We start from the raw sequence: 71875 nt of genomic DNA on the forward strand, positions 1-71875 counted from the left end.
CCGCACACACTTACACTTATTTATATATATATACACAACCTTGAGATTAGTTGTCTCATCTTGGATGCCGCACATACTTACACTTATATATATATATATATATATATATATATATATATATATATATATATATATATTTATATAACCCTGAGATGCTTTTGACATGTTGTACGTACATATATATATATATATATATATATATGTTGAGTGTCCTGTCGCTTTGCATATATATATATAAGTTGGCTGGCGGTTGTCCCATCCTTCTGCATGCATACATATATATGGAAGTTGGTTGTGATTGATACCGTGCACACATGTACATGTATGTGGAAATTGATTTGTCCCTTCACCAAACCGTGCACTTGTTTCATCATCATGCATAATATAATGTTTTTTTTTTTTTTTATATGCACGATGTGTGTGCTCCCACTGATGGATTTGTTTGCTATGATGCCAGGAATCTTTGATCTTGAGAAGGCAGAGCTTGACGCCAGGATCTTCACGAAGCTTTTAGAGCCGGGGTAACAGGTCGTGGGTGTGCCAGATACTGCAACGAGGTTTCGCTGTGTAGTGCCTTTTGATCACAGTTTTCCCTCGGTGGTGTGCTGCCGTGTGGAGCTGTGCAAGAGACTGCAGCAGGGCTCCGCTGCGGGTTTACGTAGCATTTTGGTTTCCTCTGCCACTGTAACGTGCTTTGAAGGACCGTCTTATAGCTGCCCTCTTTGCCGCTGTTGCTTGGAGCCTGCTCCAGTGCGTCACCTTTAACTTGTGGGGTTGTGCAAAAGACTACAGCGAGTTTATGCTGTGTAGTGCCTTTTAGTCACAACTTTCCTTGGTGGGGACGTTGCCGTGCACATTAACCTTGCTGCTTGCCATGGGCTCTTTGCCGCTGCTGCTCGGAGCTTGTTCCAGTGCGTCACCTTTACCTTGTGGGATTGTGCAAAAGACTGCAGCGAGTTTATGCTGTGTGGTGCCTTTTGGTCACAATTTTCCTCGGTGGTGACGTTGGCGTAATGCTCACCTTTGTAATACGGCTTTGTAACCAAATCATTCCTTTAAAGAAATAAAGTATTCATATTTTGAATTTGCTTTTTATTCTTTAAAGTGTTTGTGTTTTTTTTTTGGTGATGATATGACTGTACTTGAAGTTTTGAAGTTTCAAGTTGCCTACGTACTCTCCCAAAGAAGAGATCAAGTCATAACGTAGTTCAAATGAGCGATAAATTTTTTTTTTTTTTTTTATTTATTATTTTTTTTTATGGTGATTTTGATGATGATTTTGCCGTACACAGTTTATGCTCTTGCGGGCCAGGAGCCCTGTACCGTGTGCAGTTTAGGCTCATGCAGGCTAGGAGTCTGGTCGTCGCCTTTTAGGGGTAGTAACGCTTCAAGAATCTGCCATTGATGGGACCGATCTTCAAGCCGTCTTCTGCCATGATTAAGTAGGCGCCGCTTGTGTAGACCTCTCGTATTACGTACGGTCCATCCCACTTTGATGTGAACTTGCTTTTTGTCTTGTGAGTTGTGATGATAGGCCTTCGTAATGCAAGGACGAGATCTCCAGTTTGGAAAGACCTTGGGCGGACCTTCTTGTTGAATGCCTTGGATAGCCGTGCTTGGTAGCATTCCAGGTGTTGTTGAGCTTCGAGCCTTCTTTCGTCAAGTGATTCCAACTCTTGAAGGCGCAACTTTGCATTCTCTTCATCAGTCAAGCCTTCTTGTATAGCCATCCTAAGTGAGGGGATTTGACTTTCTAGCGGTAAAACAGCTTCCACGCCATATACGAGAGAATAAGGGGTAGCTTGGGTAGGAGTCCTATGCGTCGTCCTATATGCCCAAAGTGCTTCGCTTATTCTTTCATGCCAGTCCCTCTTTGTTCGGCCGATCACCTTCTTTAAGAGGTTGCACAATGTTTTGTTGAATGCTTCCGCGAGACCGTTGGCCGGAGCATGATACATGGAAGACTTGTGCTGCTTGAACTTGTATTTCTCACAGAGCTCGTCTACAAGTTGGTTGGAGAACTGTTTTCCATTGTCCGTGATAATGTAGCGAGGCACACCATATCTGTGGATGATATGTTCTTTGATGAAACGGACAATAGTTTCCTTTTTTACTTCCCTTAGGGGTATGGCTTCAGCCCACTTGGAAAAGTAATCTGTTGCAGCTAGGATGTAGGCTTCTCCTGCAGATGACTTTGGAGTAATTGGTCCCACGACGTCCAGTCCCCATGCATCGAATGGCCATGAAGCAGTTGTAGGGTGTAATGGTTCAGGTGGTTGATGAATGAAGTTGGCGTGGAATTGGCAGGCTTGGCACCTTTTGGCATGTTCCAGGCAATCCTTCACCATGCTTGGCCAGTAGTAACCCATTCTTTTGAGCTGGAAATGTAGCTTTGGTCCAGATTGATGCGCCCCGCACACGCCTGAGTGCGCTTCTTCCATGGCTTGATTGGCTTCTTCCTCACCTAGGCATCTCAGAAGTACTCCTTCGAAAGAGCGCCGGTAGAGTGTTTCTTTGTAGTAGAGGAAGCGAGGTGCTCGTCGACGTATTTCAGAGCGGTGTCTCGGATCATTTGGAAGTTTTCCATACTCTAAGTAGTCAATCAATGGTTGTCTCCATTCTTCAACATCGACTGGAAGTACCGAGATGACATTTGTATCATCTAGTAGCATTTCGGTGGCGAGGGGGATGACCCATCTTTGGCAAACTGGCACGTCTGCCGCTTCGTCTTCTCCTAGTGTCATACTCGAGGCTAGGTTAGCGAGAGCATCTGCCATTTGATTTTCTTTCCTCGGCACATGTTCTAGTGTTACGGCCTCGAACTTTTGTAGCAGCTGAGTTGCCAGTCGGAAGTACGGGACGAGATCGTCTTTCCTCACCTCATATTCAGTCAAGAGTTGACTAATTATGAGCTTGGAGTCGCCATATACCTCAAGGGTTGTGATTTCCATGTTGATCGCCATTTGGAGCCCGATGATTAGTGCTTGGTACTCAGCGACGTTGTTGGAGCATAATTCGCTTAGTTGGAATGAATAAGGTAGTATTTACCTTTGTGGCGACATGAATACTACTCCTGCCCCCGCTCCGTCTGTTCGTGCGGATCCGTCGAAGAACATCGTCCATCTCGGGAATATGTCAATGTAGAATACCTCCTCGTCAGGCAAGTCGTCTGAGATTTTCCAATCGGCTGGGATTGGATGATCGGCAAGGAAGTCCGCTAATGCTTGTCCCTTGACGGCTTTAGCTGGGACGTAAATGATCTCGTATTGATTGAGAATCAACGCCCATTTAGCTAGTCGCCCTGTCAAAACTGGCTTGGACATGACGTATTTAACCGGGTCAGCTTTAGCAACCAAGTGGATGGTGTAAGCATGCATGTAATGTCTGAGCTTCTGGATGGCAAACACCAAGGCAAGGCACATTTTTTCTATTGGGGAGTAGTTCAACTCAGCGCCGGTGAGTGTTCGACTCAGGTAGTAAAGCGCTCCTTCTTTCTGGAATTCGTTTTCCTGTGCCAAGAGTGCTCCCACTGAACTTTCCTGAGCGGCGATGTACAATATGAGTGGTTTCCCGGGCACAGGCGCCCCCAGGACAGGTGGACTTGATAAATATTTTTTTATGCTTTCAAAAGCATTATGGCACGCTTCGTCCCATATGAACGGGACATCCTTTTTCATGAGTCGACTAAACGGTTGACAACGCCCTGCAAGGTTGGAGATGAAGCGTCTGATGAAGGCTAGTCGTCCTTGTAGACTTTTTAGCTCGTGCAGGTTTCTTGGCTCGGGCATGTTTTGAATGGCCTTGATCTTTGATTGGTCCACTTCAATGCCACGGTGCTTGACAACGAAGCCGAGAAACTTTCCAGAGGTGACGCCAAATGCACACTTTAACGGGTTCATCTTGAGGTTGTATTTTCGCAGCCTTTCGAACACTACTCGCAAATCCTTCAAGTGATCTGATCTTTTCTTTGTTTTGACCACCACGTCGTCTACATAACATTCTATGTTTTTGTGTAGCATGTCATTGAAGATTTTCTGCATTGCTCGCTGATATGTGGCTCCAGCGTTCTTTAGACCAAAGGGCATCACCTTGTAGCAGTAGATACCTTTTGGAGTGCGGAATGCTGTTAGTTCCTCATCTTCGAGAGCCATACGAATTTGATTGTATCCAGAAGAGCCGTCCATAAATGACAGTGCCTCATGGCCAGTGGTTGCGTCCACCATGATTTCGATGATCGGCAAGGGAAAGTCATCTTTCGGGCAAGCGTCATTGAGGTCCCGAAAGTCTACACAAACACGTATTTGTCCAGATTTCTTAAGGACGATGACGATGTTGGAGATCCACTTGGGGTATTGCACCTCTCGAATGAAGCCTGCTTCGATTAGCTTGTCAATCTCTACCTCGATTTGTGGAATGAGCTCGGATCGATAGCGCCTTTGAGTTTGCTTTATCGGTCTCATTCCAGGCTTAACTGCAAGATGATGTACAGCGATGACAGGGTCAAGGCCGGGCATTTCCTTGTAAGTCCAAGCAAAGACGTCTTTGTACTCTGATAACTGATAACAGTTGGTAATACTCGTCTACCTCGTCCGCACTTAACAGCGCACTCACGAAGATAGGTCTCTGCTCCTCTTTTGTGCCTAAGTTGAGCTCCTTGAGATCATCGACCGTGGATTGCCCCCCATCCTCAAGTTGCGGTGGCGCAGCAGTGACATCTTCTTATGGGATCTCATCTTCTTTGCTTTCTTGGATCGTGATGTGGAAGACATCTTGGAATTCCTCTTCGGTGTCATCCTCTTGGGCTGGTTGGCATGAAGATTGTCCAGTGTGGATGATGGTGCGCCTTCTTACTTTTAGTGGTCCATTTGTGTCCACCTCCAAGATTGCTTGGCGCTTCATCCTTGAAGGAATCGAGCTTCGAATATCACATTTTTTTGCTATCATGTCGAGCTTTTCTTCCTTTGACGTTGTCTTCCTATTTCTAGAAAACTTCTTGTTGTCTTCAAGTCTTTCCAAAGCTGACTGACGAGGAAGAGAGCTAGTCGTGTTGCTTTGCTTCTTAGGTTTTGACAACCTTTCAAAAACAGAGCTTTGGGATGCTGGCATGTTAAGTCTCTTGAAGACGGAGGTTCGGTTTTGACCACCAATGCGGTTAAGTGCTAACATTCTGGGTCTTGAACGATTCATCCTATCGAAGACTGACGTCCAAGGGGTGGATTTAGGCTCATCATGATCTTGTTCAATACTCACGCTGATGTGTTGAGTGCTAGCATTTTTCGCTTTGCTTGAAATCTTCACGGGTGCATTTGATGTGAAGCCTAGTCCAGCTTTGTTGTTATCAACTCCGTAACCATGCTTCTTCAACTTCTTTTGAGTCTCGGTGAGGTCACGTTCTTTATTGTTAACGGTGTTTGAAACCTTCTTTCCATGATTCGAAGAAGAAGCGAAGTCGTAGCCAGCTTTCGACATGAGTTTATAGGCGTTTGGATCAAAACCTTCTTCGGTCCTCTGGGTTGGGAGAAAGCTTGGTTCCACCCCCTTTGGTAAAGCTTTTATGAAGCCTTGTGGTAGTCTTGCGACCTTAGTGCCGCCTAGCTGTGTCAGAGGTAAAACTGCATTCGTCTTGAGCAACTTTACATTATCCATATGCCCCTGTGCATCGGCTTTGTTTGCTCCAGTTTCGAACGGAGATTGACCATTCTTTCTTCTCAACATCGGGATGTATCGGAAGACGGGTGTGTTTGGTCCATTTGAGGGCGTCCTACTCCCCTTTGTTGTTGCACGTTTAGCCAGCTCATTATCGTTCTTGCTTGAAGACGGCGTAACTTCTTCTTCTTGCTTCTTGGGCATGGCTTGTCGCTCCTGCTTTTTAGGTGTTGCTTTGCCCGTGGATTTGATCTCTTTTGGAAGAGCTTCGGGCACCATGTCTTCATCCATGTAGAACTTGGCGTCTGCGAAATGTGATTCGGCTTCAGTGAATGGTTTGGTGTCTCCATAGATCACCTTCACTCCTTCTAGGTAGAATTTTAAGCATTGGTGAAGGGTGGACGGTACTACTCCATTCGCGTGGATCCAAGGCCTTCCTAAGAGTAAGCCGTAGGAAGTTCTTGCATCAATCACGTGGAATATCGTGCTCGACTTGAGTTCACCAATAGTCATCTCCACTCGGATCATGCCCATCGCTCTTTGTCCTCCTTGATTAAAACCTTGGATTAGTAGACGACTTAGGGACAGTTCATCCGCCTTGATGCCGATTGTAGTCATTGTCGACTTTGGCATGATGTTTATGGCTGATCCACCATCCACAAGCATGCGGTTGATTTTGTGCCCCTTTACATACCCAGAGACGAAGAGATGACGGTTGTGAGGCTTGGATCCTAGCAGCAAGTCTTCATCGGTGAAATGGATTGCGTCCTCGATGGCACAACATGTGGCACATTCATGTGGCCGAGGCTTCAAGCCTTCGTTCTTGCTTTCTTGCCCTTCGTGTTCATTGGGACTTTCCAAGACAGCTGCTAATGCTATTCGCATCTTCTTTGGTAATCGTAACGCTTCCTCAATGCTAAAGTGTGTTGGCAGACCTTCTTCGAGCGTGAAAGTTTTTTCTCCCTCAGTGGTTATATCTTTGCCTTTTGAAGGTTCTTCCATTTCTACTTCGACCATATGGCATGCAGCGATAGTGCACTATTGGAAGAAGTCATTCGGGAAGTACTCGTACAAGGAGACAGGAATGCGTGGTTCCTGCTCCATAGGTTCCCCAGCATACGTTGGCTTATTGACTTTTACGTTTCTTTTAGGCTTCCTACTGTTGCGGCGACGGTATTTTCTCACTTGTTCCACCTTTGGTCTTGTGGCTTGTGGTTTTGGTTTCCTTGTTTTTTTGTAGGTCACCAATGTCCATCCTTCATCATCATCGGTATACGCATCTTGTTCGTTTGCCCCCGGCGATGGTTGTGTAGAAGGCGCCGGGTAGCTTGCACATTGATGGGAATGGTCGGGTGTCGTTTGGAGAGGCACGGGATCGAAGGATCCGAACGCCACCGTAGTAGTATGTGTTGCGGCTGTGTCCTCAAGGTCTAGCTCGATTCTCCCTTGTTGCGCTAGCTTCATAATGAGTTCTTTGAGGACGAAGCACTTGCCCACGTGATGGCTTACGATACGATGGTACTTGCAGTACCTAGGATCGTTCGTTCGATTCATTTCTTCAGGGCGCTTGCACTCTGGTAACTCAATTACCTTCTTTTCCAGCAAGTCATCTAACATCGCATCCACGTCTGAGTCAGGAAAAGGGTACGTCTTTTGCTCCAACTCTCTCAAGGTGTTTTTATACTTGTCTTGGGTGCGAGGAGGCTCACTTCTCTTTGTCTCCTTGGTCTTGGAGGAAATCTTAATAGGCGCAGAGGTGGTCTTGATAGGCGCGGATGGGGTTTTGATGGGGGTAGTGTTGACAGTAAAAGTTTCCTTGGCAGGCTTTTTTCCAGTCTTGTCCACACTCGGGGCGAACACCTTATCCTTCTTGAAGTGGGTGATCGGCTCATTCTTTCCGTGATTGGCGATACTCAGCTCCATGTCATGGGAACGCGTTGCCAGCTCCTCAAACGTTCTTGGTTTTATGCCTTGGAGAATGTAATGTAACCCCCAGTGCATGACTTGAACACACATCTCAATGGCAGAGGTTTCAGAAAGCCGATCTTTGCAATCCAGACTTAATGAACGCCATCTATTGATGTAGTCGACGACGGGTTCCTCCTTCCACTGTTTCGTACTGGTCAACTCCAGCATGCTTACGGTGCGGCCCGTGCTGTAGAAGCGGTTGAGGAATTCCTTTTCTAGCTGATCCCAACTGTTGATAGACTCGGGCTCGAGGTCGGTGTACCAGTCAAAGGCGTTACTTTTCAGCGAGCGCACGAACTGCTTGACGAGGTAGTCTCCTTCTGTTCCAGCATTGTTACAGGTTTCAATGAAGTGGGCGACATGTTGCTTCGGGTTCCCCTTTCCATCGAACTGCATAAACTTTGGTGGTTGATAACCCCTCGGCATCTTCAAAGCGTCAATCTTCTTGGAGTAGGGCTTTGAGTATAGTACGGAATCATGTGAGCTTCCTTCATACTGCGCCTTGATGGTGTTGGCGATCATCTCCTGCAGCTGCTGGATAGAGAGAGACCCCATGAGTGTCGCCGCTTGGTCTGGCTTCAGCGTCTCTTCGACGTTCTCCAATGGAGGTTCCTCATCCTCGTCGTTTTCCTTCTTTACTGGATTATCCCCTTGCCTGACTTTCTCATCGGGCTTTGCATCTAGTTGGTTAACGAGTGCTGCGATTTGCAGGTCTTTTTCCTCCACAGTCCTTGTGAGCTTTGCGATTGCTTCATTCATCTGAGCCAGCTGCTCCTCAATTGAAGTTGTTCCAGTAACCATGACTTGCATAGCTATGCCGCTGCTTGAGTCGGTATCGGAAAGTAAGGATTCAGAGTACTTCCTCTGGCTTTCCTCTCTTGGCGCCCTGAGCGAGGCCAGGGTGATCACCGGTTCGAACCTCGGGTGCTCTTGTGCCTTTGGCGGAGTTGATGAAGGGGCGAAAGAGGCGGCGGAAAGAGCTTTTGCCTTGCTTCGAGTTATGATGCCTGAAGTGATGCCCCCTGCCGTGATGACGCTTTTGTTTCTTGGATCGGCAGCGGGAACAACTCGGGCCTTCTTTGACGCCATTTGTGCTTGTTGCGGATTCACAGATAGAGATGAGAGGTAGAGACTGTCCCACTGGGCGTGCCAAATTTGTAAACACGGAAAATTCCTGAAACGAAAGAGACAAGAACACGTGTACAAAATAATATTTGTATTAATGATTTAGGGGTTACAATCTCTTCTACAAATTTATCCTCTGATTCTATCTTTGAAACGTGTAGATGTAGTGTTGTTGATCCAGGGGCCGTCGAGGCTTGATCTTGGACGAACAGTTGATGAATGATGAACACCTTCTTCAAGGGCCGTCGGGGCTTGATCTTGAATTGGTGGAAGTTCTTCAAGGGGCGTTGGGGCTTGATCTTGAAGGAGGATTTCACGAAGAACAAAGAGGGCTTTCTTGATCCTTCGGGATTTGCTTGAGAGCTTCAAAGTTTCGAGGCTTCAAGGCTTTGGTGTGGTGCGACTTCTCTTCCAATTTGGGAGTAGAGAAAGTGTATGTAAAAATCCTCCCTTGATTCTTTGATGGAGGAGCCTATTTATAGGCTTTGGGAATGAACCACCACCATCCATTTGTTTTGGTGGATGTTGTAGGTGAATTGGTGGATTGTTGTAGGTGAATTTGGGTGGAGGTTGTAGGTGAATTTAGGTAGAGGTTGTAGGTGAATTTGGGTGAAGGTTGTAGTTTTAATGCAATGGTCAACATTTATTTCACTAAAATTTCAATGTTTACAAATGTAATTTTAATGTGATGGCTAACATTTATTTCAACGAAATTTCAATGTCTACACTCTATTTATAGAAGAGAGTTTCTAGTTTCATTTTGACATTGACACGTGTCATGTTGTGATTGGCTTTTGATGTTGACACGTGTTGCTCTATGATTGGCTTCTGATGTCGATACGTGTCGCGCTGTGATTGGCCTCCTGGTTGGAGGAAAACTCTTATGGGTCCTTGACGGTATAACTTTGACCGGTGCTCAGTAGTTTCGGGATTGGTCAAGTATGGTACAAACAAAATGTTTTGAGATAACATGCTTACTGAAGCTATTTTGAATTATTATTATTTTTCCTATAACCCGTGTTCTTATAGAATATCTGATGGATGACGATATGATATTTAGAATATGTTTCGAACACCGCTTTATAGTATAGATGATGGATGATTTTATACTATAAAGTTGTTTTTCAATATATATATGTTCAATGGTTTTGTACTTACCTGGTGGTCATTTCCACTACGGGACGTAGGGATAGATTCTGGTCGTCCCAGGCGACGGTTTGGTGTTAGCATAGGGCTTGGAGTGTGTTTCCTTTTGCTATTTAGCACAGGGACGGGGAGCCGGCATGGGGCCTGAAGTGTATTTTCCTCTGACTGTCTGCTCAGAGATGGGGAGCCGGCGTGGGGCCTGGGGGTTATCAGACATTCACTAGTGATTATTATATATACAAGTTATGATTTGAGACATTGCACAACATGCTAGGTTTCAGAAAACCTATGTTTATCATGATATATGTGTTTTCATAAAACCCGGGAGTTAGTATGTTGATAACTGTTTTACTATATATATATCAACTTGGTCCACTCATGTTTGGTTTGCGCCCCATTCAGGACTTAGAATCGAGGCATACAATCCCAGCGTCAAGACATTTCCGCGTCGGTATCTTCGAGTTCTCTTGGTGTAGGACCCACTCATTTGTTAATTCAATTTTATATTAATTCTTTTAGTGTTATAGATTATATGTATGCTCTGAACACGTTCCTTAAATACATATTCTTTATTCTTTTATATTTATAAGTCTTATTTATTCCTTATTTTCAGCATTTGCACTCAATAAATGGCTTTCGTCACCCTCGGGTGTCGGCCAGCACATGTATATCCTGGTATTCGGGGAAATATCGAATTAGGGCGTGTCAAAGACCTTGTAATTTTACTGACCCCACTTGCTTATCTCTGATGAAATCTTGCTTCAAAATATCCCAAGGCGCTTTGGCTGATTCCTAATTAGAAATTCTAGGAAAAATTTAATCTGAGATAGCATTTTGTATGATGCCACTTGCATCTTTCACAGCATTCTCACTTCTAAGTTTCTTTTCATCAGTTGTAAGTTCTTCTTCCTTCTTTGCTAAGGTTTCAACCCCATTTTCAACAAAATTCCATAGTTCATAAGAACGAAAGTTGGTTTTTATCTTAATCTGCCAGAAATCGAACTTCTGGCCATTGAAAACCAGTGATCTTAGGTTGTTCCCATTAAAGCCATCCATATTAGACTTGGATGTTTAAGAATCAAAGTTCGAACCAAGGAATAATCGCCTCGAAGCAACTCGCGATTCTTCACATAATCAAATGCTGAGATACTTAGATGGAAACCGGCTCTAAAGCCATGTTAGAATTTGTAGCTAATTTCACAGAGATGAGAGCAAAAATGAAATAACAAAAGAAAGCATAAAATTGGAAGAACAAAAACTAGAAAATACTTCACTCAGTAATGCTTCATTCATCATTCACATTGAGCGTGTGAGCTCGCAACAATACAAGCATATTATTGTTAGAGGAAAGAGAGAGCTATACATATCTATCAATTACTGCTCTCTATTTAATCTAGCCTATGAGCTAATTACATCTGTCATTCCTCTAGCTTATGAGCTACTTAACCAACACTATCCAATCATAATATTACACCTGAAAATTAACTATAAATCAATGAACACATTTATATTTCAACAGGTCTGCCATTTCTGTGATGAGAGCCACGACAATTTAAGGATTGATTTTGCTGCCAGGATCCACCGTGGGAAGATTGGTTGTGCTAAGGTGGAGGTGGCAACTGTTGAATGGTGATGAGGGTTGTTTGAGTGGTGTCTAAGGTGGAAGAAACTTGTGGGTTTTAGAGATCAAAAGGATTAATCTTGGACTCTCATCAGGAGATCATCATTATCAACGTAGTGTCCAATGTGAGCAAGTTTGTCAGCAAGTTGCTGAGAATTAAGCTTCTCACAGGCTTGAAATCAACCTGCAGATGACAATTCCTACAGATGAACTTGAAGAAATCGAAGAAGATGAAAGTTTCCTTTTTTAGTTGTAACCATTATGTTTAAAATGTCCAACGGCTACTTGAGTTTCTATTTTGGGAAAGTTGAACAGCTATGCTTGTTTTATTATCCCTTAAATGTACTAGGTTGCTGGATCTTGAGAAATAGGATCTCTCTCAGCCATCTATATGCTAGGGTTTTGATGAATGTACATCTAAGAAAAATTACTCTCCCTCACTCTATCTCCTCTGTGCTTTTTTGTTCTTCAAAATCTCAGATTTCCAAAACCAAGTTTTTCTAAGAATTTAACTTAAAAAGATCATGGCCTGGTACCATTTCAACACAAGTCATTTTTTGTGGCGAACGTAATCAGCCACGGTTTGAGTACCCTTGTGAAGGTTAAGCAATTGAAAATGGAGATTGGCAGAATTGGCAACTGCCTTTTAAGAGTAATGTTGGCGCAGGCACTCCCAAACTTCCTGAGCAGAATCATGACTAACTGTCATGGCAACTTGGCAAGGACGGGTTTTGTCAAAGTAGAAGTAATGTAGTTGACCACCATATGATCTTGTTGGCACCATTTAATATAGGCTGGATTAGGAACAATGGATGTAGGCCTAACATTGGAAGAGCTATCATAATGGTAGTGGTGGTGGTAATAGTAAATTTATTGTGATGAATAAAAATTTTAACTACTTTAATCATGTGTTATATGCAATTTGAGATTAGTTTTGCAAGTGTACGTTGAACTTGAATGGAATACTGTTGACCCTAAAAACTACCAAACCTACGTGGCGCGCAGACCAAGTAATCTATGAGCTCGGCCGAGGAGTAAAATATGTTGATGTTGTGTTGAGTGCGCGGCCGACTTCTGCGTCTTGCGATTGCAATCGAGGAAGGAACACGTCTCGACTTCTTGGGTTCTCGAACTTGAAGACAAGGCTACTACTCTTACAAAGTTCATAAATCGTCGTCGTCGGATTCGGTCACAGTGATGGTATTCATTAGAGTAAACTCACGCTGAATCGACACCAAAGTGTAAGGGCACAAATACTCAAAGCCGATATATGTCTTAACAATAAACTTGGTTCGGCCGTCGGAATGCTGAACTCTAAATCCCACTTGAGAGTATCCAATCATAAACTAACTCAGCGTGCAATGCGCCGAGCCTAATAAATTGTAACACCTCACTTCGCCGAGAAGGCTAATGAGATGACCTCGACCAATAAGGATTCGGAAATCCTTTTCGACCGAGACTTGGATAGATAACCAGTCACCCTCGGTGCAGTGCTTGAAGGAAATTTGTGAAAAACATGTTCATTTGAGCAATATCTATGGCATGCAATTAACATTTAAAGGCGAAATCATGCTTGTATGCACTCAAAATAAAACATTACCCATGAAATTCAAAGCCTAGTAGTAAGGTGAACCAAGACTCAACTCAAGAACAAAGTGAGTTGAAAGATTTTATACCTTTGTTACCTAAGCTAATCAGAAGAGGTGGAGAACCTATTCAGTTTAGGATTACAATGCAATACGATCTTTCTCTAATACAATACTCTTGACCACATTGTTTGGTTTGATAGTTTAATCATGTCTACTATCTAATGTGATTCATTTACATATATGATTACCTTGAATGTGATTTGGAACGACTTCCTAAATTTCATTCATACTCTGGCCAGAGATTCTTAATCATATCATAGAGTATTCTCCTTCAAACGGTTTGAAGGTTAAAGATCCCTTATTGCGCATTCACTTGCCTCCATGGCTAAGTGGCTTAACCCCAACTATGCCGTGGACACCTTCTGACAAAGTGACTTTGACATAGTCAAAGATCAAGGACCTAACCACAAGACAACTATGATGCCTCATGTCAAATGACTACTTTGCATTATCCCAACCATGAGTTCTCATGTGACATGAGTATCAGAACTCCTCGTTGATCGTGTTCAGTGGACTCATTCTCTATTGAGCACCTACATGCTTGTCTTGGTGTCAATCACACCAATGACTCGAGACTAGTCACTCTCCCTGAGAGAAGACACAACACGTACTGATCTTAACGGACTGTCAATGCCCAATTGGCAATCCTTTGATCAGGAACGTTTAGGATATGTTATATGTATACGAAAGAGAATGGTCTCATGAATCTAACTTCTTTAAATTACATTTTCCTAATTACATATTCCTTGGACTTATCATTTAAACATATAACATTTATATGAGATGGTTTAAAACAATAATATTTGCCCATGATATTAAACTAGATTAGTTTAACATGTGAAATGTCCGTAAAGTATCATCATATGATTGGTTTTAGGGCACATTTCCAACAATCTCCCACTTGCACTAGAGCCAATCAGCTTGGTCATCAGTAATGATACCTCTTCTGAAGTCATTTCAAAAAATGGCTGACTAGTAGGCCTAGACAATGGATATCTATATGTTATCCACAGAAGCAACCTTGAGAATAACGACGTCACCATTATACATGATTCTCAATCATGTGATTTAGTCTCTCATTTGAGTTTGGATCTTGATGAGACTGTGATTCCTTGGCTTGAGTTATCACCCCATTAGTGTCGTAGTGTCGGTACACTGGAGACACTTTCTGGTTGGAACCGAATAGAGAGTTCATAAATGAACTTTCCCATCCAAACAACATTGTTGTAAGCTTCTATATGGCAATATATTTTGCATTCATAATGAAACACACTAAAGTCATTACTTTTAATGTTTCCATCCAAATATCTCTTTAGTCATAATAAAGAGATATCTAATTATCTCTTCATTCATAATGAAGAAACATCCAATAATGGATTAGATTCATAATCTAATACATTTACGCTTCCATTACATTACTCTATTTCTTCCTCATTCTTTGAGGAATCTATCCTTTAGTATTTCTTAAATACTTAAGGATTCACTTGATAGTTGCCATGATTCTAATCATGTGCTTGCACTGATATCGTCTTGTACCGTTCTAGGTACAATTCATATCAATATTTTTCATACAATATGAAATACGTAAATCACCTTTCTGCGTATGCATAAAGGATTTTATTTACGCATTATTTCTTTAGGAGCAAAGGGTACGTTCCCTTTGAGAAGAGCTACCTCCTAGTCTCACTAGAGTTGTTCTTCTGATTGAAGTTTATCACTATATGAGAAACTTCCTAGCATCTTTTGTCTATTATTAGGGATTGATATAATCCAATTATATCTTGAAATCTATCATTGTAGATTTCCATCCCATATATATAGACTATGTCTCCCATATCCATTCTATCTTTATAGAATGTTTAAAGTTATAACCTTAACGAAGAAGTATTCTTTTCATTTCCAAAATTAATATATCATATATATGTTAAAATTGTTTTTTTAGGAACATGATTAGCTCCCACTAGCTTGCTAAGATCCATGATGGATGGATCTCTACAATTTACATGTCTTGTGATTCATAGTTTTAGACATATATTATCAAGACTATCTTAATAATGGTTTCGGAAACCCATATTATGTCCAAACATTGAATCACCATTTAGTTGTAGCTAGCAATCTTCGAATTAATTGAAACCAAGACTACGCCAAAGATGGTTTCTTCAAAGTCAACCAATCTCTTTGATTGTAGTCACCTTAAGCTACCAATTAGCTATAAAGGTTTCATTATTTTGGATCAAATGGTACTTTACCATTTCCTTGAGTATATGTCGTATATACACTCAATGTAGTCATAAGGATTTTCATTCTTATTTCTTTCGAATTAAGAGGTGTAACTCTATGACATAATCATAAAGTTCAAACCATTCAACTGAGACAGTTTATAAATCATTCTCGACTACCTTGGAGCTTGTGGTGTAGGAACTAGGTTGTTATATTTGTTGATTATCATCTTGTCTCTTAAAGAACCCATTCTTTGAGTTCTATCTCTCGTTCATTTGCGCTTAGGCAAATCATATTGTAGGATTACAATGAACTACCCAACAAAACAACATTTGTTAGTTGGTTTATAGAAGTGATATCCAAAGGTTAATTTAAGGATATCCACAAGATAATTCTCAAACAAATATTGCTTATTAGCACACAACCCCAAATCTTAACACGATTAAGACTTATCTTTCTTTCCAACTACATCATATGGAGTCATGAAAATTTTGGAAGATCTTCTAATTGACAATCATATTGTCTTAGAAATATATATCCTATATATGGGTAATTGATAATATCCAACAAACTAAATCTTATTCAAGTTCGTTCTTCTCCTAATGGAGAAATCCATTATCTTATGATGCTCATTTCCTTGATATCTTTCAAGGAAACTGTTCTAAAGTGTTACCTTTCCTTGGATCAAATCTAAGGAGGTAAATACTTTAGACATCTTACTCATCAACTTACATTTCTTGAATTCTTTGAAACCTTTTGCAAAATATTCGGACTTGTGTTTATTCAAAATAAATGATAGTCCAACTAAGAGCAATCTTCGGTGAATGTCATACAACATGAGTAGTATTATGTTGTGGACAAGTGCCACTAACATCTAAGTGAATTAACCTCAACAATTTTGCCTCTATACAATTTTAACAAGAAGGTATTGGATCCGGATCTAACGATCCAAAGCATCCATCTATGACCAATTCGTAATTTATGTTTTAGAGGTATCATAACTCAGTTGGGATTAGTCACTACCTTGCAACCTTTTGGGTTTTAAGCATCGTTATATTCTAAACAGTTAACACTACCATATCATCTCTACTATAGAGACAATCAATTAGATTACAATAATCCAATCATTCATTAATAAAGAACAATGTTTTGTCAAACAAAACATTCATCCATCTCTTATAGTGACGGAATTAAGTTCCTTAAAATTGGAATGTAAAGACAATCTTTGGTTTTTCCAATTTCTTTGGTAGTTCATATGAGGAAGTAAGTATGATCTGCTTTCGCAGAGATCTACATTTGATTCACGTTCCGAATGTGAAGTACTTTCTCTTCTCTCATTAATCTTCTACTTCTTATTAGCCACACTTTTACAACGATTGTAAAACATAGTTACTAATATGGAATCAAGCATTCAAGTAGAAGAATCAACTGTTTTGAACTATTCAAGAACAATTTACAACACCTTCGAACGGTGTGTTCTTGACACTTGCAAGACATTTCTTGCAAATACCCCTTCCAATGTCCATCCTTTCATAATGAAAGTTTGTTCCTTTGGAGTTATTTCCCCTTCTTCATTTGACTTCTCATTTGACTACAATAGTCATGGTCCCTAAACTCCCACTATCTCTCTTGAAACTTATTTCAATTGTGTTATACACATCAAACAATTTGGAGAGCGTGTGGTTACTGTTCACTATATAGTTTACAATAAACTTAGTGAACCATTTGGATAGGGACTCAAAGGGGAAGTCCTAGCCTAGTTTATGTCTCGTGAAGTGGTTTAACACTTCAACACTCAATGATTCAAAATCATCATAAGTCCATGTTGATGGACTATTTTTGTCAACCAACCATTATGTTCTAAACATAATTACAAACTTTCAAGTTCCTTGTGCTTACTCTCACTTCTTCATACAACAATTTGTAAGTGAAGAATCATGGCACATAAAGTGTCCATGCCCTTATGCTTTCTTCTCAAGTTCCTTGTTCATGTAACAAAGAAACAAGCACTAATGTTTGCGTTAGCTAAGGGTTGTTCAAAGCAACTCTTATTTCTTCATACAACAATTTGTAATTGAAGATTTATGACATTAAAAGTGTTGTCCTCTTTATGATAGACTTTATCTAACATGTTCTTCTAATGATATATTATCAATAGGAAGATTGTGAGGATGAGACTACTTAGGTACATATACAAGCCATTAAAGACAATCTATGGGATTGTAGTACCAAGTCCGGAAACTAAAGCATTCGGCTTTTTCTTTGTCAAGTTTTGGATAGCGTTTGCAAATATATTGGTAAATAAATACATAACGAATATAAATTGATTGACTTTAAGCCATTTGATTCGGGTCTTTAAATCAAATAGCACCACCCACTATTTTTGGCAAATTCCATATCCCTCATCGGAATTCGAGAGTTTTGGAGGAAACTCTTAGTAGGGTATGGGAGACTCATCATTACCAAGCCCACCTCACAATGATATGATGTTGGCTAGCATCAATAATAATGAGAGAGTACATTTACTCATTTGCATCTCTTGCAAGTACCCATTTTATTTGGCCTCTAGAGAATGAAGTCTCACAATGATATAATGTTGGCTCCATTGCACTTAATTAAGTCATTCCCACCATGCAAGTTCGAGTAGGGGTTTAAGAACAACCTCACAATGATATGATGTTGATAAATCTCGTTGCCTACCTTCACAACATAATGTATGCATATAGAACTCCTCCTGAGTGTAAGCACGCACTTTGTACTCCCCCATGATAGGGTGAAGTCGGTGTACGAGTCACAAATGATTGGAGCCTACCACGGTGGAAGGCCACGAAAGAGTGTTCAAAGCACTCTCACGCTTATCAACTTAATAATGGTTTGGTTGAGAGTTTTAGGTCTCATCACATATAAGCATGCATTTTAATCTTATTAAAACAATTTGGTCCTATTACAACTATTGGTCTATGTGATTGATTTAGTTGTATATAATACTCCCACTATGCTTGTAAAATGGTTTTTAAAGTAAGAGTATATGGTACTACTAACATAAGGTTTGCATTCATTGATGGACTATATAGTTGCCTTAGGGCCTTAAGATGACTATGAACCTTTGATTAGATCCAACACGAGCCTAGTGTTGGATCTCGGTCTAGGGATGGTGATTGATCCACCATGAGTGACACCTAGCAGTATGTCATGGTTATCCAAGCTAATCAGAAGAGGTGGAAAACCTATTCAGTTTAGGATTACAATGCAATACGGTCTTTCTCTAATACAATACTCTTGACCACATTGTTTGGTTTGATAGTTTAATCATGTCTACTATCCAATATGATTCATTTACTTATATGATTACCTTGAATGTGATTTGGAACGACTTCCTAAATCTCATTCATACTTTGGCCAGAGATTCTTAATCATATCATAGAGTATTCTCCCTAAAACGGTTTGAAGGTTAGAGATCCCTTATTGCGCATTCACTTGCCTCCATGGCTAAGTGGCTTAACCCCAACTATGCCGTGGACACCCTCTGATAGAGTGACTTTGACATAGTCAAAGATCAAGGACCTAACCACAAGACAACTATGATGCCTCATGTCAAATGACTACTTTGCATTATCCCAACCATGAGTTCTCATGTGACATGAGTATGAGAACTCCTCGTTGATCGTGTTCAGTGGACTCATTCTCTATTGAGCACCTACATGCTTGTCTAGGTGTCAATCACACCAATGACTCGAGACTAGTCATTCTCCCTGAGAGAAGACACAGCACGTACTGATCTTAACGGACTGTCAATGCCCAATTGGCAATCCTTTGATCATGAACGTTTAGGATATGTATACGAAAGAGAATGGTCTCATGAATTTAACTTCTTTAAATTATATTTTCCTAATTACATATTCCTTGAACTTATCGTTTAAGCATATAACATTTATATGAGACGACTTAAAACAATAATTTTTGCCCATGATATTAAACTAGATTAGCTTAACATGTGAAATGTCCGTAAAGTATCATCATATGATTGGTTTTAGGGCACATTTCCAACAGTGCTATCTATGCCGACTGAAGATGTTGCGAGACCGGCTGGTTCTACGGTGACAGTGTTATCTATGCCGACTGAAGATATCACCGGTTGCCTTCACAGTGCTGTTTATCCAAACTGAAGGTGTGTCGGCGAAAAAAGAAAAGGAAAAAGTCTTAAGGTTGTCGAGAGAATTTATGTAGGGTAGTTGTGTGTTGAATTGAAGGGTAGTTGCATACAACAATCGTCATATGTATATAAAGATAAGTGTGTGTGTGTGTGTACTTATAGTGATAAATATTGAACCAAAATGTAAATAAAGAATACAACAATCGTCATATGTGTGTAATTATAGTGATAGATATTGATATAAATGTTATAGTGATAGATATTGATATGAATGAAATTCAAAAAGTGAAGCTAATAGATGTGCATAAGTGAGAAATAAAGCACGTATGCGATATAACAAGAAACTGGTTAACGGAAAATTACCAGAAGCGAAAAGAATTGAACAAAACATTCTGCTATAGACAGTCTTCCTCTGATACTTCACTTTTGGAGGAGGACGAAGGAGGTGGTGAATGTGGTGCTGGCGACGGAGCGAGGGTTTTGGCAGAGCCGAGTAAATCATGTGAAGGAGATGAAGGATGGGGAAATGGCTGTGGTGGAAACTGGAAAAGATAGTGGTGACTCTAGGCTGGTTTGGTATTTCTGTGCTTTGAAAAAAAACTGTTTTTGCTGTGCTGTGAAAATAAGCTGTTTTTAAGTGTTTACCAAACATCTTTTTGAGCTCAGCTTTTTTTTATATCCACTTTTTATAAAAGCAACTCAGTACCAAACCAGTACTCTGTCTATTTGTGTGAGAGGAGAAGACGATACCGTTTGGTTTAATTTAGAGGTTGAAAATTGGGTTGGGCCTAGCTTAACTAACAGTCCCACATCGACAACCCAGTATGAGAATGAAGACTTTATAAGGGAAAAACCCCACACCTAAGCTTGTCCCCTTAGGAGAAAGGGACACCCGAAGACCCGAAGAATTTGATTTGAACCTTTGCGAGAGAGAGAGCACCGGAAGACCCGAAGAATAATTTGTGTCGAGGAGAGAATTTTGAATGGAACCTAAACCACAACGTTGGAACCTCTGCAAGACGAGAGTCGGAGAGAGGGGACCGACAAAGAACTTGATTGGGAACAACACTAAATCACTAGAATTTGACTAGAATTTGATTCCGACAAAAAGGATAAAAGGAATCTAATCTTTAAGCCCGAACGAGAGTTTGGTGTCTCAAAGTTTAAAAAAAAAAGGAACTTTAACAAAAAGTTCCTGGTACTGTTCATTTTAACGAAAAACCTCAATCCTGGTACTATTCGCTTTACCCTTTATTTTGTCCTTATCGTTAAAACTCAAATTTTTCAAGCCCTTTTCATTAGTTTTCCTAAAAAAAAAAGGATTATAAAGCCACTCAAACAAAAACAATCCACAACTAGCTGAAAATAATCAAAACAAAATAGTAGGGATACTTATGTCAAAAACAAAAAGAAAAGTGTGTTAAACAAAAATAAATAGGCATAGCATTGCAAGCAAATAGGGCAGAGAGCTTACCGTTTGTTTCTATTAGAGTCGCGAGCTTGGCTTGTTGTAGTCGGTCCTAAAAGGAGAACCTTGCAGCTTACTTGCTGTTTATGCTTCAGCCGCTGCTTCAGCCGGGTAAAATACAACTCGGGCAACTGATCGTCTGTCTCTCTAATGAATGGTTCTGCTCCTTTATTTCCCACTGCTACCCCAGCAATTTGCGCTTGGACTCAGGAAACTCGATCCACCGGGTATGGATCCGAATCATAAACTCGCACGCTTTCCGTTGGTCAACAACCAACCACAACTCACTATAATTCTTCACTAATCCTACAAGCTTGACGGAGTTAAGCTGTCTGGAGGGAATTTTTTTGTATCAATCTATATCTATATGTTTAGGCGAATCCTTTCGTTTGATATTAAAAAGGCAGAAAGAGAGTTTGGTGTCTCAAACTTTCACAAAAAAAAAATATTGGACTATAAAGCCCCTCAAACAAAAAAAATAGTAGGGATACTTTTGTCAAAAACAAAAAAGAAAAAAAGAAAAGAGAAGATAAAAACCCATGACCCCCATCTTCGGTTCTTCTCCCTCTTCCTCTCTACACACATAACCGCTCCCACGTTTTCCTTAATACAACTTTTTAAATTTTTTTTTATATAATCAAGGACAGTTTCATTAAAACCAACCAAATTAAAAAGGGATTGAAACTGCCGTGTAAAACTGAAACCCCATTATCTTTCGATGCCAATATAATGAAAACCCACTACGGGATCGTGTTCTCTGGACCAAGAACAACTCAAATACTAGATTTTGGAGAAGAGATCGACCAAATTAGTGACAAAAGTCGGTGAAGAGATCGAAATTCTTCGTCTATATATCGACTGATTCTTATCGCAGATAACTTTCAATTCAAATTCTCCATTTTCTCTGCATTCATTCTTCATCTAGTGTTTGTCTACTATTCACCAAATTGATTTTCCTTTCTGTTTTTGATTATTTACTTTTAGCGAAAACTTGGTGCTTCTCCGGAGGAAGAACAACCAACATACAAGATTCTAGAGAAGAATTGAGCGACCAAATCAATGACAAAAGAAACGTGGGACTGTGGGACTCGAACTCACTTTCTTGTTCTGTAAAAAAAGTCTCGATTGGTGGCTATTGGCTGCAATTCAGTAAGTAAGTCTTGAGTGGTGGAAAACTGGCTATTTTACTTGGTCTTCCCTTCCCAAAACACACACAGCAATTGGTGTGAGGTTAGCCTAAACTCCAAATGCAAACCTAAAAGCCTTTATCATCCCAAATGTACGAAATATTTAAGTTTGTTTAAATATGCCTCTAAATTTTTTTTCTTTTTTACTTTATTGTGTTTTTTGTTTCAATTCAGGAATCAATCCACGGTAAATAGAAGATTTTAGGTGATTATTCTCTAATTCTGGCCTTTTTTTTCCTATAAAATTGATTAATTTTATGCTTTATTAGAAAACTGGGAGACAAACTCATTAATCATCGAGCTTCGTAAGGCAGCAGGACGGTACAAATAAGGTTTCAATTTTAAATCTTCTCTTATTGCCCAATTTATGTTTATGTTTTGGCCAAAAAAAAAAGAAGAAAAAATGAAAAAGGAAGCAACATATGTTACTATAATTATGCAAATGTTCATGGTCAATTAGATTGGTCTTCGATGTTTTCAAGGGCCATTCTTATGCAAATGTTTTCATTCTCTTTGATTCGTAAGCATTGTAAGAGGATTGAACTGTCTATGTACGAAGTTCTTTCCATCTCTTTTCATCTAGAGGAAGAAAAAAAAAAGGATTTAGATGACATTTTCGTTGAAGAAGTAGAAGATGACGCTTCTATGGAAGAGTTAGAAGATTATATTTCTATTGAAGAGGTAAAAAAATAATTTTGAATGTGGGTCTTTTGCATTTGCCATCGAAGTTTTCCTTTTGAATTTGGATACCACTGTGTTTTTCAATTGAATTTGCATTCTTATGACTTCAAGATCAGCAAAAAGGATTTGGGCAACATATCCTTAATTTTATTGCTTATTTGAATTTGGCCAACGTATGTTGAGAAACACAAAACTCACCTACGAAAATCTTTAAGCAAATCAAACAATCATTTCCTTTTTTGCTGTTTCATTGTCATTTGCATTTCAGAGATCAGCTCTATGTTAAGAGTCAAAGCTTGTTTCCAAGCCTACACTTCCTGATGACAAGCTTTTGGCTTGCACAGGTCTGTAACCTGGCTCTGATACCATGTTGGAATTTTAGATTGACGGGCCTGGGAAGCCCCACTCTATCGACATTGATATTGTTCATAACTTGGTCATTACCACCTGCCTAATCCGTCAGGTATGAGAATTTATCATAAAATGACTTGATATTAATTAGAGTGAAGTAATCATATTTAAATCCATATTTTTCTTTTGGGTAAATTACAAAAAACTATCTCAACTATTAGGTCATTAATAGTTTCATATCTCGCATTTAAAAAGTTTCAATGTCATACCTTATATTCGAATTTGCTGCAATGTCATACTTTCCGTCAATTAACTGTTAGTTCTTCAGTTAAATGCTGATGTGGCATGAGGCGATGCCCACTTTTTATTAAAAAATAAATAAAATATTATAAAAAACTTTAAAAAAATCATTTAATATTTTTAAATATTAAAATAATAATTAATTATAAAAAATAAAAATAAAAACAAACAAACTATCAGTTTCGTCTACCCCTCCCCCTCCTCTTCTTCCCTTCTTCCCCATCTTCATCTTCTTCCCCCGACCCCCTACCTGCAACCCAGTTCATCTTCCTCTCGCACCCACACCCACCCTCCCTCCGCACCCACCCTCGCACCCACACTCTTCCCTCCTCTACACACCCCACTCCTTAAATCCACACTCATTCCTCCCATTTTCTCCGCGCCCAAGTTCTCCATCCACGGAATCGGCCTGGCGAAGGGGGTTTCCTGATTCCCCCTCACGAACCCGGTGATGGCGTTATACGGGATCTGGGTTTTTTTTTTTTTCCTGGGTTGCAGGTAGGGGGTTGGGGGAAGAAGATGAAGATGGGGGAGAAGATAGGAGGAGGAGGGGAAGACAAACTGAATTTTTTTTTTCTTCTAGGTTGCAGGGGAAAAAGATGAAGATTTGGGGGGGGAGGGGGGAAGAGAGGAGGAGGAGGAGGAGGAGGAGGAGGAGGAAGGGGGGGAAGACGAACTGAGTTTTTTTTTTTTTATTTGATTTTTTTTCTAGGTTGCAGGTGAGGGAGTCAGGGGAAGAAGATGAAGATGAGGGAGAAGAGAAGAAGGGGGAGGGGGTAGACGACTGATGGTTTGTTTTTTTGTTTGTTTGTTTTTTTAATTAATTATTATTTTAATACTTAAAAAATATTAAATGATTTTATTAATTTTTTAATAAAAAGTGGGCCTCTCCTCATGCCACATCAGCATTTAACTGAGGAACTGACAGTCAATTGACGAAATGTATGACATTGCAATAAATTCGAAGATAAGGTATGACATTGAAATTTTTTTAAAACGAGGTATGAAACTGTTAATGATCTAATAGTTGAGGTAGTTTTTTATAATTTATTCTTTTCTTTTTCCCCACCAATGTGGGATGGTCAACACTTAATTTGGTGGAACATTTCGAAATGCCCAAAATATCATTTGGATTACAGGTTATGAAAACTATAAAAAATAAATAAAGTGAGGACAAGATAGTAAAAACATGAGCGGATCCAGTACTTTTAATAAGAATGAACTACAATTATTTTATTTTTTTTCTTCTTGTTGTTGTAGTTTTTTGAGCTTAGGGGGTGACCCAACCCAAGAAAAATAGGGTGAAATGTTCAAAATGTTCCCACCAAACAACTAGGCACCTAACTATATGGTGATCAGTTACCATTTTTAGATGGTATCGCAAGCTTTTGTCCTCAATAAGCCGTAGAACAACCAAATATTGTATAAAAAATTGATTTCAAAGCTTCGAAGCAAGGTTCTCCTTGTTTCCCTCATTGAGGACCTTAAATTCTTAAATTAATATGTATAATTCTAACCTTGTTTCCTTCATTAAGGAGTTTAAATTCTTAAATAAAGAAATATAATTTTACATCCTTTGTGAAAAATTGGAAAATTATTGTGCTTGTTCACATTCAAACTAAAAGATTTAAATGTTGACCACCTACATATACTTTATAGTTGGATTTATATTAAAATAACAATTGCAATTAACTAATAGTTTAACAACATAACACGTTAGACTTATTATTTCTATTTAGGTAGAATTAATCCTTCATATGATTATCTTTCTAGAATCCAGATTCTCGCCGGATTCGAAAATTCGCAAATTATATCCGTTCATCTTACATCGTACGGTCAGAAATTTTAAATAATTTTATTTAAAATTAAATACAAACAATACCTGATAAATACTGACAATACGATATACGATGAACATACACGATTTACGGATTCTCAGAATCCTCACCAAAAAATCCAGAGAGAATTCTGTTGGATCTTTCTAATCAACTCTAAATATGGAACACTAAGACCTGGTTTGGGAGTGAGGTGCTAAAAAAAAAAGCACCCATGAAAAAAAGCTGTAAGGGTTTTAGGTGTTTGGTAAACTGAAAAAAAAAGGCTTATTTTGGAAGCTGCTGTGAGAATAAGCTGAAATCAAAGGAAAAAGCTGAAGCTGCTATTTGCAGCTTTGGAAAACTGGCTTTTTTTCAAAGCACACGGAGCTACAGTGCTCCTTTAATGAAAAGACCCACTATCAGACTGCTTTTTTTTCTTCCAAAAGCACTTTTACAAAAAAGTTTACCAAACACTCTGCTGCTTTATTTCACAGCCGCTTATTCTCACAGCACAGCCGCTTATTCTCACAGCAGCTTTTTTTTAAAGCACAGCAATACCAAACCAGCCCTAAATCATGTTAGGAAATCAATATAAAATGGTAATACTTTTCCATACAAGAAATATATTAACAATTAACAAGAAATACACACTTGAAGCCAACAATTTTTCTTTACGTTAAAGCTGAGAGAGCCTTGTTTGGATACACACTCACTTTGTTTAATACCTGTACTTTTCCAAATAATAAAAATACAAGATTAATTAAGTTCTCCAGCAACTCCGTTTCCACTCTTCAAAGTCCCTTTCACTATTTTGCTTCAAAGCCTTCATATGAAACCTGTATGTACAGTCTACCTAATGCTTAATTTATGTTAAGCTTTGGCCAGCCTTATAAAACCATTACGCTTAGAGCTTCTATCATGTCTCATCCCCTACAAACTTGCAATTGTATTCGAACAATTCGGTCTCAAAAATGGCAAGAACCATCACTTTCTGCTGGGGTTCTGCACTTCTTTTCATATACTTTGTCGGGTTCTTTTTAACTCCGGGCGAAGCTGCACTAAAGACGTACCAATTCGATGTGAGCAATTCATACTGGCAGCTTTAGAATGCATAGTATAGTCTAAATTATTTATCTGTTTGCTAATTTGTATGTACATTTATTTCCAGGTTAAAGTGACCAACGTGAGCAGGTTGTGCCATTCGAAGCCAATTGTTACAGTAAATGGGATGTTCCCAGGACCTACAGTTTATGCTAGAGAAGGAGATACACTTGTCGTTAATGTCACCAACCATGCAAAATATAACATGTCAATTCATTGGTAGGAACATTTATCTTATTATCCCAGCATGAAATTAACATAACAATTTGGGTTTTCTGAGTGTAAAATTAATTTCTGATGGAATTTTGAAGGCATGGACTGAAGCAATATCGCAATGGGTGGGCGGATGGGCCTGCCTACATTACACAATGTCCTATCAAGACAGGGCACAGCTACACCTATAATATTACTATAACAGGCCAAAGAGGAACACTTTGGTGGCATGCTCACATCTTTTGGCTACGAGCTACTGTTTATGGAGCGATTGTCATAATGCCGAAACAAGGCGAAGGATTTCCATTTCCTCAGCCCTACAGGGAAGCTAACATTGTTTTAGGTGAGTTAGTGCAACTAGAAGAACTTGAAATACATGCTGAAAGACATTCAGAATTTATGCAGAAATTAATGGTATTGTTTCTTGTAAATGGTGCAGGAGAATGGTGGAATAACGACGTCGAAGAGGTTGTTAAACAAGGAAACAAAAAGGGACTGCCACCAAATATGTCGGATGCACACACCATCAATGGGAAACCAGGGCCGCTGTTTCCGTGTTCTGAAAAACGTAAGCCAGCGCCTTCGATTGAGGAATTCTTTGACCCTAGATATTTGAGATGATACGTATATATAATTCTTGTTTTATATGCTATCCCAGATACCTATGCATTGGAGGTTGAGCAAGGAAAGACATACCTTCTTCGAATCATCAATGCTGCACTCAATGATGAGCTATTCTTCGCCATTGCTGGCCACAATTTGACAGTGGTAGAAATTGACGCAGTCTACACCAAACCATTTACAACTCAAGCAATACTAATAGCACCAGGCCAGACTACGAATGTTCTGGTTCAAGCAACCCAAGCACCGGGCAGATATTTCATGGCTGCCAGGCCATTTATGGATGCACCCGTTTCAGTTGACAACAAAACTGCCACTGCAATACTACAATATAAAGGCATCCCGAATTCTGTACAGCCAGTCCTTCCTCAACTTCCAGCACCCAATAACACCGCCTTCGCATTAAACTACGATGACAATCTTAGAAGTCTAAACACAGCACAGTTCCCAGCCCATGTACCTCTCAAAGTTGACCGACATCTCTTTTATACGATTGGTTTAGGAATCAACCCTTGCCCTACTTGTCTGAATGGAACACAACTCACTGCTTCTTTAAACAATATCACTTTCGTGATGCCGAAAATTGGGCTGCTTCAAGCTCATTTTTTCAACACCAAGGGAGTATTTACCACAGATTTTCCCGACCGCCCGCCAACGTCTTTCAATTTCACAGGTGCTCCACTCACAGCCAACCTTGGAACGAAACAAGGTACCCGGCTTAGCAAGATTGCCTTCAATTCAACAGTAGAGTTGGTGCTACAAGACACCAATCTTCTCACAGTGGAGTCCCACCCCTTCCACCTTCATGGTTACAATTTCTTTATTGTTGGCTCTGGAATTGGGAACTTTGACCCGAAAAAGGACCCGGCTACCTTTAACTTGGTCGACCCTCCTGAGAGAAACACAGTGGGAGTTCCCACCGGCGGTTGGACTGCCATAAGGTTCCGGGCTGATAATCCAGGTAAACACATCAACATAACCAAACAGCATTGTATGTTAAAATTTATATTTACTAGTTAAGCAAGTTATTGGCTTGTTTTAATATACCTTACTGATCATATGACGGTAATTGAACGATTCAGGGGTGTGGTTCATGCACTGTCATTTGGAGCTGCATACAAGCTGGGGTCTGAAGACTGCATTTGTGGTGGAAAATGGGAAAGACACTGATCACTCTGTCATGCCTCCACCTAAAGACCTTCCACCTTGTTAGTTCCAAATACGTATCGGAGAACTCACAGTGGAGTTTCTAGGAGACCACAAACTATTTTTATTTTTGAGCCTTTTGGTTGACAGATTCTTGTAAACATTACTGCAAAGTGCAGGAGTTCTACAAGCAAAACTCTTGTTCTAAGATGAATAACAAAATGTAATGTGTATCGAATTCTTTTAAATGTGAATTTAGACCCGGTTTCTTGCAACAAATTTCTACAATGATCTTAGCAATAGTTTAAAAGATTTTAATCTTCGAATGCCTCCACATCTGCTAGAAGTAATTTCAAAATCCCGAACGTGTAGCCTCGCTATCCTGATGAACTCCTCGAATACCCTATTACTGCAGTCAGGTACAAACAAAAAACTATACTAACTACTGCAGTGGGTTGATCTTAATTCATTTATATTTGTATACAAGCGATATCCGGAGAACGAAGAATTGAGTGCAATTGTTATTATTATTAACCAGTCAAGCCACGAACACTTTGCAGTTTGAATATTGTATTAATACTTTTTTAGGAAATTGTTATTGGCACTCTAAAATTTTTATTCTATACTCTAAACTTTCTATATTTAGAAAGAAAAATACACTTGTAAAAAGTGTAGAATACGATTTTTGGAGTGCCAATAACACTTTCCTTTTTTTTATTGCCTTAAAAAGAAGAAATTTGATACGATATATTGAAGTATTATATATAATCAACCGTCGACGGTTAAATATAAATCATTAGATGTCATTACAACATAACTTTATATTTGACCATTGAGATTGTGAATGTATTAAATACATGTAAGGTATTACAGCGAAAGCAACTATTTAATTTCAATACAAAATATATGACTTCATATACAAAATGTCTCCTCGAAATATCAGCCGATATCGAAATATTTGTTGATACATCTGTAAATTAAGTTGTCGACATTTTGTGAAAATTGATATTTAAAACTTTGATTCGATAATATATAACCTCTAATTGGTGATTAAACTAAATAGATAGATGTATTGCAAGTCCCAAAAAGAAACCTCCACATTGGCGACACCCTTTGAAATAAGAGCTGCCAAGAATAAGAATTGGGCCTCAACATGGGTCTTTTTGGTTAAAACAAGCCCAGCCAAGTATGATCATTTGGAGCCCATCTCCAATTCAGGCCCACAACGGGAAGGCAATCAAGGCACTGTTCTGCACTATAAATACTAACAACAAGAACGGAAAACCTAATTCACCAATCAAAGCAATGTTTCCTTCGGCATATTAATATTTGTGCGTCTGGGTAAATATTCATATTTTTGTTTTATTAATATGGTTTGTAGGAGGAGGAGGCAGGAGGTGCGATGATGATGAGAAATTGATAATCTCGTTAATCTGATCTTGTATGAGGAGAAACTATCTCATCCATTCATAATCTTTCTGAGCACCTTCTTCCTTCTTTTTATTCTCATTTACTTATTTATTTGAATTCAAACTTGTCATGCTTTCTGTACTTCTGTTTTCATTTATTTATTTATTTATTTATTTTGGGTTTTTCTTGCTCCTGGATGATCTTAAGAAATGTACTCAATACCTCGACTTTTCGTGGAAAAATGGTCCAAATCGAGGATTTTAAATTATGGGAAATGGGTTGTTTTTAAATTCAATGAAAAGGCCCTTTAGTTTGAAATTGGGAATCTGAATCAAGAAATTAAACTTAGTTGCTAAGCTTTGAGTGACAAATTTTACTAGTCGATTGATGTGATTCTTTTGAATCTTGATATCATTTGGTCTGCGGATATTGCCTAATTGCATGACTTTTAATGCCCAATATAATAATCTTAATTAATCATAAGTATTTTGAACTAGACTAGTCATGAGCTGGGGTTTTGAACTTTGACCATAATATTGCCGGATTGTGATTGAGGGCATATCTCAATTCTGAGAGATTTTATAAATTTATGGATTTTGATGAAATTTAATTGATTTATAGAGTTTGTGTTTGATTTTAATTCAATTCCTTTGAAATATCAGGAGGAGATTTATGAATGATTAAATTATAAAAAAATTAATGAAAAATGTTTAAAAATTTTGAATTTTAATGAAAATAACAAAATAAAGAGTAAAATGAATATTAATAAGATTAATTTTTTAATGTAAAATTATAGTATTTTTGTTAAAATAAACAGTATCAAAATTTTTTCGTAAAAATTCATTTAAATTATACTATAAAATTTTATCGTAAATTATAAGACTAATTTTTATTAGATACTATTTCTACTAAATTTTAAATTTAAAATAATTTATAATTGTAAAATAAATAAACATGTTTAAAAGATGTTCGAGATCGTCATAAATAGAATCCAAAAAAGATCCTCGTTCAAGAATTTGAACTTGTTATCCAGTAAAATAATTGAAATGATGAAAAAATCCTACTCGTCAAGTAAATAGATTTTTCATACGACATTTCAACGTAAAATAGATTACTTTAAAAAGAAAAGAAGGCAAGAAAAGTCAGTGGACGGAAGCAATCCAAATACGCAAAGCAAAGAAATGGAATCCACGTGCACAACACAGCCGACCAAACCAGTCTCCTCCGGTCCTACCTGGCGGTTTTGCACCAAAACCGCGGCCCATGATTACCTGAACAAAACACCCCAACACAACCAAAATCGACAACAGAATTCCTGAATCCATCAGAAACCCACATCATTAAAATCATCCTTAATTCGGTTCTGCGAATCATACGGTGATGGCGTTGGAGACCGTGAAGGAGGACGAAGAAGTTTACAGTTGGAGAGAAGTGCAGCTTCTTCATACCGCGGAGCTCGAGAGAGAGAAGCTGGAGCGAAAGCGAGGCCGTGACATTATCATAGCTGTGGATCATGGCCCCAACAGCAAGTACGCTTTCGATTGGGCCCTCATCCACTTCTGCAGGCTCGCTGATACCCTCCATCTCGTTCATGCCGTTTCCAGTTAATTCATTTCTTCATTTACAAGCCTTCATGTTCTTGTATGTCTTTTATATGCTTCGCGTGACAGGTCCTATGAGATTCTGTATTCACGGTGGGGTGGGAGGCGTGGGGCCCACCCCGTTGTTACGAGAGAGAGCTCATAGGACCTGTCATATTCAAGATTTGTTTTCATTCAAACCGTAGATGTATACGAGTGTCATGTTGTACGTTTGATCCTTTCACGCAGCACCTAGACGATTATCTTGAGGTAACCTCTTGTTATTTTTTCATGTTTAGATGTGAAAAACGAGATTGTTTACAATGCAAGTGAGGAGCTTATGGTGAAGCTTGCTATGGAGGCACTTCAAGTTGCCATGGTGGGTATAATAAGGGTTGTACTTGGCGTAAGCGTAACTTATGGCCTTTTCAATCATGCGTGGAATATTAGCCATGTCAAATTTTATATATCAACTGTTGGTGATCTAATTTGGGGCATCCAAAGTTGCACATAAAATTGCGATTAAACAACGTTTGGCCATTGCAATTTGTCAAGTAAAGTAAGATTTGTTGTTTTCAACTGTTGGTGGTGTATATTGTTGTGTTGGATAAGTGTAATCTAGTTGAATTAATTGGATAATGCCGATCGATATAGCATGATAACAGTAATAACGGATGCCCCAACGCAGCTTGAACTGTTTTTATCGTGAAATGTTGACTTGCCAAACTGTCTGAGAACATAACATGTGTGATTCCTACATACTATGAATCTGAGTTATCGATTAATGCCTCATTTCATATTCATATTCTGGTAATATAAACATCCGACGACACAAATTTGTGGAGAGAACGTATTTCTGTTATTCTAGAGGTAAATAATGTGGACAATTATGAAACCAACTATAGGTTATTATCTTGCATTTGGAATTTTTTACATCCAATGTTTTATGGAAATAGGTAAGGAGTACTGCCCGGATTGTGGAAGGGGATCCGGGTAAGGTAATTTGCAAGGAAGCAGAACGAATAAAACCAGCAGCTGTGATCCTAGGTACCAGAGGCAGAGGCTTCATTCAAAGGTACCCCTCCTCTTTCAATCTCAAACACACAATTCATTTACTCACTTTATTGCTGGGATTTCTTCAGTGTACTAAAAGGAAGTGTGAGCGAGTATTGCATGCGCAACTGTAAATCAGCTCCGGTTGTAATCGTTCCAGGGAAAGGTATTACTTTCCATCTTATATGTGAATTGAACCAGCTTAAAGTCAATTGCACATAAATTTTTTTGAAACATATATATTTGTATCTTGAATTGGCAGAAGCTGGAGATGAGTCGATAATCTAGCTAGCGGAACTCATGGTACGCATAGAACAGTTTGGTCCTTGATTAATGCTGTGTAATTTATTTTAGTACCTTGCTGGTTTGTCTGTATGTAGTGCGTAATTGGAACTTGGTAGGGCTGTAAGACTAAGAATCAAGATCTTTGATTATTTAGATTTTCCCGGAGTGTTGCCTCATTGCTTGATGTCTTGATCTCATTTTATGGAACAACCTGAATCAGTTCAGTAGATTCTGCTAGTAAAAATATAGAAGAGTAATGCTGTTAGCAGATATTGGTCTGCAATTCGCCACTCCTTTTATCACTCTGTGTTAGGAAAAGAATGAAAGATTCTTACCTACAACTTCGGATGTATTCCCGTTAGTCTACGACTCATCGGACTCATGGGGATACATCCCGATGATACATGAGATTCTCTCATCAATTGTGTGCCCAAACGTAAGACTGACCCTGTGTGATTAGCCCAAGCATCATTCAATTAGATGGCCTCTTATATTCTCGCAAGTGTTTAGTTCATAATATGTATTCAGTATCTGCTAAGGAAAATGGTGATTGAGTTTTAACTTTGCAGTTCATCCCATTGATTCTCTCTCAATTGTAGTTAGCTATATTTTAATGATAAAAAATTTATTTAACAATTACCGAGATCACAACTAAACTGGTTTTACTTTGGAATTACACCTCATGTCGTTGTAGAAATATTTACACAAAAACTGATGAAGGCTTACTGCTAGTCCCATTCGCCAATACACACTAATTAATGAGTTATCACTAGGTAAACTCACGTGATGAGTGGTATAGAAATTATGTTGCATGCGCCCGGTGTATTTATGCTTGACTTTACTAGTATCAGAGTGCAGAAAGTGAAGTGTGCCTGCAATTTTGATTTACAACCCAGAGCCCATTTTTGGTCAATGCTTTTACAATGTAGAAGCTTCAAACACTTTCTCCTTTTCCTTCCTATCTCTGTTTTGAAATTTGGGCGTTCTGTTGTTGATGAACGCCTAAATAAAATACATAGGTACGTAGAGAATGTTGACTGGGGCAACCGAAATATTTGGACAAAAATGCCAGAAAACTAAGGGTGATAGAGGGCTTTTGGGGTACGTTTGCTGCGTACTCGTGTCGCTGACATCACCTAGAATCGCGGAGAACCATAATCTCTTCATCTGCTCAGTTGGAATCTCGAAGAGCCTAGAATGAAGTCACGTCCTCTCTCTGCTCGTGGCGCCACCATCGCCTACACTCGCTAACCAAGAATCGCATCATCTGCTCGTTTCGAATTCCGGAGAACCCAGAATAGCATTGCGTCCTATCTCTGCTCTCGTTGTCGTCCGATTCACCTCTGAGCTTGCCTAGGCCCTCAGCGGTAGACAAAGACATAGAACTTGACAGGTGGACGACCTTGGCAGACACCCATTTCCATTTGGGCTCTTCTAATAATCCTTCCATAGAGCCTCTGCAACCACAACTTCATCTTCATCTTCTACACATCTGCGCAAGTCACTCGAATCACAAAACCCTGATCTCACTGGATTGCAAAACCCATATTCGAATAGCGAAATCCATATTTGAATCGCAAATTACAAATCCTAGAAATAGAGTGTTCTAGAAAAGCTAACATATTTTCAAAGAGAGTGTTCGAGAGAGAGCGTGTGATCTAGAAAAAAAAAAAAAAAAAAAAACAACAAAAAAGCCTTTTCCCACTAAGTGGGGTCGGCTATATGAATCCTAGAACGCCATTGCGCTCGGTTTTGTGTCATGTCCTCCGTTAGATTCAAGTACTCAAGTCTTTTCTTAGGGTCTCTTCCAAAGTTTTCCTAGGTCTTCCTCTACCCCTTCGGCCCTGAACCTCTGTCCCGTAGTCACATTTTCGAACCGGAGCGTCAGTAGGCCTTCTTTGCACATGTCCAAACCACCGGAACCGATTTTCTCTCATATTTCCTTCAATTTTGGCTACTCCTACTTTACCTCGGATATCCTCATTCCCAATCTTATCCTTTATCGTGTGCCCATACATCCCACGAAGCATCCTCATCTCCGCTACACCCATTTTGTGGACGTGTTGATGCTTCACCGCCCAACATTCTGTGCCATACAACATCGCTGGCCTTATTGCCGTCCTATAAAATTTTCCCTTGAGCTTCAATGGCCTACGACGGTCACACAACACGCCGGATGCACTCTTACACTTCATCCATCCAGCTTGTATTCTATGGTTGAGATCTCCATCTAATTCTCCGTTCTCTTGCAAGATAGATCCTAGGTAGCGAAAACGGTCACTTTTTGTGATCTTCGCTAGATTGCTCCGGTCATTAGTGTGGATAAGTATATAAATGGATAGAGATAGGAAAGCAAACACAAGATGTACGTGGTTCACCCAGATTGGCTACGTCCACGGAATAGAGGAGTTCTCATTAATTGTGAAGGGTTTACATAAGTACATAGGTTCAAGCTCTCCTTTAGTGAGTACAAGTGAATGATTTAGTACAAATGACATTAGGAAATATTGTGGGAGAATGATCTCGTAACCACGAAACTTCTAAGTACCGGAGTGTGGTATCGTCTTGACTTGCCTTATCTGTCTCATAGGTAGATGTGGCATCTTCTCTGGAAGTACTCTTCCTCCATCCAGGGGTGGTATCTGTAACTGGTGGAGATGCACAAGGTAATGTATCAATTTCACTTGAAGCTTACTTGTAGTTTCAGGCTTGGTCAAGCGCGATACGAACCATGTAGTAGGAGTCCCCCAAGTCGCCGGGCTAGGGGATCTGCTGAAAGAGGTGACAGACAAGGTAAGCAATCAGAGCTCCGGCTGGTTGTTCACATTCTCCCTATCTTGCAGGCAGCATGAAGGATAAAGAGAAGAAAAATGAGAAGATATGATATGGGATACTTTTGCTTTTGAAGAAGTAACTTTCCACAGGCTTATTCTTGAACCGGGCTGGAGGGTTTTCTGGTTTCCTCTAGAGTATAAGGCCGACTGAAGAATTTGAGGGTCAAAACAAGTCCATCAAATCTAGAGTACGTTCGACCCTGCTGATATGGGATACTTTTGCTTTTGACAGAGTAGTGGATGTATCGGCACGTGTGCTGTTACGCTTGTCTCCACATGCTTCCTTGTATCCTTCTCACTTGCCCTATCTGTTCCTCAGGCAGATGCGGTATCTTCCCTGGAAGCATAAGATGTTGAAGATGAGTACTCGAGAGCAATGCTAGGTAAGTAATCAGGTAAGGGGTTCCAGGCAGTCAGTTCCTGGCTGGAAGCTTGATTCCAAGTGCTGACTGATTGCTCTCTTTCTCCTTGTCTTGCAGGTAAGAACAAGGCCAAAGGAAAAGACAGGGAAAAAGCATGATATGGGATACTCTTGCTTTTAACCCTGATGATATGAGATATTCTTGCTCTAGTATAGCTTGTTTACAGAGGTATTATCGGGGGGAAAGAAAGCTGAATATTTCGAAAGGCTTCGTTGGGAGTGCCCTCTCAGATAAGAGAAAGGGTTGAGCATTTTTGCAGATCTGCCTGTCCGTTAGGGATGGAGGTCGACATATATAGGAGTCTCCCTAACATCAAGTAATAATGCTATTCCTTTACCCTGCTTGGTCATAGCACGGTAGTGGGAGCTGCCAGCTTCACATGTTTTAACTCTGTCAGAGCACTTTGAAAAAGTGGTCTGTGGTATCTGGAAAGCTGATGTTGCGTGTGAAGATTACAGACAAGCTTTATCCAAGGAGATCCAGCTCTTGAAGTTGGGAAAGTGGTGCCTCTTCGGTTTTCGAACAAGCAATCCTGTCGGGGATCTGGCTCTCGAGATTCGAAGAACGATGCCTCTTCGATTTTTGAGAAAGCAATCCTGCTGGGGGTCTGGCTCTCGAGATTCGGAGAGCGGTGTCTCTTCGATTTTTGAGAAAGTAATCATGTTGGGAGTCTGGCTCTCGAGGTTGGGCATGTTTGCTAGTCTACCTTGCCACGAAGCACAGAGGTTGACACATAAGGACTTTCCAATTATCCAGCAGTGGTACTGTTCCTTTACCCTCTCTTCGATTTTTGAGAAAGTAATCATGTTGGGAGTCTGGCTCTCGAGATTCGGAGGGCGGTGCCTCTTCGATTTTGGAGCAAGCAATCTTGTTGGGAGTGTTTTCTCGAATGTGAGTAAAGGTTGGGCATGTTTGCTAGTCTACCTTGCCACGAAGCACAAAGGTTGACACGCAGGGACTTTCCAATTATCCAGCAGTGGTACTGTTCCTTTACCCTCTCTTCGATTTTTGAGAAAGTAATCATGTTGGGAGTCTGGCTCTCGAGATTCGGAGGGCGGTGCCTCTTCGATTTTGGAGCAAGCAATCCTGTTGGGAGTGTTTTCTCGAATGTGAGTAAAGGTTGGGCATGTTTGCTAGTCTACCTTGCCACGAAGCACAGAGGTTGACACACCGGGACTTTCCAATTATCCAGCAGTGGTACTGTTCCTTTACCCTTGTGGGTAATAATATGGTAGCTAGACCTTCAAATAAATTTTTTATCCTGCTTGTAGTTGGACACTGTACCAAACGTTTATCTAAGTTAATCTAACTTAGTCTAGTCTAAGCCAGTCTAGTTTAATCTAGTCTAAACCAGTTTAGTTTAGTCCTTAAACTTAGTCCAGTTAGAGATAGTCTAGTGTAACAAACACACTCTTAGATGTAAATATAATTGTGGTATATTATATAGAGATATTTGTCAATTTACTCCCTACCCTAAACTTGTAAGTATCATGTGATTTAAAGGGCAAAATAGTCATTTCACTACACCTTCTTCTATCTTCTTTCTTTTCTCCACCCACATTTTCCACTCCCCAGATTCTTTTCTGTTAGAGAAGTACCTCAGTTCTTTAATTCCCAAAATCACCACCATCCCCGATGATGACGTGGATTTCGACGAATCAGACGACGGCCACATGATTTGCTCTCATCAAGCAATCAACGTGGACCCCTACATTCGCTGCCTCTCCATTATCCTCCAACATTCCTCCTGGCCCCAAAATGCAGTCTTCCACTTCGTCGCCTCCGCTGCCGCCAACACCTCCCTTATGTAGTAAACAATCTCCACCTGATTTCCCTACCTAAAATTTTGAATCTACCCCTTCGACAACTTTCACGTCTCCGGCCTCATCTCCACCTTAATATGCTCTATCCTCAACTGCCCCCTCAACTATGCTCGATCCTACTTAGCTGATCTTCTCCCCTTCTTCATCCGTCGTGTCATCTTCCTCGACTCCGACCTCATCCTTATCAATGACATCGCCAAGCTCTCCGCCACTCCCCTCGGCGGAGCGTCGTCCTTGCTGCCCCGGAGTAATCCAACGCCAACTTCACCTCTACGTTGTCCGACCCCTCCCTCTCCCTCATCTTCGCCAACTGCCACGTCTGACGTTTCAACACTGGCGTCATGGTCATCGACCTCGATTGGTAGAGACGCGACGACTACACCTCAAAAATTGAGGAGTGGATAGATCTCCAAAAGAGAACACGAATCTATGAGCTTAGATCCCTCCCGTTATTTCTTTTGGTGTTCGCCAGAAAAATCGTGCCGGTGGAGCACCGGTGGTACTAGCACAGGCTCGGCTTGGAGAAAATGAAGAAGAAGAGAAAGTTCAAAGATAAGAAAGAAGATAGGTGTAAAGGTATACCTGACATTTTTCACCCGATCCGTTAACCCGACCCGTTAAAATTAGTATTCGGATAGGTGATAAACGGGTCGGGTGGTTAACGGGTCAACCCATTAATCACCCGTTTAATAACGGGTTATTTTGGGTGAACCCGCGAAACCCGTTAACCACCTGTTAAGACCCATTATTGAGGACTTTTGTATAATTTCAACAGTCCTAGAACAAAACCCTCAGCGCTCAAGTTCTTCACTTCTCTCTCGCAAGTCGCATCGTCGCACGGCTTTGCTCTTTGAGACTGAGAGATCGCTCATCGGCCATCATTGTGCTCCTTCCCTTCCGAATCCACCACTCTCTCTCTGGTAAGCTCTGATTCCCTTCCACCTCTTCTTTCATGCGTAACAATATACAGACTGAAATTTGTTCATGGGTTGTGCTCATTCCCTTCCACCTCTGGCTTTCTTTTTCTTTTCTTTTTTTTTTTAAATTTTTTGGTTGTGTTTTGGATAATGGGTTTTGCTTTTTGTTGATGGGTTTTGTGTAAAATTTGTTCATTTGTATATTCTCAGATTGAAATTTCCATTTTTGGGTAATTTGGAGCCGTTAATGCCAAGGTGTGTAATTTGGATGATGAAAGAAGAAATGTTTTGCGATTCGTTAATGTCGAGGTGTGTAAATTATATTACTTTGTTAAGTGGGAGATTGAAAAGAATTGAGTTTGCTTTGTTTTGCGAATAAACTTTATGCCGAGGTGGGGGATTGAAAAGAAATGTTTTGTAATTCGTTAAGGCTCATGTTTTGCGATTCCGAGGATCTGGAGTTTAGGTTGGATGTTTATTGTTTATTCGTTAACGCTCATGCATTGAAAAGTATTGAGTTTGCTTTGTTTTGGTTGGTTTTTGGATTGGAATTGGGTTGTTGTTGTTGTTTGATTTTACTGAAATTGATACGAACAACATAAGTTACTGCTCAGTAAGTTTCTATATCCTCCCTGTGTAGGCATCCTGCTCATACTTATATATTTCCTTCTATTTTTCTCCTGGCCTTCGAAATGTTTCCCTTTTAGGTGCTTCTTATATTCTATAATCATAGGTGCCTACTGCTTAGTAATTAATTTGATTGATACTTGAGACTCTGTAGTGAATTACCCAAACTTGAGACTCTTGAGTTTGGGTTGGATGTTTATTGTTTTCCTCTATTACATTGAACTTTAGTAATTAATTTGAAGTCATACTTTATATTTTGCACTGTCTCGTGATTATGGATCGACAACTGGCAGTGGTAATGGTATTTAAGCCATGAAGTTTTCGGGGACAGAGACATTATGGATGGATAAACTCTCCATTCTTTTGGGTTTTGACTCATAATGATGTTTCCTTCTCTCTTTTGTTTTTAAATTATGTCTCTTGTTTTTGCATTGATTAGGTCTTAGGTTAAATCTTTAGTTTCAAGGCTGTTGTAGATTGTCGATGAGAGAAAGAACATGCATTGATTAGGTGCATGTAGTGTAGGGGGAGAGTAAGAGGAGAGGTCTTGAGCAAAAGTCTCAACTTGTACACGAAGTGGATGCCCTTGGTGATGAAATTGGGAAGATTTCTAATCAGTAAAGTAATAAAATCTCCTATATTTGAATGTTATTTTCTGAGAAGCTTGAGGGTATACTTGTGGCTTGCTATTGTTTTTATTTTGGACAATGAAATTTAGAACTGACTTTTCAAGAACTTTGTATGTTTTGGTGCGGGTTTGGGGTATTTACATCGAAGAATTAGAGAGGGTCAATTGACACATGCATTAAGAAGGATTACATAAAACGCTCAAAAGTAAAGTGATTGTATTGGTGTAAGTAAAGTGATTTGAAAGAAGTAATTTTCATCATTGTGCTGTTGGTATTCACACAGTTTATTCGTTTATGGTTAGTGCAGATGGTATGTATTTTAACTTGGTTCTTTTAAAGATATTTTTCTGTGATGTTTAATGATTAGGATGGATTGTGCAAGATTAATGCTTACTTTTATTGTGACAAGCTTCTTACTAATGGAAATTTCACTTGTCAAGGAAATTTCACTTAAGGTGAATGTTGAAGGCAAAAAAAGGAGCAGAGGATGCAATGCAAGAACAAGGTTGGCAAAAAAGCAGCAGAGAATGCAATCATGCAATGCAAGAAGAAATAAAGCCACTGTAGACTTTGTAGTGAGACATTGATTGAGACTTGAGAAAGAGAATTAATGTGTTTTGCTTAAACAATTTCCCGATCTATGTTAAGATTCGGAGACGCATGTAATTGATAGAAAGTCGAATTCTACAATATAAAAACACAATCATGCTAGTGTCAGGTTAATTTAATCAGTTGTTATCCATTTTAATTGGCCTATTAATCAACTTGATGTTACTGTAGACTCTGTAGTGAGACATTGATTGAGACTTGAGAAAGAGAATTAATGTGTTTTACTTAAACAATTTCCCGATCTATGTTAAGATTCGGAGACGCATGTAATTGATAGAAAGTCAAATTCTACTATATAAAAACACAATCATGCTAGTGTCAGGTTAATTTAATAAGTTGTTATCCATTTTAATTGGCCTATTAATCAACTTGATGTTCAAAATGTGTTTCTACATGGTTCTTTGAGTGAGGAAGTTTATATGCGGCAACCCCCTGGTTTATTGATCAGCAACCCTCGTTGCAACCATGGGCCGTGGTTGTAGTTGTTTCATTTAGTTCTTGCGGCAAGTAGACATGACAAAAATAAACATGTTTGGTGACATTCCCAATCTTGTATATGCACACAAACCGAATGAAGGAAGGAGGTGGCTAGCACAAGCACTAGAATGCTAAGAACGGGTGTAATTGATTTGGATGAAATGTGTAAAAAAAAAAAAAAAAAGGTTAATGGGTGAAACGGGTGATCCGTTAAGCTTAACGGGTTGGGTTCCGGTGACCCGTTAGCTTAACGGGTCGGGTTCAACCCGATCCAAACCCAATAAACCCGACCCGTTTACAGGTCTATGTAAAAGGAATGACTTTTTTGCCCTTTAAAGGCAGTCACGTGGATAGCAGGTGACATACTTAATGGAAGAATAGATGAAAAATTCAAAAATTTAACAGCAGAGTGGAAATTGACTAGTTATGAGAGTTGATGGGGGAAATTGACCAAAATTAAAGTTGAGAGGGAAAATTAGGGGGCAAATTGACGAATGCCTCTATTATATATTAAGTTTCCGAGTAGGTGTGGAAATGAATGACTCATTATCTAGAGAGAAAATTTTAGCAATGGTCCCTCAACTTTAACCTAATCGAAGCAATGGTCCCATAACTAAAAATATATGACCATTGATAATTTGTTCTAAAATAAAATAAAAAGAGGAGTCTCAAAAACATTTATTCTTCTTGTTAGAGATGAAGTCAAATGTCTTCCACCAGCTTGTTTTTACAAATGATAAAATAATTACATTAAATTCATCTAAATTACCGACAGAAGTCAGAACAAAAATGTCTTTACCAGCTTGTTGAGTGTTCACATTTTGTTATCTTTATCCACCTCTCACAAGTAACCATTTTTCTGAATAGCATTTTGGATTCCTGTTGTCAAGAAAAAGACAAAACTTGGGAGCTCTGAGCAGCTCCAAACAAGCTTTTAGAGTTGCACTGATATATGCACTATGCAGAAAGAATCTTTATAGGTTTTGAGCTTTCACTCCTTGAAACGGCACCATGTGAGTGAAAGGTGACCAAAGAGACCTCAAAGATCTAGTATAACAAAATGTTTCCACACCAAATTTGTAGTGGACCCAAGAAATGGGAAAGGCAAGATCATCTCTCACCATCGAGAGGAACAAAGAGAATCAAAGGAGATCATTCATATGGATGAGGCCAGGTCCACGGACCTATCCATGTACTCATCTTCCCTTGGTAGCACTTTTCGTTTTTGGTTTTTGGTTTTCGTTTTCAGTTGAAAAGATGGAGACGAAATGCAAAGGGAAAAAGAGGGAGAAGAAGGGACCAGTTGGTGGTTTTGCCACGGCTGTCCACCCTTTCGGGAGTCGGAAAGACTCATATAAGCATTTCAGTCTCCCGCTAGCCACCTATCATGCGATTCACCAATGCTAGAAATCGAATCCAGAACGTGCCGTGTATTATCATCTAGGTCTCTATCAACAAATATTATTATTGCTATCAAAAGGGAGCTGGGTCGGTCCACATCTAGTGCTTGCCTGAACTTGTCTCTCAACTCCATCCGTTAGAGGGACAACTTGCATTCCATTATCAATCTACAAAATATGATTTGGCAATTTTTCCAATCCCATGACAGCTGGTGGCTATCAACACTTGTTTGTCTTTCACTTCAATTGGAGGATAATTTAGTTTATAAAACCATGAAAACTTACTTGTCACGGCGTTATATCACTTATATTATTTCTGTTCTCATGTGACCTGGCACATATGAATATATGATACGATCAGAGTTTAGGGTTTAAGATTTAGAGTAGGAGAGAAAGAGAGAAACAACGGTGCATGCCACCGTGGCAAGAAAGTTCTCTTCTTCGTCTTAAACTTGTTATTATGGTTCCATTTTCTTGATCCATCAACCTTATTTAGTACAATTTGGTTAACAGACAATGGATGATTTTTGTGGGAAATTTATTTTATTCACACTATGTTGCAGGTATAGATACAAACATATATATAAATATGTTATGTACTTAAGAGAGTAGAGAAAATAATCTGGATCAGATGCATCAAAGTAAACTCTTCCAAGAATCTAATGAGTGACGTTTCATTCACATCTCCATCTTTAAATTGCTATCTTCAATGGAACCTGCAAAAATAACATCATGAGAGTAATTATTCACCTAATTTTCCCTCTCCAAATACAACAGAAAAAAAGAAAAAAGGAAAAAAATGATTGCACAATCAAAAGCATCATCATTATTTGATTGAGTGAATTGGAGCCTAAACTTTTTCTTAGTAGTGATAGCCATTATGTGGTTTACAGACTCTAATTGCACCACATCTTTAACTTCTCCCCTTTTCTATCCATAATGTTTAGGCAAGATCTTAATCATTCAGAGAAAAAGAAGAAAATCTTTACTTTTAATCGATTTAGGAGGAAAAGCAGATAACCATTAGAAAGAGATGTTTTAATCGACGCTAAATATATGAACGAGAGATTCAACTTGAGTGCAAAGAGGCAAACACATTGTTCTGGTCGATTGGCCTGGCCTAACCCGCATATACATCTAGAAAGCTTTCTTTAGTCCATTAGAAAGGAATTACTAAATTCCTAAGCAAAATCATTAGACATTTGTGGGTCTATGTGGTCCATAATCTCTACCACAGTTAGTTGAACCTAAAAATTCTTATCTATTCTTATCTTACAAAAATGGAGTCATGGGAAATGGTATGAGAATGCAGGAGAGAGATTAGTTCTATCTACCTATAAATGGTTGCGATTGAAAGGATGATCTTCCTTGTTGAAATTCCACATTGAAAATGTTCTGTAAATCAACATCCCAAATTGCCGTAGGTTGGGCTTGCTGCAGGTGGCATGTAAGATTTTCTATCAAAATATTGCTAAAATTTTACAGTCTATATAACTGACACAAGCTTTTATAGACATTACAGTGAAACAGGATGTGTCAAGAAATGGTTCGGGGATCGAACTCGGAGCGCTTATGGTTCTTCGAAGTGCCAAATCAGTGGAATTTAACCCCATATCCAACCCAGAAGATGAAACCAATTGTTGCATTGGATTCAACTGAAGATACACAGAATTGGTCATTTCTGATGACATCCCCATCGTCGGAAAATTGGCCGCGCACGTAGGAAACATCTGCTGATTTGAAGCGAAATGAGACTACAAGTAACGGAACTTTGGACAAACGAGTCTTCATTAGTTCGCCAAAAGAGTAAAGAGCATAATTTTCTTAAGAACATTTTTTCCTGATAAGCCATTTTAAGCAATTTCACGCATCAAATTTTCGAGAACAAAATGAATGGTAATTGGGATATCTACAAAAACTGATTGGTCTTATAGTATTAAAGAGATTCCTGACCTCTTTTGCAAACAAGTCGTCGATGTTGAAGTCAAGCCTCGGATTCACAGCAGCTAGTTTCATAGACAGGAACTGTTAATTATGAAGAGGATTCGTTTAAGAATACAGAACAATAAAAAGATAACGAAGTACTTAAACCGATGATCGGAAAAGATCAAATGTATGTCACCTCTACTTGTCGTTGAAGAGACTGAACATAATTGATGATTTCATCAAGCATGCCGGCCTTGCCAGTGATCTTGTTGCACCCTGGTACTAAATCTTGCAGATATTTCATTCTTTCACTGATCTTTTCCCTCCTCACCTGCATGATCATGAGACCAACACATGGCATAAATAACACGAAATCGAAGAACAGGATCCACGCGCAGTAAAATTTGTATATAAATTTGAACACCAAATGTCCTACTCACCCTCTCAGCCAAGCTGTGGCTATCCGTGGCCTGACCTCGCCGCGCACGGACATGGATGTAATCAGGCTTTTGAACCTCAGAAGCTTTTGAATTATCCTTTGAAGTATCACCAGAAGATTCTCCGTCGTTGTTCTTGGTGCTGGTTTGCTCTGTGATCTTGGAGTCCCCTTTTTCTGCACAACTTTTCATTCTTTTCTCTGTGCTATCACTTTCTGCAGCAGCAGCAGCCTAATAGAAATCCCAAAAACAGAAACACAATTACAACACAAAAAACGAAACTTAGTACCAATCAAATATGTCGCAAATAACTAAATATGATCGATATATCGTCATTATGTGATTTTGATCTTTAAACAATTGGAATTTGTAAAATTCCTCCTTTCAAACAATTTCTAAAACATATGTGTATATATATATTAGAAAGTTGAACGTAGAGGGCACACCTTATTGATCTGCACCTTATCAGCCTTCCTCTTCTTAAAGCTTTCTTTCCCGGCCGGCAAGCTAAGCTTTTGAGACAAAACGGTGTCGCCGGACGTCTTCTCGGCGACTACAGTGGGCGGGCAGCTAAAAGTCCTGGAGATGTTGTTATTGAGAGCATTACCCATCCCTTCAAACCCTGCAGTGCCATTATTATTCATGACCAACCCACAAGACCCGAAACCCAATTCAGCCCACCCGTTTTCGGAACTCGGGTCGGGTTTCACAGCCCGGTTACCACTCAGAAAACCCTGAAGCCCCTGAGCATGAATTGGAAGGGAGAAAACCCCACTAAGCTCGCCCCCGCCAAAATTATACTGAGTCTGCTGCTGTTGTTGATCATGATGGTCGCTCTGCTGCCACTTCATCCGGGCCCTCTGCCTCTCCAGCACCGTCATGTCGGTACAGTTTCCGGCGATAAAAGTCCCCGGCGCGTTCATACAGTTCAACATCTCGGGTAAAGCTCGGTTCATCACAGAGAAAAAACACAAACAGATTTTTGGGCACTTCTGAAATCAAGTGATGTGATCAGAAATGGAAGGGGAAACAATTGATGGGTAATAATATATTTGGGGTCTGAAGAATTGTGGTTAGTTTTGGAAAATGTGGTCAGATTGGTTAGGATTAGATTCTTATGCCCAATTCATTGAGGAGTTTTATGGGCCAGGTTTGATCATAAAGTAGTAATAGTGTGTAATGGGAGCGGGTGGATGATGGTATTGGAGCAGTTAAAGAGAGAGAGAGAGAGAGAGAGAGAGAGGTGGAAATGTGAGAGAAAGCTAAAGAGCAGAGGGAGGGGGTTAGGTATATATAAAGAGGAAGAAAGGGTTGGCCGGAATCTGACAAAGAAATAGCCGGAATTATTAGAGAGAGGAAAGAGAGAGAGAGATTTAAGATGATGATGATGATAAAGGAGAGAGAGAGGAGGATGAAGCAACTGGGGCAGAGAGCCATCGAATGTATCCACATAACCAGAGGCCGTGGGTTGTGGGCCATGGTTGACATGACCGCCACGTGGTCTTGTCCGGATTAAAACGGAGTGTTAAGGATGGTTGCTAGGTTTAGGGTTCCGACGGAACGGGGTATATTCTGTGGTGCTGCATGCTAAATATGGCTAATTGTCAGCTGAGCATTATTAGGCGCGTTTGACGACTGCATAATAATCTAGGTCTACTTGTATAACCGTGACAACTAACCAAAATTTTAAAACAAATTTACTCACCAAATGATGTGGACTAATAGAAAATAAGCACGTTAATCAATGTTTAAGTAATACTTTAATTAATCATCAATAATTACATCAGTTGATTGACAAATTTAGTCTCCTCAACATTATTCATTAGTTATACTATTTAGTCCCAGGTATTCGCTTAATTATTCATTTTAAATTAACTTTCTCGTTTAGTAATTAACACAAGTATCCTTGCACTACTACAAAATTATCTATAATTGGCGGTTCAAAAACCGACAAAAAACGTATATTATTGTTGGATTTTAAGAAAAATTCGACAGAAAATAGATGCAATGGCGGATATAAAAAGCGACAGAATTGCCAGCGTTAAGAAATGAATTTTCCAACAGAAAATACTCGAAAACCGACATAAATTGTGTCGGATATGACCGACAGAGAATATATATTAATAATGAATAAATATGAGCATTTCTGTCGGCTAAAACTGACAGAAAAGTTTAAAACCGATAGAACTTCGGTAGGATATAACCGACAGAGAATTTATTAATAAGAATAAATAAAAGCATTCTTGTCGGATAAAACCGACAAAAAATATATTAATAATTAAAAAAAATATAAACAACCACTTTTTGTTGATATTGCAGAAATCCCTCTTCCTCAATCGCAACTCGTTCTCCGGCTCCTTTCCCCCTCCATCCTCGCCCTCCACCGCCTCACTGTCCTTGATCTCTCCTTCAACGACCTCTTCAGTCCCATTCTCGACAACCTCTCTGGCCTGGACCGGCTCACCTCGCTCCAGCTCCAGTCCAACCGCTTCAACGGCTCCCTCCCGGGTCTGAACAAATCCTTCCTTTTAATCTTCAACGTCTCCTTTAACAACCTAACCGGCCCGGTTCCCTCTTCCCTGTCCCGGTTCGACGCGTCGTCTATCCAGCTCAACCTGCGGCGAGATTGTGAACCGGGTGTGCAGCTTGCACGCCCCATTCTTCGAATCTCGCAATGCCAATTCCACCTCTCCGGCGTCGGAGCCGCTGGGGGAGAGAACTGCGTAGTCTCAGGGAGTTGTTCTATCTCCGCCTTCCCCGAAAAACCAAAATAAAATAATAATGGTTTGGTTTAATAAATAAATAAATAATATGTATTAAATAGAATACGTTTTTAAAAATTACATAAATAATTGTTTGGTTTAATATATAATAACCCATGTAAAATATGCAATAAAGAAACAAAAAAAATAATTGTACAATGAAAATGTCATCACACAAACTAAATATTGTCTAATCAATACTTGAAAAGCATAAATAAAAATTTAGCACAAATTACTTTTCCCACTTCAAAATTTAGGCAAATTTAACAGAGATATGCATTCTATGAAACTAGTTTCAATGATCTAACCGTCAAACTTGTTTGTAGATACTACAAGATCGCATACGTAAAAAACCACAAAAAAAAAAACATTCAAAGATTAGGTAACAGAACAAAAGTAACGAAAAATCACAATTTAACAGTTATTTTAGCTCTGGTTTTGATGATTTTTTTTACAACTACACTCATCGACCCTATAATAATGCAATGAACGAATTCGATCATCAATTTAAAATATTTATATTAATGGATACCACAAAATCTTATTTTATACTTAATGGAAGTATAATATTAACTCTAAGTGTTTGTTTAATCTACTGTTTTGACACGACATGCATTCTATGAAACTTTTTTCAACGATCCAACCATCAAATTATTTGTACACACTTCGAGTGTCACATCTCGGGCCCGTTCCACTACCGTAGCACGATATTGTCCGCTTTGGGCTTACCATTCCCTCACGGTTTTGTTTTTGGGAACTCACGAGCAACTTCCCAGTGGGTCACCCATCCTAGGAGTGCTCTGGCCTCCTTCTCGCTTAACTTCGGAGTTCTTACGGAACCCGAAGCCAGTGAGCTCCCAAAAAGCCTCGTGCTAGATAGGGATGAGAATATACATTTAAGGATCACTCCCTTGGGCGATGTGGGATGTTACAATCCACCCCCCTTAGGGGGCCCGACGTCCTCGTCGGCACACTTCCAACCATGGATTGGCTCTGATACCAATTTGTCACATCCCGGCCCGGGTCTACCACATACCGAGCCCGTTCCACCACCGTAGCATGATATTGTCCGCTTTGGGCTTACCATTCCCTCACGGTTTTGTTTTTGGGAACTCACGAGCAACTTCCCAGTGGGTCACCCATCCTGGGAGTGCTCTGGCCTCCTTCTCGCTTAACTTCGGAGTTCTTACGGAACCCGAAGCCAGTGAGCTCCCAAAAAGCCTCGTGCTAGATAGGGATGGGAATATACATTTAAGGATCACTCCCCTAGGCAATGTGGGATGTTACAATCCACCCCCTTAGGGGGCCCGACATCCTCATCGGCACATTTTCAGCCAGGGATTGGCTCTGATACCAATTTGTCACATCCCGGCTCGGGTCCACCACATCCCGGGCCCGTTCCACCCCGTAGCAAGATATTGTTCTCTTTGAGCTTACCATTCCCTCACGGTTTTGTTTTTGGGAACTCACAAGCAACTTCCCAGTGGGTCACCCATCTTGGGAGTGCTCTGGCCTCCTTCTCGCTTAACTTCGGAGTTCCTACGGAACCCGAAACCAGTGAGCTCCCAAAAAGCTTCGTGCTAGATACGGATGGGAATATACATTTAAGGATCACTCCCTTGGGCGATGTGGGATGTTACACCGAGATTGCATACGTAAAAAATCGTAAAAAACAAACATTCAGATATTACGTAACGGAACAAAAGTTTTCGACAGTTATAAACGAAAAATCACAATTTAACGGTTATTTTACCTCTGATTTTAATGATTTTTTTACAGCTACACTCCTCGCCCCTATAAGATTGCAATGAATAAATTTGATCTTCAATTTAAAATATTTACACTAGTGGATACCACCAAATCTTTTTTTATACTTAATGGAAGTATAACATTAACTCTTAAGTGTTTATTTAATCTACTGTTTTGACTTGATACACATTCTTTGAAATTTTTTTCAATGATCTAACCTCAAACTTGTTTGTACACAATCCGAGATCACATACGTAAAAAATCATAAAAAATAAACATTCAGAGATTAGGTAACAAAACAAAAGTTTTCGACGGTTATTTTAGCTCTGATTTTGATGATTTTTTACAGCTACACTCATCGACCCTATAAGCATGCATTGAACAAATTCGATCTTCAATTTAAAATATTTACACTAGTGAAATCTTATTTTATACTTGATGGGGAAGTATAACATTAACTCTATGTGTTGGTTTAATCTACCGTTTTGATGCGATACGCATTCTACGAAACGTTTTTCAACGATCCAACCGTCAAACTTGTTTGTACACACTACGAGATCGCATATGTAAAAAATTGCAAAACACAAACATTTAGAGATTAGGTAATGGAACAAAAGTTTTCGATGGTTATAAACGAAAAATCACAATTTAACAGTTAGTTTAGCTCCGATTTTGATGATTTTTTTTAGCTACACTCCTCAATCCTATAAGAATGAAATGAATGAATTTGATCTTCAATTTAAAATATTTACACCAGTGGATAAATCTTATTTTATACTTAATGGAAGTATAACATTAACTCTTAAGTGTTTGTTATCTATCAATTTGATAGGATATGCATTCTAGGAAACTAGTTTCAACGATCCAATCGTTAAATATGTTTGTATATACTCCGAGATAGCATGTGTAAAAAATCACAAAAAAAAAAGCATTCAGAGATTATTCTGGCGGTCGTCCAAAATTTTGCTTTGTTAGTGTCGGTTATATCCGACGGGGCCATGAGTGAAAAAAAATATTTAAAACATGTGTTTATTTATTTATTTTTAATCAATATAACATTTTAAAATAATAAAATCAGACATGATAGAGTACACCAGATGTTCATGTGTGTTTATGTGCCAGACAATGTGCTTTGTGATGCATTGAAAAAAATTGTTTGAATTTCTTTGTATCTTGTTGCTTGCCTGTGAGGGAGCATAATCCTTATTACAAAAATTATAGAGCTTCAGATTGTAGTCTGTTGTTATTATTCTCTCAAAAAACTTATGGCTCGTGGGAATTGGTTTCATTAGACTTTAGGGTCATGAGTGAAAAAAATATATTTAAAATATGTGTTTATTTATTTATTTTTAATCAATATAACATTTTAAAATAATAAAATTTTCATTTCTGTCGGTTATAAACGCCATGATACTAAAATAATAACCGCTAGAAAGTAAAATAATAAAATAATCAATTTCTGTTGGTTATAACTGCCACCATTAACTTAAAAACCACTAGAATATGTCAAAAATATTTAAAAAAAAAAAAGATTCAAAAATACTGTCAGTTATAATCGACAGGATTTGTTTGATATCCGCCACTAAATATCCACCAGGACTTTACGTCAGATATAAACAACAAGATTTTTCTAATATCCGCCACTATCATCTGCCACCTAAATATATCCGACATGATTTTTCTAATATTCGCCACCATCATCCGTCACCTAAAGCTAATATTGTAGTAGTGTTGCATTGTTTTAGATAACAAAAATATCTTTTTCTAAAAAGGGAATATTCTACCCTGAGAGGAGAGGGATGGGGCAAGGTCACACAATGGGTCATCACTAATTATGTTTCAAACTTAGCACAATAAGTCGAAGTTGAAACCTCTCATCTATAACTAAGAATGAATACCACTAAACTGCACTACTAGTTGATAACATCCATGCATTGTAGGTATTGGTATCATTGAGCTTTGGATAGAGTTGGAGAGTAGATATAACTCAATGATACACCCTTAATTTCGATTAACAGCTTAATAATACAGTGTGTGTATGAATATCTACTGGCCAACATAATATGACTTTAAATTTTAAGATTTCAAAATATATTGAAACAATGGACCAATCAAACTGGCACAAACATAGTCAGATTCTTCTAGCAAAGTAAAATATAGTCAAATTATTTTTCTAGTAAAGTAAATCATGTACTGCCTAAATTCACTTGTTACCAATTTCTTTAACAAAAGTTTGGCAAAATCAGTTGTTCAATTGCGTTCAGGTGTAAATTAATTTTGATGATTTTGTCAAATGTCAATACAATCGGGAGCATTTTTGCTTAGACCATAACTATGGTGTATGCTTACCATACACTTAATCATTTACCACGTGTTCTTTCACCTAACTCTAGTTAACTTTTACATTATTAAATGTTACTTTTTCGATTTTGGAAAAAATTAACCAAATGATAAGTTAAATGACACGTGGTAGCTATAATTAGGTGTATAGTGAACATATACTATAGTTTATGGTGGTGAACAAAAATGCTTACCAATACAATCACAATGACATACAATATCACTAACTCCAATTGCCACGGCTAATGACCGTTCAAATATTGATGATATTAATTTTCAAATATTTGATGACACAAGTGATCATTTCAAACAATTAGAATTAATACTTTCACCATTCTATCAAATTCTTATCTCCTTTCCTTTCCATTCTTTTGGAGTAATGTTACATTTATCATATTTTTTATATTATATTTATACTACCTCTCTAATAGATGTAGGGCCCACTAACATATGTAGGTCCTATCTCGATTAGAAATGTGATATGAAAACTGTGGTAAAAGCAAGGTCACAAAAGACACTAAACATTAGTCGGGTAGTGGACAAGGGCTTAGAGCCTAGGTGGGGAGGCCTAAGGTCATTTGCAGCCAAGGACTCTTGACCACACTTAGCCTTAAATTGATGAAATTATTCTAACCAAGAGAAGAGAATCGGATTGGAGGAATTAGGCTAAGTTTGGTCCTAAAAAGTAATTAAATTTGTAGAAAAATAAAATATAGCTCATACATGATTGGAGATGGAAATTTAGCCATAAAGTAGTTTTTATTTTTTAAAGGGCTAAAACATATCCAAGGACTACGTTTAATCGTCTATGACTCGAGATGGCCAATGTAAAATGAATAAGTATTTTGATTACAAAATTTGTACACTAGGCACGTACCATTTGCACTAGTAGAATATAGAGAAAAGGCGCAGAGACTTACACACATTAGCATTACAACGATATATGAGAGGAATATTTGTAAAGGACTAATGCTTTTTAGAATGCTAAGATGTCATATATTTGAGTGAGGTACTTTGAAGTCCTAACAGATTTAGGCGAACTGAGGATATAATATATTTCAAAACATTATATACGAGAGATAAAAAAATCTACTGCATGATCATTACAAAAGGGTACGTAAGAGCAATTTGTAATTGGCTAAATATTCCAAGTAGTTATTTGTAAATTCATCTCGCATGTTTTGTAATACTCATCTGGCGCATTTCTAACCTCTGGTCTCTAACATTTGGGATTCATTGCTTATTAATTCTGCATCTTTCACCCAAACATCGCCTTAGCCTTCTATGTAAATTTAAAATGCTCCTTTCACCAAAAAAAAAAAAAAAAAAAAACTCTAAATTGCTATGAATTAAGAGAAAAAGGTTCCCTTCTAAACATTTTATTTAATAAAGTATGATACAATTAACAAAATTATAAAAAAAAATAACGCGAGAAAATGTTTAATTAATACACTAAGATACAGGAAAGTTCATATAAAATTGTTTTATAATTTCTGTTTATAATTCCTTAGGAATGTCTCATACAAAAATGCCCATCAATCAATTTCGATATCTTATAAAAATTCAATTTTGTTTATGAAGTGATTTCACTAAAATCATAAGTTTATGAAGTGATTTCACTAAAATCATATTCCCTTGTTGCTATTCGATTTCAAAGTAATGGAAGTTTGCATCTCCGTTTTCTCTACATAGACATCAAGTCTACCTCACTGAAGTTATTCTTTAAACTTATTCAAGGTCTAAGTATAAGATTACACATAGGAAGTGATTGATGGATTAAGAAAACAAATTATATATTTCCAAGCGACACACATACATTAAGCGAGTCATAAATTTATTTAAACACAATGCATTACTAGTAATTAGGGGTGGCCGTGGGTCGAGTTTAGTCTATTTTATTTGGTGAGTCCATTTCTATAAACAAACCTAAGCCAGTCCGAGTTAATGTATTTTTATTAATGAAATAGGCTCATCTGGATTCGTTTGATATAGTCCGGTTCCTACGACAAATAGATCTGTTTTCAATCATATGTCATATAACAAAACAATAATATAAAACATCTCTGTGTTTTTGCACAAAAGAATTACGTCTAGCAAAGCCAATACCAACGCATATTCTAAAGGAAATCAAAACTCCGTAAGTCCAAGAAACTACTTAGGCTACTAAAATCACTTTATTACCTAACTGAAATAATGAAAATGATCTCATACAACTCAATCTTCAATTGCTTGAATGTGCAACTGCAACCACGAAACTCTTAAGACCCTTTATTTAAAGAAGTTTAATCATTGTTTTAGTCTTCTTAGGGTTAGATAGATTTAGAATTATGGATTATGAGCTTCATTGTGGACCACTAATAAAATGACAAGTACTAAGACAACTCTTAATAGTTCAGGCCAGGATTTCCGCACATAAGATCATGAACTCGATTTTACACCAGTTGGGTTTAACTCAGACCTTTTTGAAAATTAAAAGTAAGAACGGATCCACAGGTGCAAAGGCTCATTTGCCCGCCCTTAGTAGTAATTATTTGTTACCATATTATGTACATACTCACCTAATAATGTTAACGTGAGCATAGCCCATGTGGGCTTGGTTGACTTTTGTAATTAGGGTTTCCTATAATCTTGTTGTGTTCTATTCTCTTGTAATTAACATGTATATATATATTGGCCTCCATATAGAGAAGAATACAATACAAAAAACTCCCATGTATTTTAGCATGGTATCAAATCAGGACGATTCTAGGATCACTCTCTCTACAAAACCCTAATACCCAAATTTCAATTTTCTCAAATTCCAAATTCCAAATTCCAAATTCCAACCACAAATCAAATCTCAAACACAACTTCAAATCAAATTCTCCAATTTTTTTTTTATTCTACCCTTAAATCAAAATTCTCAGAAAAAAAAAAACACACCAAAGTTCAGGAATGTTTTTACAAAACCTTAGGCTACATCAGGTGGTGCGTTTGCATCATGACGTACCAACACTTGAACTATTGATTATGGAGCAATGAATCATATAACATATGACCCGGGTTCACTTAAATCTTTTCATCCTTCCCAACAGTCATCTGTGTCCACGACTAATGAAACTCCTACAACTTTAACTGGGGAATGCTCAATCTCTCCTATACACTTTTTGCATATGAACTACTCAAAGGTGTCAATGAAGGTGTTGATGAATTGACCCCAACTTCTTCTTTTGCAAGGTCCCCAGGAAAATATAATCAAAAGGAAGCAAAGAGAAAAGGGAAGTCCCAAGATCCGATTAGTGCCCAAATTGCTGCTGAATTTGCAAGACTGACCGAAAGCCATAGCTCTCGGAAGGAAAAAGCGGCCTGAATGCGTTTGGCCATCATGCAAGAAGGGGATACAGAGCACGAAAGGTTCGAATGTAATTTCATGATGGAGGACCTCAGCAAATACACTGCAGAGAGGAAGAAGATCTTACGTGAGAAGCAAACAAAAATTTTGCGGAGGCATGCAACAAGGAGTATATTTCAAGATGATGATTCATCTCAAGGCTATATCCCAAGTCTACCACCAAGTCAAGATGGTGCATATAATTATTAAGTTTATGTAGTTTATAAATTATCGATTGTATTAAGTTTATGTGGTTTATTCATGTATCGATTTAGTGATTTTTCAATATTTATCAGAATTAAAATATTTTTAGGTTACAATGTTCATAAAATTAATTTAGGATAGTCTACATTATTTTTTCAAAAGTTAATCTAAAAAAAGAAAAAATTAGCCTAAATTCATTCTTTAACAATCTGGGGCTAAATTTTTAGGCCAGAAGAGTTGGAGCAGAAAAGCTGTTTCTGGGCTAAAACCTAAATTTTCTAGGCTAAAACAAGTTTGTGATGGTCTTATAATACAACTTCTTGTTTATGGCTCAAATTACTGACTTTTTATTTTGTGCTGTGATTTTTTTGCCAACATTCTACTATTTTTTGGACATTCGCAAAGGGAAGGTGATTGGTTCTAGTATCCACAAGGGCATATTGTATTACTTGGATTTCGAGCATGACAGTGATAAGTGCCTTGGTGAAGCTTTCAAGGTTGAGAGATTTTTCAATGTGACCGGTACACTGGGTAGTACATCATGTGTCACTATACAAATAGTGGGATATGTGTGCTAAAAAGTTAATAACTTAAAAAATAAAATTTCCCACCACTTCTATTAAAACATGTGGTGTACTATTTGAGTTCCCATCACAATGAAAAATTTCTCTTCAAGGCTAGTGGAGATACAATTGAAAAACGAAAAGCTAGTATTTGGTTGAGGTACAGAAGGTTAGGGCATGCATCATTCAGGTAACTTAATAAGTTATTTCCTTCATTATACACAAATATCTGTGATATTGATATGCCACATATGCGAGTTAGCAAAAGGACATTGTGTTCCGTTTCTCTTAAGCTTTACACGGGCAACAAAGCCTTTTTTGCTCGTTCATTCAAATGTATAAGACCCATAAAAAATCTCTACCATGGAAGAGCTCGACAGTTTCTCTCTTTTATTGGTGATTGCATTCACATGACATGGATCGGTCTACTGAAGACAAAAAGAAAGGTAAATTCTATGTTTCAAAGGTTTCACAAGATGGTGGATGCCTAATTTCAGATTGAGATTCAGGTTCTTCATTCTGATAATGGCAATGTGTTTGTGAGTTATAAAGTCTTGCAGTATTTGCAGGATCATGGATAGTTATTCTAAAGTCCACTCTGTACACTCCTCAACAAAATATGGTCGCAGAGCGAAATCGTCATATAATGAAAATTGTTTAGGTTAATTAATTTTGTGCCAATATGCCACAATGTTTTTGGGGAATAGTTGTGACTGTTGGATTTATTCAATATAAATCAACCATAAATGGTCTACTATGTGTAATAGGAATGTATAAAGTAGGAGATCAGTAAAGTTGTGATTTGATTCTCATATATTAATCCTACATTAAGTGTCTTATATTATAAGTAGGGTTAATAGAATCCTTAATAATATATGATTATGATATTTTACTTGAGAGACAAGAAAGGAGAATTTTAGCTTTCCTTTATGGATGGAATCTAGGATTCCTTGGCTAGTATAAATAACACCGGTCCCTGCTAACCCTGGATATGACAACTAAGGCTTCCCATAGAGCAGTATCATAAGGCTAGGAGTTCGCAGAAGAGTTAGTGTTTTCTGCAATCAAATTATGTTCGCATGGCTGCTGCATCCTCGACAAGTAAGTAGTTATTCCTTGTGTTCCTTGTGTTTCATAATTGATATGTGTTTTGATCATACAAACATCTTGGCTAACAATTGGTATCAGAGCCTTTGTTTGCATGATTAAAACCGTTAAGAATGATATCATTTGTGGTTTCGAGTGGAAAGTATGCAGTATAAAATTATAACATGCATTCAATATAAACATATTTCGAAGTTAAGATCTTGCATAGTTCATGGCAGTTTTAACTGTTTTGCATGATTGTTAGTACTTCGGTGCTTATAAAGTTAAAGCTTCGGTGCTTATAAAGTTAAAGATGATCATCATCTACCTAATTCAGTTAATCATATATTCAAGCTCCAATTGTTTATCATGAGAGATCTAATCATGTAGTTAAGGTTGCTGTTCATAAAATTGCATTCAATATATGATATAGAGATTGTTCATCTTGCTCACAATTGTTGATTGTTGTTTTCTGGATCATATGTGAATGGTATGACATGATTTATGCACTACATCAGTTGTGGGGCCCTCATCTTGCTTATAAGTGTTGGGAATCATCATGAAGGATACTGGTGTAGCGCATAAGTCAGTGTTAAAAGACATGTTGATTCATCTTGCTCACAAGTGTTGAATCGATTTCGTTTTTATAAAGTTTTAGGATTGTTTTAATCAATGCATGTATGTTGTATATATATATTCAGTGATGAATGCTGTGAACACTGTTCAAACTCTAAGTGGAACAAACTACAAAAAGTGGAAACAAGACCTTGAGATCTGTCTAGGGCTAATGGATTTAGACATGGCAACAAGAGAGAATCCTCCTCCAGTACCTGTTACAGATGCTACAATTGATGTCAAGGCAAGGTATGAAAAATGGCAGAAAGCTAATCGAATTGCTATCTTGGTGATCAAGAGATCCATGTCTGACATAGTGAGAGGTGGCATTCCTGAGTCTGAGAGTGCTAAGGAATTCTTGGCATCTATTAATGAGAAGTTCAAATAATCAAATAAGGCAGAAACTGGTAACCTCATGAATGAACTTATGACCAAAAGGTATAATGGTGTGAGGTGTGTTAGGGAACATATATTAGAACTGCTAGATATTGGTGCTAAATTGAATGCTTTCAAAGTTCCTATGAGTGACTCGTTCTTAGTTCATGTGGCATCTAACTCATTGCCTAATGAGTACTGACAACTAAAGAGCACATATAACGCACAAAAGGAGAAGTGGAGCCTTAATGAATTGATTGCAATTTGTGTGCATGATGAGCAACATGTAAGGCAGGAAACTTTTGAAAAAAAGGTGAATACGGTGACTGATCACCACAACAATATTGCAAGACAGGAGCACAGCAAAGAGGCATCACATCAGTTCAAAGTTGGTGCGAACAAAGGGTTCAAAGCTGTTAAGGGCAAATGTTTCTTCTGCAAAAAACTTGAGCACATGAAGATACATTGCCAGAAGTACAAAAAGTGGGTTGACAGTGGTAAGGGAAAAGGTAATGTTATGATTTTTAAAGGTGAAGTTTTAGTCTGTTTTGAAACAAATAATGTTGAATATGCTAGAGATTCTTGGTGGCTTGATAGTGGTGCTTTAATACATGTGACAAACTCTTTACAGGACTTCATAAGCAAGAGAGTGCCAAGAAGGGATGAAGTCTTAGTGATCGTTGGGAATGGAGGAAGAGCTGCTGTTAAGTTCATTGGAATAGTTAGAATAAAGTTAGAGTTTGGTTTTACTTTAGACCTTGAGAATGTGTGTTATGTACCTTGAATTTGAAGGAATTTAGTATCTATTAGTCAGCTAGTCATGAAGGATTTTGCATTTTCAATAAATAACTGTGGTTTTTCGATTCACAAAGACTCTCAGATTGTTGGGAATGGTTTGCATATTGGTGGCATGTTTAGACTAAACTGTAAAGAATCAAATCATGTGGCATTTTTGATAGGTTAGAAAAGGTTAAATCACAATGAGATTTCTTCCACTCTTTGGCATAAGAGGCTAGGGCACATTTTGATTGAAAGAATAAAGACTCTGAGTAAGAGTGGAATACTCCCACCACTTGAATTTAATAATCCGGTCACATGTATTGAATGCATTAAGGGAAAAATGACAAGTACACATAAGAAAGATGCAAAAAGGAGTAGTGGATTACTAGAACTTATACACACTGACATATGTGGTCCTTTCCCTACACCTACTTATGATGGTTATAAGTACTTCATCACGTTCATAGACGATTATTCGAGGTATTGCTACTTATATCTGCTTACTGAGACGTTCAATGCCTTAGTGCTTTTTAAATTTACAAAGCTAAAGTTGAAAAACAGTTGGATACGAAAATCAAAACAGTAAGATCTAATCGAGGTGGTGAATATTATGGAAGATACACTGAACAAGGAAGGAATCCAGGACCTTTTGCACTTTATCTACAAAGTGAAGGAATTGTAGCTCAATATACAAATCCTAGAACACCACAACAGAACGATGTCTCTGAAAGAAAGAATCGTACTCTGAAGGATATGGTTAGGAGTATGATGAGCACTACCAACTTGCCATTGTTTATGTGGGGTGATGCAATTAAAATTGCAAATTATATTTGCAATAGGGCACCAAGTAAGTCTGTTACTTCAACACCATTTGAGCTTTGGAACAATAGAAAACTTAGCTTATTGCATTTAAGAATATGGGGGGGGGGGGTATAAAGCAGAAGCTAGGGCATACAATCCTCATGAGAAGAAGTTAGATCCCAAAACTGTGAGTTGTTACTTCATTGGACCAAAGGGTACATATTTTATTGCCCTAGAAATTCCATGCGATTCATTGAGAAAAATAAAGTTAAATTCATAGAAGAAGCGATAGAAGAAGTTTCAAATCATAGTTTAGTCTCGGAAGAAGTGGATGAGTTTGATCTACAAGAAAATGAAAAAGACAATATTTCTTTGCCACCAGCTACTGAAATTGTTGAGAATATTATACAAAATGATACAAGAGATGCCACTGATGATACTGTAGGGAATATTGAAGAGCATTATGTTGCAAATGATTTTCTGCAAGAACCAGTGCCAGTTACAGAACCAGTACTTGAAGTTTTAGCTCCTGAACTTTGAAAGTCTAGAAGAGTAAGAAAACCAGCAATTTCAGATGATTTTGTGGTATATTGAAATGAAGCAGATATCAATATTGGTGAGCCTTCTACATATAATGAGGCTGTAAATGGACTACAACAAGAAGAATGGATGAAGGCCATGGAAAAGAATAAGGTTTGGGAACTTGCAGTATTACCACAGGGAGTAAAACCAATTGGTTGTAAATGGGTATTTAAGACCAAGAAGGACTTTAAAGGGGAAATTGAGAGATATAAGGCTAGATTTGTAGCCAAGGGATACACTCAACAAGAGGGAATCGATTACACTGAGACATTCTCACCAGTCTCAACAAAAGACTCATTCAGGTTTGTTTTGGCTTTGGTAGCCCCCTATGACCTCTATCTACATCAAATGGATGTAAAAATTGCATTCCTAAATGGTTTTATGGAGGAAGAAACTTACATGAAGAAGCCTGAGGGATTCAAGGACTCTATTGGAAAGGAATTAGTATGCAAACTCAGGAAATCGATTTATGGCTTAAAGCAAGCATTGAGGCAATGGTATTTGAGGTTCAATGAAGTCATGCAGTCACATGGTTTTGTTGAGAATTCTGAAGATGAGTGCATATATTTCAAATCCAGTGGGAGACATTTCACCATATTAGTGCTATATGTGGATGATATCCTCATAGCTAGCACTGATTTGACCTTGCTGCATGAAACAAAATTAATACTCATTGATAACTTGTAGATGAAGGACATGGGTGAAGCATCTTATGTCTTAGGGATATAAATCACTCGTGAAAAAAAGAGAGGTTTGCTTGGGATATCACAAAAGGGATATATTGACAAGATACTCAAGAGATTCAATATGTCGACGTGTAGTGGTTGTGATGTGTCAGTGACTAAAGGAGATAAACTGAGCAAGCTGTAAAGCCCTAGAATTGAAGCTGAAAAGCTTGAGATGAATGACAAGCCGTATGCCTTAGTTGTTGCGAGTCTAATGCATGCACAAGTGTGCACTATACCTGACATTGCTTTTGCATTGAGCTTGTTAGGGAGTTATCAATCGAATCCTAGACATGCTCATTGGATTGCAGTAAAGAAGGTGTTAACGTATTTGTAGAAAACAAAAGATTATAAGTTGGTATACAAGAGAAGTGGCAACCTTGAGTTGGTTGGCTACTGTGACTCATATTATGTAGGATGTCAAGATTCATTAAAGTCTACATCGAGCTACATTTTTATGATCGCAGGAGGTGCAATCTCATGGAAGAGTATGAAACAAAAGAACATAGCTACCTCTACTATGATGGCATAATACATGGCTTGTTTTGAGGCCATTTCTCAGGCAATTTGGTTCGGTAAGTTCATAGAAGGAATGAAAGTCTTGAACATTGTCACGAATCCATTACAGATATTTTGTGACAACATTGAAGCGGTTTTTTACCCCAAGAACAATAAGCGGTCTTCTAGAACTAAGCATATGCATATCAAGTACAAGTTAATTAGAGAAAAGATCAAGCAAGGGTTTATAAAGATAAGTTACATTGATACAGTATCAATGCTTGCAGATCCCTTTAACAAGCCTATTCCAGTCAAGGCTTTCAAACAGCATGTGAAAAATATGGGATTCGAATTTTGATATGCTGAGTTAGTGGGAGTAGAAAACTGTTTCTAGTTATAGTCAGAATAAGTGAGTTAAACTTAATAAGTTTTAAAGATGTAGTTTGGTTCCGAGTTTTGGTTTGAATAAAGGTTATTTTCTATGGTTGTGTTCACGTAATGCATGCATTCATATATATATATATATATATATATATATTTTTTTTTTTTTTCTGGTTTCATTTTATCTTTTAAAATGCAGAAATTTGAAGAATTTTAAGGGGTAATGGAAAAGTTTGCATTCACAAACATAAAGGCTGTTCAAAAGCATAAGGTGTAACTTATTAAAGTTACAATATGATGGACCTGAGATGATATGAAGTAAGACAGTTTTTCAGCTAAGGTTTCATCTCTAGATCATAATTTGATGCGTTTTTTTCATGTGAATGGTTAGCTCAGTGTATGTGATTATGAAGGTTCTGAGATGAGACATCTTTTACAACCTTGTTAATTCTACATTGAGAAAACCTTTTGACGGAAAATTGAATTAAGGATGAGGTTGAATCGCATATATTTGGCCATTAAAGAAACACTGATTTTAGATACATATTTGAAACATGATCATTACAATTGTAGACCAAGTGGGAGAATGTTGGATTTATTCAATATAAATCAATGTGTAATACGAATGTATAAAGTAGGAGATCAGTAAAGTTGTGATTTGATTCTCATATATTAATCCTACATTAAATGTCTTATATTATAAGTAGGGTTAATAGAATCCTTAATAATATATAATTATGATATTTTACTTGAGAGCCAAGAAAGGAGAGTTTTAGCTTTCCTTTATGGATGGAATCTAGGACTCCTTGGCTAGTATAAATAACACCGGTCCTTGCTAACCCTTGATACGACAACTAAGACTTCCCATAGAGCAGTGTCATAAGGCTAGGAGTTCGCAGAAGAGTTGGTGTTTTCTGCAATCAAATTTTGTCCGCATGGCTGCTGCATCCTCGACAAGTAAGTAGTTATTCCTTGTGTTCCTTGCGTTTGATAATTGATATGTGTTTTGATTATACAAACATCTCGGCTAACAGTGACATCTACAGCTTACTAGATTAATCATATACCTTCTAGTGCCTTAAATTTTCCAACACAAATTCAAACACTTCATAGACACTTCCATCTCAGCAAAATATTGAGCATCAGGTATTTGGGTGTCTAGTCTTCAACAACATTCACAAGCACCGGAGAAGCAAACTTGATCCATGTGTAGTGAAGTGTGCATACGTGGGAGTCTTGATCAAAAGGGTTACTGGTTGTATGATACGACTACACAAAAAATGCATGTCATAATAGATATGGTTTTCAGAGAATCCCGAAATGAAATACTCAGGGGAGTCTCCTCCACTATAAAGTGTCGATGATTACCGACAGCTTGACATAGAATTCCAAGCACCTTTTATGGACTATCAAGCATCACCGGCTGGTCGGCTACTGCAACTCCCTCAGACCCTTCTCAAATGTCAAACACGACGGTCGACCTGATGGTAGCAACTGGTTGCCCACTGTTCTCCCTCGAATCTTTCTCAGTCATCAGATATTACCAGTCAACTTGCTATTGACGACCAGTTGCCTCTTACTATTTTACATTATTCTCCCGGTCAGGAGGAGAAACGTGACCCCACGCAATGTACAAGAAGCATTGACAGATTCAAAGTGGATGAATGCCATGAACGAAGAAACGTTTGCTCTCCAAAAGAATGCTTCTTGGAAATGGTTCCCTTTCCACCAGGAAAAAAAACAGTGGAATGTATATGAGTTTATATGGTTAATTAGCTGAAGTTAGATGCATCAATTGAACTATACAAAGCAGGTTAGTGGCGAAAGGTTACACAAAGATATGAAGTTGACCGTCGGAGACGTTTGCTTTGGTTGCCAAAATCAATACCATCAGAGTTCTTATCTCTTTCTACAAATCTGGTTTGGCCGCTACATCAATTTGATTTAAAAATGCATTCTTGCGTGGGGACTTAACATAAGAAGTCTATATGGATCCTCCTCCAGGATGTAATAGGGTTTCGAAGAACCAAGTGTACAAACTGAAGAATTATCATTATGACCTAAGCCAGTCTCTTAGAGCATGGTTTGGCAGTTCACCAAGTCCATGAAAGCACTTGGATATAGACAGAAATTTCAAATCACACCCTTTTTTTTTTTTAAACGTAAAAAGGGTACACTGCTTTAATTGATTATATAAATGGCATGGTGGTGACAGAGGATGATCCGGAAGAAAGAGTTGAACTACAGGCATATTTATCTAAAGAATTTGGGATGAAGGATCGTGGTCCTTTCATGTACTTCTTAGGGATGAAAGTGTACAGATTATCAAAATGTATTGTCTTATCTAAGCGCAAGTATGTAATAGAATTGTTGATAGAATCTGGAATGCTTGCTTGTAAACTTGCTGACACACTAATAGAGATGAATGACAAGTTGTGTGAGCACATGAAGATCAAATACCAACCAATAAGGAGCAATACTAACGCCTTGTTAGGATGTTAATATATATTTGGCTCACTCCAGGGCAGATCTTGCGTATGCAGTAAGTGTGGTTAGTAAGGTCATGCATATGCTCCTAACATTGAACACTATAGTGCTATTAATCGCATTTTGAGGTACCTGAAGGCTGCTCCGGGAAAGGGACGTGTATAATCACTTGGATATTTATGAATATACATATGCAAATTAGGCAAACTCTTTCGATTTCTATGATATCGAATCAAAGTGTCATTCCTTATCTTAATTTTTTATATTTATTCTTTATTCATTTTTTCTAGTAAAGTAAATAAATAACAAAAAAGGAACCATGGATTCTTACACAATACATTTTTTGATAGACGTTTAACTTCAGGTTATTTCACATTTGTTTGATGCAATCTCGTCACATGGCGAAGCAAGAAAAAAAATATTGATGCCAAATCAAGTGTGGGTCCAAAGTTTCGGGGTATGTCTCATGGCATTTGTGAGTTGTAGATTTGCTATTTACTCTTAGATTTGGGTTCAAACCATGAAAATCTATGAAGTTGTATTGTGATAACAAAGCTGCAATCGACATTGCCCACAATCTATGCACCAATTTGAGGGGAGTGTTAACGTGAGCCTTGTCCATGTGGGCTTAGTTGCATTTTGTAATTAGGGTTTCCAACAATCTTGTAGTTCCCTACTCTCTGGTAATTAACCTGTATATATATTAGGGGTGTGCTATCCATACACCTCATTTTACTTCTCACACACTCCTTGTTAATTTATGTCTGTTGATCCTCTTCAATTCATCTGATCCGACGGCCGAAAACTAAAAAGGTGTGGGAGAAGTAAAAAGAGGTGTATAGATATCACATCTCATATATTAACCTCCATGCTGAGAAAAAACACAATACAGAAAATTTTCAAATATTTTAGCAGAAAAAAACAACATTCTTAACATTAAGCGTATCTTAGCATAAGCTTAACGATGTAACATTTTGGATTGAGACTTTTGGGTTCGAGTCAATTACGCTTTACTTGCAATTTATGCAGCCATTTGAAGCTTGATGCTAGCTTGAAGCAACAGAAGGTAGCTAGATGGTACAAAACAATTTTCATTTGTGGGATCTCGTCCAGAAAGGATGAAGGCTACTTCCATTATCAACTCGTGGACCCAAAATTCATCTCTCTCCACCAGCCCTCCCCCCAATCTCTCTCACTCTCTCTCTCTCTCTCTCTCTCTCTCTCTCTCTATATATATATATATATTATATTTTATTTTTTAAATTTTTTTATATGTATGTATGCATGTATACATATACATATACTACTATAATAAGGACTTATGATAAAGCTGAAGGGAAATGGGACCTGGCTTTCTCTATCTCATTTCCTCTATCACTTTCTCTGTGGCATTGATGATGAACAGAAAACTACTCTTGGCCCCATACTTTTTGTGTCTTCCAATTTTGCCCACTCAAGTCTCAAGTGCTTGCCATCTTTACATTGGTTTGACCATACACTCCGAAAGTAAAGTGCATTCATAATCTTTAAAAACCTTCCTTTGGGAAAGTACTTACAACCAAGGTATAAAATATCAATGATAACAGAAATATCGATAGTCCAAAAACACAGAAATTTCGATGGAAATATTGGGATATTATCGATATCGATACAAATTGAATAAAAACCACGAAAATTGTAAAAAAAACTTGGAAATTTTTATTGAAACTTTGCAGGATGTTTATTTAGTCAATTATCTATTAGTTTATCGTAAAAAATTGAAAGGAAATGCATTGCATGATAGATATAACTAATTTAAGTTGATTATATAGCGAGCTCACAAACATTGTGAGTGTAGAAAATATGTAGTAATTAATGATTTAAACACACCATAATTATTTATATATAATGAATTAGTACAATATTTTACACTTTATATATTGCATGGTAAGATACATGAGTGACTTAGCAAGGTCTAAAATATCGATGATATCGGAAATATCGGTAGTCCAAAAAATTATCGGTAGTCCAGAAACACGAAAATTTCAATAGAAATATCGGGATATTATGAATATTTTAGACCATGCTTACAACCCATCATATAATCAAGTCTCCACCACCTCGGAGGGTCCTATATAGTAAGGGAGGGAAGTCCCCCAATGGTAGATTTATTTTTAGATATGGGGGGTCCAATTCAGCAAAAAATATAAAATAAAATTATGGGATCTAATAATTCTCTGCCATATTAGTTCAATCAGGGGAAAGTGGGGCGTGCCAAGGTGGCCCCTCGATATTTTATTTTAAGAAATATGTCAAAAAAAAAAAAAAAAATCACCCGCACAAATTTCTAGTACTTTCCATTTTGTTCCTCAGGTAGGTCTATTGTACTCTAGAGTGGTATCGGTACCTTTTGATAGAACGATCTTTCTACAACGTGATCCTATCCACACATAACATCTTGTTGAGAGTATGAATCTCACAATAAATAAATAATGAACTTTACGTGTTTATAAGAGTTAGACTAAACGATGTCTAAAAGATTGAATTTTTTGTTGACCTCCCTAATTTTATTATAAGGATTTTTATCATAAATGATCTCTGAAATTGATCAAACTCATCATTTTGGTCCATCACTTTCAAAATCAATCAATGTCGTCTCTAATATTCACTATCCCACTTCAATTTGGTCATTCCATTAAGATTCCGCCAACTATTCTTTTAGTCTGTATGTTGGACCCACAAATCCAATAGAAAGAAGACACGTGGATTACATAAAATAAGGAGTTTTATTGCAAATGGGACCTGGCCTTATCCATCTCCCATTTCTTCCTCAAATTTCTACATTTCTGGTCTTAATGAACAGAAACTAATCTTGGCCCTTAATGTTTTTTTTTTTCCTTTTTAATTGGTGTCTTCTATCTTTTTGCTTGCTCAAATGCTTCCAGCTTTACATTCGATTGGTTTGGAAAAAAAAAAAAAAACCCTAAAGTACTTAAGTATAGTGAATAATCTTCGAATCAAAACCTTCTTTCAAAGATTGCACAATATCAAATTCACATGGGATATATAGATAGGACCAGTTTAGAAGGGAACCCCTAAGATAGCAACTTATGCAAGTGGGGTTTTACTTATTTCATTTATTTCTTTATTTTAATTGAATTTTTAAAAATTTAAGTAGTGCTTCCAAGATAGCATATAGATGATATATTCTTGTTTTCGTGGTTTTAAAGAAGGCATATGATCTACGAAGTGAGGGAGGGGGAGGGAGAATGACAATCTCTGATGAATGTAACAAAGTACATAACACTAGCTAGCTAGAACTAGAATTTATCCAACCACTACGTATGATACTTTGAGCCAAAAGATCACATAGGTGGTTGAAAATGCTAGAAATGGAAAACCCAACTATCTTCCGTGTAGAATGAGACAAAGTTATAAGTAACAATAAAATTTCCATATTGTTGCTGTAGCCATATAGTTGCTCATATGCAGTCATTATCTATGTGGTCCAATAAAACTTCCATGGTGAGCAACCATCTCCCTTCTATAAGACAAATGCATAAGAGAATTCTATATGTACCATCTCAAATTAATCTTGTGTTTCATCTCTGCAAGACTACAACAGATATAGGAAGCGAGACGTAGATGGAGTAGGATTCTCTCCTCTCTTTTTTTCCCTTCCCTTTTTTTTTCCCTCCCCTTCCATCCCCTCCTATTTGAACGATCACGGTTAAGTCACATCAATATCTTATATTATTTTTTTTATCTTTATAGAAAGAGACAGACAAAATAGAGAATGTGAGAGGAGGGGATGGAAGGGGATGGAAAGAAGAGAGGAGAGAATCCTACTCCGACATGGATATGATACTGGAATAGTTGAGATATAAAAAAATTAGTGAAAAACACAATGTACTATTTTTTAAGTTAAGAAACAACAACCGTTGGCCCCTTGCTATAGCTTAGGGTCGGCAGCAGCCACCTTCTCTTTCCTTTTAACATCTTCTCTCCACCCTCTGTTGTCCTCCCTAGCCACCCACCCTTTTTTTCTTCCCTCCAATCTCACACATCTTGCCGACCTTGCCCCGCACCTCACCTCACCTCCCTTTTCTCTTCCCATAACAACATATCCAACATCTCTCTTTAGTTTGGTTCAGTCGAGCCATGATCTTTCCTAATGATTTAGGCCTAATTTTGTTGGTCCTGAACTATTGAACATGTTAGTCGTGTTTCACGACGTTGATTGTTCGAATGTTCGTGGAGGTCTTATTTGCAGATCTATAGCTGTTGTGGCTCCTGTTCATGTAGGTTGGGCTTCCTGAGTCTTGCCCTTAGAAGTTATGGCTCGGTCCGTTGATTTCTTGGTCTTGTGGTGGTTGCGGGCAACAGGACCTATGCAGCACCGTTAATGGCTTTGGCATAAGATCTATCTTCTTGCGCAACTCTTTGCTACCATTGTCAAGCTGCGACCCATAAGATCCGTGTATTCTAAACTCTCATTTTTCACTCCCAGCTGGCAGATATCTTGTTTGGGTTAAAACTTAAACTTTGGGCTTAGAAGGGAGTTGGCCCAAAAAGAGAAAAAGAAGCCCGAAGCACAGCCCAAGTCCAGAAGGCAGAAAAGGCCTTTCCCGACTAGGTGCAGATCATTTGCACCACTTGCTCACCTACCCAAGGGCCAAGTGGTATAGACCAGCCAGCTAATCAGCCCAAAAGTACTTTATGGTGGCAGTACAAGTAAATAGCTGATGAGTCACTATCCTTCAAATTGCATTCGGGCAAGATTATTGCTACAGGAGGCCAAGCCAAGGTGTCTATAAAAGGAGAGAGAGAAGTCAGAGTTAAGGACACTCAAACAAACAAATACAAGCACAAACTCTGCTCAAAGCCAGATTTACCTTTAAAACGAAGCTGTAGTCAGCCCAAGCCTTCATCCCTTTCGGGATAAACCTTTTGTAATAGCTCTGCTACCCTGTTCAACTCTTGCTGTAGTATCGATTTCTTTTTGTAAACTCACCTCCCAACCCCTTTTCTAAGCTTTCAAATCTTCTGATAAACCACAAAGATAGGAAGTTGCAAGACGATCAGCCTTGCCCGACAAGGTTAAACCTTGCCCGACCCTCTTTGTTTTTGTCTTTTCATTCATTAGCCTAGCAATATGTTGTATACTACAAGTTGTATCCAAGTTATTTCTAGTAATATGGCTATTAAAAGACTCTCTCTCAGCACTTGAATCCGATTTGAATATGTCTTCACAGTTCAAGCCAGATCTAAGTTCTAAGCCCTCGGGCATATAAGATTTGATCACTCTAAAAAGTCCTTAGCCTCAAGGCATAAAAAAGAACCTGATGTGAACTTAACCCATCCACGACAAGCTTTGATAACAAGAAGTCCAAAGTTACTTGAGGCGCAAGTAATCGACCTGTCACTTAGTTTTATTTCGTTTATATTATGATTACCATATAACGTTCGAGTACGGGATGAATTCTGATGGGAAGCCTCAAGGCCTATTCAAGGCCCCACAAAGGCACCTATTTGGATTCATCCTATTTCTCGGGCGAGAACATTGAGTATAGAATGAGTTCTGATGGGAAGCCTCAAGGCCTATTCAAGGCCCCACAAAGGCACCTATTTGGATTCATTTGGCTCTTTGGGCTCAGGTAATCAGAAGTATGATGGTTATAAGACTCATATAACCAAGAAAAGGAACCTATGTGTTCGAGTACTAAGTTAGTTATTTATGGGAAGCCTCAAGGCCTACACCTAAGGCCCCACAAAGGCACCTGTCAATAACTAACATCGTCTCTCGAATATATATAATTAAAACTCAAACATCCGTTCTACATCTGCCATGCTGAAGATGGCAGTGGCACGCCTGAGCACTTAAAAGTTAATCTTGATTGTGAGCCTCAAGGCCTACACCTAAGGCCCCACAAAGGCACCTTTCAAAGTTAACTCTGTCCTTTTCTTTCAGCCTTGCCCCCACAAGCCTTGCCCGATAGGCTTTCCCCGACAAGCCCGCCGGTAAAGCAGAAGCCCGACAGAAAGCATCAACCGGCGTCGACCTCTCGGGGAGCTGCGTGCTCGTCGGCCAGGAAGCATCCCCCACGGAAATTCATGCCACGAACATATCCATAACAGTTTCTGATGCTAACATATTATGTAGGTCATGGGCTCGTGGTGCGGCGACGACAATAGTGGCTCTAGCGTGGAACTCCTTTGCCACCCAAGCTTCTGTTTATTGTCAACCCATGCATGACCCATATATGTCCTTGTTACGATTGTCTCATGCCATGTTTGTATCCACGACCTAGTTGAGTAATGATGAGAGGGATTTGAATAAATACCATTTTTGACTCTTTCTTGATTGAGCCATTATTGTTTGTTGTATTCGCGTGAGAATCCTAGTATGTCTCGAGGGTAGTGTCGTCCTTTTTACCCATAAGTCCATGTGTGACCTCCATAATTTTCTTGATTATTTTTTGCTCCACAAATGCCCCCACATCTATTGGGCTGCTCGTAGGAAAGGGCAGCAGGTGTAGAGATCTTCTCTTTCTCAAGGAAAGGGAAATAAATCACTTATAAAGTCTATTTAAGTCTACCTTAAGTAGATGATTAAATCAACTTCAGAGAGCAATTTATTTTACCCTACAAGAGAGAGAAAGTTAGAGGATATTTGTTCCTTTTCCCCTAGCAATCTTCTACACTTGCTTGTACAAAGGAACATCTTTCATTTCTTTCTTCGTCTTCACGCCGCACCAAGGTAAGAAAAAAAATTAATTTTTCCTTGTTTTCGTAATTTTTGGTAGCCTCGGGGCTTGAAATTTGACTTAACGGGGGTCGAGAATGTGTGAAAAAGTGGCTTGGAGAGGCCACGACACTGTTGCTGTGGGTGGCATGGTGCGACGGCTGCTCGGCTTAGGCCGAGGGCTGGCGACGCAAGCCTAGGGCTCAATATGTAGCTGGCTTGTGGCTAGGGTGCTGGGGCACTTGGGTCTGGGCTATTGTGCCTAGGCCCGTGTAGGAGAGGAAATAAGGCTCGGGCCTCCTTCCTAGGCTAGCTTGTGGATGGCTGGGCTTGGGCTCGTGTTGGTGAGGGAGGAAGGAAAGGCTTTGGGCCGCTGGGCTTGGCCCATTTGCGTGTGAGACCATGAGAGGTGCAAGGGCGCTTGCCCCCTATTCCGACTAATTTGGGTCGTGAGCCTTTTTGGGCTGGGTGCATTCTTCCTTTTTTTTTTTGTTTTTTTTGCGCAGTTGTCTAACAATTGTTCCTTGCGTCTTTGTAGAATTTCCTCGAGCATGTCTTCCTCAGGCTATAAGAGTGATGATGGTGTACTGTCGTTGTATCGTCAAGGCGGGTCTTTGAGCAAGGTGGGTTATTTTAAGGCTACTCACTTCAAAATTAACTCTGATGACTCGTTTAGAGACTTTCTTGAGGCATATAGGCACGTCATTCCGTCGGGGATGCATGTGAAGCGCGCCAAGGAAGGTAGCAGTTGGGATATACTTTTCCTATGCTGCGTTTTTTTTCCAAGAAGTGCTTTGCTCCATGAAGTGTGCCCCCGCTCAATGTTCTCTAAATGTTGTTCGTGTATTGATGGGGTTCCTCAATCTAAGCCAATTCTTCGACTTAGATTTGACCGTCAACGAATTTTGGTACTTCTTTGACATAGGCCACATTGAAGGAGTTGGGTAGCTGCGATCCCATTATAGGCTTTTCGATCATTTGAGTAAGGGAG

General features: G+C 38.5%; 3 protein-coding genes, 1 long non-coding RNA gene, 1 other non-coding gene and 1 pseudogene across 7 annotated transcripts; 4 read left to right on the forward strand and 2 right to left on the reverse strand.

Annotated features, from left to right (window-relative positions):
• The first annotated feature begins 26256 nt into the window (after positions 1-26256).
• LOC103420918 (laccase-11-like) lies at positions 26257-28692 on the forward strand. Its single transcript, XM_008358951.4, has 6 exons — positions 26257-26411; positions 26501-26652; positions 26745-26989; positions 27086-27214; positions 27305-28228; positions 28350-28692. Exons 1-6 carry the CDS (start codon positions 26304-26306, stop codon positions 28478-28480), a joined length of 1689 nt encoding a protein of 562 aa, XP_008357173.1. The 5' UTR covers positions 26257-26303; the 3' UTR covers positions 28481-28692.
• A 1119-nt stretch (positions 28693-29811) lies between these two features.
• Positions 29812-29897, forward strand: LOC114819373 (small nucleolar RNA U30). The gene has a single exon (XR_003766429.1). It is a non-coding gene; the product is annotated as a small nucleolar RNA U30 (small nucleolar RNA).
• Positions 29898-30634: 737 nt separating this feature from the next.
• Positions 30635-40735, forward strand: LOC103420919 (universal stress protein PHOS32-like). 2 transcript variants are annotated; one of them, XM_070805876.1, is made up of 6 exons: positions 30635-31426; positions 31703-31782; positions 32360-32478; positions 32546-32622; positions 32719-32759; positions 38948-40735. In XM_070805876.1, exons 1-5 carry the CDS (start codon positions 31204-31206, stop codon positions 32742-32744), a joined length of 525 nt encoding a protein of 174 aa, XP_070661977.1. In that variant the 5' UTR covers positions 30635-31203; the 3' UTR covers positions 32745-32759; positions 38948-40735. The 2 variants fall into 2 exon arrangements, with proteins under 2 accessions (XP_070661977.1, XP_028965402.1); XM_029109569.2 differs by having other exon boundaries at positions 40434-40735.
• LOC139188453 (uncharacterized) lies at positions 34532-35549 on the reverse strand. The gene is made up of 2 exons (XR_011571876.1): positions 35472-35549; positions 34532-35389 (listed from the first exon to the last, which is right to left on the reverse strand). It is a non-coding gene; the product is annotated as an uncharacterized lncRNA (long non-coding RNA).
• LOC103440528 (probable galacturonosyltransferase-like 1) lies at positions 36544-38358 on the forward strand (annotated as a pseudogene).
• Positions 40736-43003: 2268 nt separating the features above from the next.
• Positions 43004-46405, reverse strand: LOC103440396 (transcription factor bHLH63). Of its 2 annotated transcripts, none has more exons than XR_003776649.2 (7): positions 45289-46405; positions 44846-45073; positions 44602-44736; positions 44433-44504; positions 44000-44319; positions 43814-43913; positions 43004-43195 (listed from the first exon to the last, which is right to left on the reverse strand). XR_003776649.2 is itself a non-coding variant. In XM_008379072.4 (7 exons), exons 1-7 carry the CDS (start codon positions 45796-45798, stop codon positions 43158-43160), a joined length of 1293 nt encoding a protein of 430 aa, XP_008377294.1. In that variant the 5' UTR covers positions 45799-46405; the 3' UTR covers positions 43004-43157. The 2 variants fall into 2 exon arrangements, 1 of the variants encoding a protein (XP_008377294.1); XM_008379072.4 differs by having other exon boundaries at positions 44000-44209.
• Between the last annotated feature and the right edge of the window lie 25470 nt (positions 46406-71875).

Source organism: Malus domestica, chromosome 10 (assembly GCF_042453785.1).
Source record: "Malus domestica chromosome 10, GDT2T_hap1".
Taxonomy (NCBI): Eukaryota; Viridiplantae; Streptophyta; class Magnoliopsida; order Rosales; family Rosaceae; genus Malus; species Malus domestica.

What these genes read in the sequence shown, in the direction of transcription:
- LOC103420918 (XM_008358951.4), top strand. Translation starts at nt 26,304, where the DNA reads ATGGCAAGAACCATCACTTTCTGCTGGGGTTCTGCACTTCTTTTCATA. An exon ending in TAAAGACGTACCAATTCGAT is followed by an intron (nt 26,412 to 26,500) that starts GTGAGCAATTCA and finishes ATTTATTTCCAG; the next exon opens with GTTAAAGTGACCAACGTGAG. An exon ending in GTTCCGGGCTGATAATCCAG is followed by an intron (nt 28,229 to 28,349) that starts GTAAACACATCA and finishes TGAACGATTCAG; the next exon opens with GGGTGTGGTTCATGCACTGT.
- LOC103420919 (XM_070805876.1), top strand. Translation starts at nt 31,204, where the DNA reads ATGGCGTTGGAGACCGTGAAGGAGGACGAAGAAGTTTACAGTTGGAGA. An exon ending in GGCAGAGGCTTCATTCAAAG is followed by an intron (nt 32,479 to 32,545) that starts GTACCCCTCCTC and finishes GGATTTCTTCAG; the next exon opens with TGTACTAAAAGGAAGTGTGA. An exon ending in TGTAATCGTTCCAGGGAAAG is followed by an intron (nt 32,623 to 32,718) that starts GTATTACTTTCC and finishes TTGAATTGGCAG; the next exon opens with AAGCTGGAGATGAGTCGATA.
- LOC103440396 (XM_008379072.4), bottom strand. Translation starts at nt 45,798, where the DNA reads ATGAACCGAGCTTTACCCGAGATGTTGAACTGTATGAACGCGCCGGGG. An exon ending in GCCACAGCTTGGCTGAGAGG is followed by an intron (nt 44,737 to 44,845) that starts GTGAGTAGGACA and finishes ATGATCATGCAG; the next exon opens with GTGAGGAGGGAAAAGATCAG. An exon ending in CTCTTCAACGACAAGTAGAG is followed by an intron (nt 44,505 to 44,601) that starts GTGACATACATT and finishes CATAATTAACAG; the next exon opens with TTCCTGTCTATGAAACTAGC.